The 60,948-nt window shown below is 48.1% G+C and overlaps 2 protein-coding genes and 1 long non-coding RNA gene across 4 annotated transcripts; 1 reads left to right on the top strand and 2 right to left on the bottom strand.

Annotated features, from left to right (window-relative positions):
* Positions 1–1,602: 1,602 nt before the first annotated feature.
* Positions 1,603–23,992, bottom strand: ACCS (1-aminocyclopropane-1-carboxylate synthase homolog (inactive)). Its single transcript, XM_055547823.1, has 15 exons — positions 23,772–23,992; positions 22,033–22,323; positions 15,220–15,279; positions 12,629–12,699; positions 11,390–11,459; positions 10,636–10,702; positions 8,554–8,651; positions 7,939–8,016; positions 7,095–7,195; positions 6,163–6,252; positions 4,423–4,468; positions 4,168–4,309; positions 2,281–2,423; positions 2,027–2,180; positions 1,603–1,884 (listed from the first exon to the last, which is right to left on the bottom strand). The coding sequence occupies exons 2-15, from the start codon at positions 22,321–22,323 to the stop codon at positions 1,787–1,789; spliced, it is 1,509 nt and encodes a 502-aa protein (XP_055403798.1). The 5' UTR covers positions 23,772–23,992; the 3' UTR covers positions 1,603–1,786.
* A 2,606-nt stretch (positions 23,993–26,598) lies between these two features.
* ACCSL (1-aminocyclopropane-1-carboxylate synthase homolog (inactive) like) lies at positions 26,599–47,492 on the bottom strand. Of its 2 annotated transcripts, none has more exons than XM_055546926.1 (15): positions 47,465–47,492; positions 38,129–38,685; positions 36,698–36,757; positions 36,169–36,239; positions 35,725–35,794; positions 35,450–35,516; positions 33,920–34,017; positions 33,590–33,667; positions 33,147–33,247; positions 31,875–31,964; positions 31,073–31,118; positions 30,836–30,977; positions 28,535–28,677; positions 28,295–28,448; positions 26,599–27,017 (listed from the first exon to the last, which is right to left on the bottom strand). In XM_055546926.1, the coding sequence occupies exons 1-15, from the start codon at positions 47,475–47,477 to the stop codon at positions 26,881–26,883; spliced, it is 1,827 nt and encodes a 608-aa protein (XP_055402901.1). In that variant the 5' UTR covers positions 47,478–47,492; the 3' UTR covers positions 26,599–26,880. The 2 variants fall into 2 exon arrangements, with proteins under 2 accessions (XP_055402901.1, XP_055402900.1); XM_055546925.1 differs by lacking the exon at positions 47,465–47,492 and adding an exon at positions 45,751–45,902.
* LOC129627602 (uncharacterized) lies at positions 46,044–49,083 on the top strand. Its single transcript, XR_008702638.1, has 3 exons — positions 46,044–47,262; positions 47,486–47,661; positions 48,300–49,083. It is a non-coding gene; the product is annotated as an uncharacterized LOC129627602 (long non-coding RNA).
* The last annotated feature ends 11,865 nt before the right edge of the window (positions 49,084–60,948 follow it).

Genomic DNA, 60,948 nt, shown 5'->3' with positions numbered 1-60,948 from the left:
CCCTACATTTTGACTTAGGGTGGTGGTGTCTGAGAAAACATGATGTCAAACCTTAAATATCCTGATGAGAGTCATGTAGGCTTAGAACTGTTGTTAGAAATGTTCACATCAGAACTGGAAATTCTGTTTGACCTGGCCTTCATCCAAACTGGGGTTGTCATGACTTTTCAAAACACAATTTCCAGGGGTAAAGAACCTGCCTGCCAATGCAGGAGATGTAAGAGACTCAAGTTCCATCCCTGGGTTGGGAAGATCCTCCTGGAGGATGAAATGGCAGCCCACTTCAGTATTCCTGCCTGGAGAATCCCATGGACAGAGGAGCCAGATGGGCTACAGTCTATAGGAAGGATCACAGAGTCAGACACAACTGAAGCAACTTAGCACACACACAACCTGACTTGGAATCCTGGTTCTGCTGTTTTTGTCCGTATGTGACTTTGGGAACATCATTTCATCTATTTAGGACTCGGTTTCCTCATCTCCAGCTTCCCTGGTGGCTCAGATGGTAAAGAGTCTGCCTGCAATGCAGGAGACCTGGGTTCGATCCCTGGGTCAGGAAGATCCCCTGGAGAAGGAAATGGCAACCCACTCCAGTGTTCTTGCCTGGGAAAATCCCATGGACAGAGGAGCCTTGCAGGCTACAGTCCATGGGATTGCAAAGAGTCGGACACAACTGAGCGACTTCACTTTCCTCATCTGTAAAATGGGGGGCGATAATGCCAGCTTCCCAGTGTGGTTGGAGTTAGGAATGCTGCCTGTAACTCACCCCACGTGGTATCCCAGGCATACAAGGCATTCACAAAAAGACAGGGCAGAGGAATCGATCAGAGAAAGGCAGAAAGAGGAAAAATCCTAACCCACAGAGCACGGTTTATAGAAAGTAAACGCTGATTTCACCAACATGCTCTTTACAGAGGAACAAGGAAAGAGACAGCTTTTCCAAACAGGAGCGCCAGCACCAGAGAAGGGGCTTGAAGCATACAGCTTTAAGGCCAGTTCAGAAAGCTCCTTTGGGCTCTGAATGAAAGCATCCCTGGGGATGGGGTGGGTGGCCCTTTCATGGTTAGAGGGGAAAGGCCAGCCTGGAACAGCTTGTCCCCTGAGCAGTTCAGGGCCCCTGATCTCCCTGCAGTCATGGCAAGGAGTAAAGGATCAAGAGTAAAGGGAGCTCCTTGCCAGGAAGACCCCACCCTGGAGACAGAGACGCCCCGCCCGGCTCCCACCAGGGGCGCGTTCACTTCATCCCACGAGGAGGCTGGTCCCACGCCCCGGGTCCCAGGTGTGCTCTGGCCGCCCACATCCTACGTGCAGGGAGGAGAACCTGAACATAACAATTTAATTCCTTTCTCCTTGTACTTTGGAAATTATCACTCTTTTCTCTCTTGGGGGGCGTGCTCTCCCTGACATGTGCTGTTCCTTTGATTTGTTTCCCTGGCAATAAAGACAGAAGACTGAAGGCGCCATCAGAAGGAGGTACAGTTTGTTTGTTTTCAGGTCCTGGGGGTGCCGAGGGCTGCGTGAGGAGCAGTCACGACTCCTCCGCCATTCAGTAAATGACTCACAGCAGAGGCTTCTAGTTTCTCACTGTTTTGTTTTAATAGCAGGAGAGAGGGGGTGGACCACAACTTTAAGGCGCATCTTGCTGTCCCCGGGAGAGCAAGGAGCAAAGAGCAAGGAATCTTCTTTGAGGGCAAGGCCGAGAAGGGTATCTGCCTGGCAAACAGCTTGTCCAGCATCAGTCTTCACAGTGGCTGCGGGGCCCTGTGGCCACGAGGAAGTGACCAGCTCACCTGTGGGGGCCTCGTGGCTCCTGGATCTGGCGGGGAGGGGCACCATCTGCCAGCTGGGGTTGGCCCTCAAGCACCTGTCGGACCCTCTGCATCCCTGGGAGGTGGGAAGGGGCAAGTGAGGGTCAGCACGGATGCTGGGTGGGTGCGGACCAACCAGCTCAGGCTGCTGGGGCCCTAGTGGGGCCAGAAGCAGGAGGGTGGGCTGAAGGGTGCGGTCAGGAGCCAAGACCACTCACCCAGGCGAAGCCGGTGGGTCTTGTCCGAGAAGACCAAGCGGAACCAGCCGGGCTCTTTGCACTCAAAGGCTTTGCCGAAGGACAGCAGCACCTTGTTCTCCAAAAATCGACGCCAGAGCAGCACTTCCTCCTCAAAGGTGGCCTCGGGCAGGTACTGGGAGGGGTGAGAGGAGCTCGGGATGCTCGCCTGCTGGAGGGAGCTTTCTCACCACCGCCCCCCCCAACCCCACCACCAGCATTTCCACCTGCATCACCTTCCTCAAGTCGACCCAGATGAAGAAGCCGGCCCCACGGCTCACGAAGGGGATACCCAGGGCCCGGAGGTCCTCAGAGACATAGGTGTGGGCAGCCTTGAGCCGGGCGTGGTTTTCCGGCAGATACACTTGGTTGATCCAGTCTGCGTGGGTGAAACAGAAGCCAGAAGATCAACCTCCCATCAACCCTCCTCTGTGTCCCGAGCGCCGGAGCACTGAAGGGAAAAAGGCCCTGAGCTGCCCAGACTGGGTGAGCCCCACTCCACTGGCTGATTGGGGGTGATAGGAACAGTCAGTGAAAAGCACCTTAAATCCAGGTACTCGGCCGTTCAGGAGCCCCCAGACATAAAGTCCCTCAGGACCCAGACCCTCACCAGAGGCGCGCCCATTACAGTGACGCTTCCGAGTCACCCAGGCCGAGGCCCAGATCTCAGTGTGGCCACTGACGAGGCACAGGGCCGTGGACAACTTCACCTCCCTGATCCTCCCCATTTTTTAACTGGCCTTTGTTTTCGGTGTCCAGTTCAATAAACTGTAATATATACGTATATTTGTGTAAACCAACCCCCCACCACACACACACACAGGCAGGCTACTGAACAGTTCCCTGACCCCAGAGAACACCCTCATGCTGTTTGAAGTCACATCACCGCCTTTCCTACAACTGCTGGTCTATTCTCCATCACTGTAGTTTTTGCCTTTTCCAGAACATTACGTAAGTGGAATCATACAGTAATATAATTTTTTGAGACCGGTTCCTTTCAGTCAGCACAATGCCCTTGTGCTGGGTCATCGTGGGCATTAGAGCAGCACAGTATCCCACAGTGTGGGTGAACCACAGTTTGCTTCTCCATTCATCTGCGGAAGGACGCTTGGGTTGTTTCCAGTTCAGGGTGATTATGAATAAAGCAGCTGTTCACATTCATGGAGAGGTTTTTGTGTGACCATGAGGGCAAAGATCTCCCTGGGCTGGGAAGATCCCCTGGAGAGGGCATGGCAACCCACTCCACTACTCTTGCCTGGAGAACCCCATGAACAGAGGAGCCTGGCAGGCTATAGTCCATGGGGTTACAAAGAGCTGGGCACGACCAAAGCAACTTAGCACACACGCAAGGGCAAATATCTCGGAGTGGGGTTGCTGGGCCATTTGGTAAGCGTGTGCGAGCTTTATAAAGAACTGCCCAGCTGTTTTCCAAGGTGACCGTTCCATTTTACATTCCTGCAGCAGCATGTGAGTTCCAGCTGCTCTGCGTCCTCACCAATACTTGATACTCTCACTATCTTTTTAAATTTAGCTACTACCGCAGGTGTGTAGTACCTGGTCCTCATTTTCCTCATCTATAAAACAATGGGGAAATTACACGTACACCTGCTTCTGAGGATTCTGGGGAGGGGTGAATGAGATGATGCATCGAGAGCATCTTGCAGGGCTCAGTGAGTGGTGGCGATTACAGGTAACCTTTCTATCTAAACTCACTCTCTGAACCCAGGAACAGAACCAATCTGCATAGAGAGAGATACTTCCATTATAACAATTTTCCCATCATAGTGTCTGCTCTTTTCCCAGGGCTCACAGCTAAGAATAATGAATCCACATTGATTAAGTGCCTGCTATATGCCAGGTGCCATTCTAATTGAATGACAAATTTCACCATCCCTACAAGGCAGAGTCCATGATGATCCCTGTTTTGCAGATAAGAAACTGAGGCTCTGGGAGGTGAAGGAATAGGTCACGTAGTCAGGAAGTGACAGAGTGGGGCATGAACCCAGTCTGGGCTCAGAGCCAGCACTCTCAAACACCACCCTAAATTCATCTCATGGGAGAAGTATCCACAACCCCTGGCCAGTCCCTCCCGCAACCTCAAGGGGCCAGGCCCAGGCAGTCACCACGGTCCCGGAGCAGCTGTGCCATCTGATACTGGACCAGGCCACTGAGGCCGTGATAGCGGCACAGGGAGGCCACCGCCGTGGCCACGGCCCGGTTTTCCGTGTACAGCGTGCCGAAGCGGAGCCCAGACATCCCGAAGTCCTGCAGGAGACAGGCACCGTGGGCAGTGGCCAGCCCTTCCGGAGAAAGCCAGCTACACCCACCTCTCTGCCCTCCCACCTCCCTGACACCCCCAAGACCAGCCAGGAACCCACCTTGCTGGTCGCCCACATCACGTGGGTCCTCTGGGGGTCAGGCAGCCTGCAGAGAGCACAGCGTGAGAACAGAGGCAACACAGACCTGCGGGCACTCACAGGATGGGTTGGTCAAATGACGAGATGGATGGACAAACCCGGTTTCATCTCCTGAATCACTAATTCCTCTACAGGCCTTACAGCAGGAGTCAGCCAACTGCAACCCACAGGCCAAATCCATCCTGCTGTCTGTTCTTGGAATTGAAGCTTTATGGGGGAACAGCCACACTCTTTCATGTACATACCATCCAGGGCTGTTTTTACGCTATAATGCCAGAGTTGAGTGAACAACCATATGACCTGTAAAGCTTAAAATATTTGCCATCTGATCCAAAAATATTGCCGACCTCTGATGCAGAGCATACTTCAAGCATCACTTCCTCAAACAGACCTCATCTGACCACCTCCCGGTAGACAAGGCCAACTGGGTACCCCAAGCCGATCCTCTGCTGTCTCTGCAGACACCTCCTTTTTAATCATCAAATGATTAGCTGTGTATCTAGTTGCTAAAGCTTGTAGAAATATAAGATCCACATAAGAAGGGCCTGTGTCTCTCTTGTTCACTGACATATCTCCAGCACAGCACAGTGTCTGGCCACAGTAGGTAGCAAGTCCCTGTCTCTCCGAGTCTCAGTCTCCTAACCACATGCCATCCGCTTGGCAGAGCCTTGTGAGGACTGGCTGAATAGAGCAAAGGAAAGTGTTAAAGAACCATTGACTGAAACCACCCTAGCCAGGCAGGATAATAGCCACTTGTGTGAGTTATCTCACAGCAAGAGAGAGGTCCTGATGAAGGACATGGAACTGACAAGCTACTGCCTGCCAGAAGAATCCAGGAGCAGCTGAAAGGAGGGAGGAAACACCAGCCCATAATATGTCCTTCCAGTCTCCCAGAAGCCCTCACGCTGGAGATCATCTTGATTGACAGATGCTCGTGCTGCCAGGGAGGACCTTGAATTGAACCAAAAATGGGCACAAGCAAGATGACTGGCCAGAGAGAACCCAGAAAGCTAACCCCATCACCATAAAACCCGAGATATCGAGCCACATGGCAAATCGGTTCTCCTGGGTCCCTATCCCTACTGTTCTCCCAGGTGCCCCTTCTCAATTAAGTTTCTTGCTTTGTCAGCGTGTGTGTCTCCTCGGACAATTCACTTCCAAGTGCGAGGCACGAGCCCACTCTCGGGCCCTGGAAGGGGTCCCTCTCCCAGACACAAAAGGACTCAGCAGGGCTGAAAGTCTAAACAAACATGGAGCCGTCAGAATCCCCAAATGCCAGATGTGCAGGCTTGACAGGTGATCTGCTCCAAGTGTTCCCACAGGTGCTCTGCCTACACATGCCTGACTCAAGAATAAATCTAACTTGACTCAAACTGCATCTAACAAAAAAAAGCTCAGATAGCTGGCAGGGCTTGGCACACACAGGGGGCCACAGGAGTATTTGCTGAAGGAATGAATGAAAATGGAGCGACTCTGGGGATGAAGGCAACAGCAGAGAGGCCCATTTCCCACCCTCCCAACCCTCCCTCAGGGAATCCTAAGACCCTTCCTTGGAGCTTTCAGAAACCCCACAGAACAGTTTAAAAACCAGCGACTGGCCCCACCTCCCTTCTCGCTGGGGGATCTGAGGACTGCAGGATTAGCGGGAAGGCAGAGGAATTGCCGTGCGGGGGTGGGGCCGGGCCGAGAGAGTCAGCTCACCTTTCCAGGCTCAGGACACTGCGGTACCCAGCGGACTCCTCAAACACGGACAGCATGTAGACCTCGTCCACCATCACGTGCAGCTCATGCCTGGAGGGCAGGTGCGGGCAGGGAGAGAGCTTGGTTTGCTAGTTAAATGCGCCCGCCCAGGGTGGGATGGCAGTGAGTCAGAAATCCAGAAGGACCACAGTCTAGCCCAGGGTTACCAAATTTGCTTTTTCCAAGAATATCCATCTTCTTCTTCTTTTTTTTTTTTCAAACAGAGATGACACTGGGGCTTTTGAAGCACTGTAGGGGAAGGCAGAGCCCTCAGGCACCTCTACAGAAGGGACACAGTTAGGTGTGAGACAGTTAAGTGTCTCAGACGGTAAAGAACCTGCCTGCAATGCAGGAGACCCAGGTTCGATCCCTGGGTTGGGAAGATCACCTGGAGAAGGAAATGGCAACCCAGTTCAGTATTCTTGCCTGGAGAATTCCATGGACAGAGGAGCCGGGGGTGCTATATTCTATGGGATCGCAAAGAGTCAGAAACAACTGAGTGACTAACACTCACACCTAGTTAAGTACAGACAGACCCAGATTCACAGCTGGCTCCGCCCCTCACTCTGAGGCTCAGTCAACTGGGATAAAGACAATATCTGCACCTCTTAGCACTGCTGCAAGGATTACACAAGCGAAAGTGTGAGGGGCTAGCAGGGGCCTGGCCCCTAGAACGGGCAACAAACGACCGTTGTTGTTTCAAAAAAGAAAGAGAGAGCTAGCATCCCACCAGAACACTACTCCCCGCCCCCACCCCCGACTCTCCTGCCAGGAAGGGTAGAAGCAGGTAGAAACTTACAGTGGGGCCTAGAGGGCAGCAGGCACCACACCAAAGCTCACATCAGAACCCTAACCTGTCACAGGCTTCATGGGGTGAGTGTGGGGCACCTCACCTCTTGGCAAACTCCAGGTACTCCTGCAGCTCCCCTGGGGAATAGACGTCACCCAGAGGATTCTGGGGGTTGATGAGGATGAGGCCTTTGACCTTCACACCCTGAAACATCAGTAGGGCAGGAGACCCTCAGCTCCTCCCCAAGGCCACAGAGTCCCACCGGACAGGCCGGGCACTGAGCAGGATCCTGGGGAAATCTGTTCACCACTCAACATGAAATGAAGAAGGGCAAAGAATCATATCTGCAGCATCGTATCAGATATAAAAGAAAACAAATGCAGAGACCAAAGCTCAGAGGGAAATATGTCCAAACACCAGTAGAAGTTGCCTTTGTTGGTAGAAATATGGGTGGGAGGTTGTGCTTTTAAAATTCCCACAGTGGTCATGTATGACTTCTATGACCAAGGTTAAAAAAAAAAGATAGATTGATAGATTTCTGAAAAGTGGACTGGACAGGAACCACTGGTCTCTGCCATTCTTCAGTATCCCCTCAGAGCGAGGGGACTACCTATTCAAATCACCAGAGAGATCGTTGAACTACAGACTTATAAGTTCCATGCTTGACCCACTGAATCGAAATCAGGCTGAGTAGGGGGTAGTGTTTTTAATCAAGCTCCCTGGTTGATTCTTTGTACACCGAGAGTCTCAGGGATTTTCTTTAGTGGGAAGACCTCTATGGGCAGGCTCCTTCTTGACCCTCAGAATGGTTCCATGCTACCACCCTATCCCCATCCCCAACATAGAGTTTCAATCCTTCTCCCTAGGAGATCGGTCCACAGGAAGGGGGTCCCCGCCCTGCTCAGACCCACCCACTTCCAGCCTTGGGTTTAATTTGATCCCCAGACCTCAGAATTAGCTCCTTGCAGGGCCATCTCCAGCTTCTCCACTGTGAGCTGGAAGGGGCGTGTTTCCAGCCCAGTGACCTGAAAAGGATCCAGAAAAGCCACCAGCCAGATTCAGTTACCTCGCTCCAGACCTGAAGGCTGGGGTCTCACCTCCCCACTGTCATCTTCAGCCTCCTCTTAGGACAATCTCAGAAAACACAGGATGTGAGGGGTCACTCCCTTCTCACTGCTACCCACACATCACATCAGGTCAGGGACAGCCTCACAGCTCTTAGGTTTCGAGAAAAGCCCCCTGAGGTCCTCTGACTAGGGTCTCTGAGCTTCCATGTGGAGGTCTGCTCTGCCCTGTTCTCACCCCACCATTTCTGTGTGGTCTCCCTGGGATGCCCTTGGCTTCTACATGGAGCCTAGGGATCTCAGAGCTGAAAGATCAGATGTCCCCAGGGCACCCAGGCAAGGGCAGCCATGGCCAATGGGAGACCCCATTCTCCTTCTGGCCATAACCCCAGCACCTGCAGCATGGACTTCCTCTCATGACCACTGTCAAATTCAGAAGCAGGAACATCCTGGCCTACAGGAAGGTCCAGGCCCACCGGGGGTCCCAGAAACTCTTACCTCACTGTCCAGATAGACACAGACCAGTCGGACGTTGCCATAGAGATACACGTGCTGTGTGATGGCTCCGTAGTAAGGGGCAGGGATCAGGAAAGCCTCTGGGGGCAGGAGTGAGCCAGGGCCTGTCACCCTCTGGCCAGGATGCCCAGAGCCCCCATCCACTGACCCCCCACGCCTCTCTAAGCCTTCAGTGTCCTTGGGGAGCATGCTTCCTCTCTTTCAGCTCCCAAAACTCTTTCTAAAGCTTGGATCCACTGAGATCAGTCCCTTTTCCAATAATTAGTAGCTAACATTTATTGAGCACTTACTATGTGCGGGGATCTGTGCTAAACAGTTTTTAATCTCGTTTGACCATCACAGCTACTCTGCTATTATCTTAACTTTACTGATGAGCAAACTGAAGCTTAGGTCCCTCAGAAGCACAGGACATGCTCGGTCACTCTGAGGACAGACTTGGAACCAGGAGTCGAAACTGCAGGGTGATGATCTGGGTTTGACAAATGGAAAAACTTGACAGTGGCTAGAATGGCCCAGAGACAGGACGTGCTGCTTCTGGAGGAGTGGGGGCACTGAACCAAAGGCTGAGACCGCTAGGGTGGGAGGGGTGTCACGCAGAAGACTCTCGCTGTGGACGGGGCTTGATGAGATGATGTCCAAGGTCTGCTCTAACGCAGAGGTGAAGGCACTGCCCCAGATCTGCAGTGGTCACATCAGTCAGGCTGAGCTCCCCAGCCTTCCCTTCAGCACAAACACCTCCCACAACTCCCAGGTCTGGAAGCAGTGGACTTTGTCCTACATGTCCCCTCTGCTGACCACAGGGATTGGACCAGAGGTAGACAAATGACCCCCGGAGCCAATGCACTGGCTGGCCAGACACCCATCACGTTCTCTGAATCTCAAGACTTTGCTCCAAAAAGCAAAGACCCTTGTGAGATGAGAATGTGAGATGAGACTTGAATGCAGAGGTCAAGCAGTCAGAGCTGGGTCAACAACCCGGGGCCCTACAGAGTTGAGGACAGTCCAGAGGAGGAGGAAGGGGGACCGCACACGTCAGGGACAGAGAGTGTGTGCTTCTCCCACTCTTGATTGTTCTCGGATGGGTAGGAAATTGCCTGTTACATCCTTGCGATGAATCTTCCTTTTAGGTTCAAAATATTACAGCTCTGTGTGTGATTCTGAGCAGTAACTCAATCCCTTGGGCCTTAATCTCCTCATCTGTTAAATGGGAATGAAAGCCCAGAACCTATATCCCCCCTGGGCCTTAATCTTTTCATCTGTTAAATGGGAATAAGCACAGAACCTATCTCACTGAAGTTATAGTGGGGATTAAATGACAGACTGTGCCTAGCCTTAGCCCAGTGCCTGACATAGTATGTGGTCAATAAAAGTTACTAATAGTAGTTCAGAAGTTAAGCTCGTGTGAGCGGGCCTCTGTTCCTGGCAGCCAACAACCCTGACCACGACTACGGACAACGTGTCCTTGAAATGACCGTGGCTCTTGCAGTAGGTGCTGCTGGCTGGCCAGTAGACATCCATTCCTAAGAGAGCACACAGATTTCTCAGCTATGACCAGCAAGAAATCCAAGGAAAGTGGACCTTCCCCCAGCCCCTGGGATGAAGCAAGTTTAGCTTAAACCAACCAGGGTTCTCCTACGCTTTGCCAGGGACTGCTTTGGGAATGGGTCTGTGAGTCCGTTCTGGCCAGAAAGATGAAAGGGACTCTCCTGGAAAAGAGCAGGCCCACTTCCTCCCTCCCCTCAAAAAAGAGACGGGCAAAGCCCAGCCTCCCTCTCTTCCTACTTCAGGACACGCTGTGACGTGAGGCTGTGGGTACCATCAGTGAGCACGAGCAAAAGCCAAGGTCGTCACAGAGGCAGAGCCCAGAAGCCTGGCATCACCTTGATTTCCCCTGGAACTGCCAACCCTTGCTGTCTTGTCAGGGCACTTAGCTCAGCCCCCCACAGTGGTCTAATGGTCTATTAGGGCAAAAGCATCTGATGCAGCCGTCCAGGCCCAGCAGCTGGGGTCGGGGGGCAGGGTCGGGGTGGGGGACCTGCAGGCCCAGGGCCAAGGTCTACTCACCCCCCGCCTCACACAGCACCGTGGCCAGAGCAGAGAAGAGAGAGGCACAGCCGTTCAGAACAACCACCTGAGGGCGACACGTCCATGGGACCAAGATGAATCTCTGCAGGAGGGAGCACGGGCCTGCAGCCTGGATCCCGGGGGGCGCAGAGGCAGGGCCAGGCCGCAACTCGGGGGGCCCACCTGGCACAAAGCCACGGGGGTCCCCACAGGCCCCTCCTGACTAACAGCCGAATCCATTTGTGTGGCTCACTCGTGGGGACCCTGTTCCAGATCCACTGAGCAAGCAAGAGGGAGCTGGTCACTCAGAGAGCCCGGCCCGAAGATGTGGAGGCAAAGAGGGGCCACAGAATAGAGCAGGGCACAAATTACGCTGTTGCCGCTGTTTAGTTGCTAAGTCACGTCTGACTTCTTTGTGACTCCATGGATTACAGCCCCCCAAGCTCCTCTGTCCATGGCGTTCTCCAGGTAAGAACACTGGAGTGGGTTGCCATGCCCTCCTCAGGGGATCCTCCTGACCCAGGGATCTGGAAGCATCTCCTGCCTGGCAGGCAGGTTCGTGACCACCGAGCCACCTGGGAAGTCCTGCAGAAATTATACCCAAACTCTAAATATCTAGGGTGAGGGGAAACAAAGGAGGGGCGTCTTCCTAATTTCCATATCAAAACTAAGTGACCCCACCGTACCCCTGGTCAGCCAGAAGTTGGGTAGGGAGCAGAAGAGGAGGAAAGAGCAGAGAAGGGGAGTAACTCACATTCTCCGGTTTAAGGGGTGTGGGGCTTCTGCAGTAGAAAGACAGGAACCTGGCCACTTCCTCCCGGAGGCTGGAAATCAGACAGACAGACAGCAGTGATTGTCAGTGGGGCTTGAACTCCTCCCCCACCCCTTCCATCCCATAGCTTGTCTGGTGCATCTTCAGGCAGCTGCCATCACCCTTCTCTGCTTCCCATGAGGGGAATACAATCAGTATTTGTCTCCACTCCTTGGCCCCAACACTATCCACACGCATGGAAACTTTCATTCCAGTAGTTGTAGGACACTCAACCTACCTAATCAGCAGACTGTAGGAATATCACAAGTAACACTCTCTATGTAGATCTAGCTAATAGTATAATAATAATAACACATTATCATAATAAAATATATAATGTATAACAACATAATTATTATAACAATAACTATTATCACAGTTATTGCTAACATTTACAAGCATTTACCTTATGCAGGTGTTAGAGAATTTTCCTTAATCTTCATAAAACTCCTATAACACAACTACTACCATTCCCATTTTACAGACAAAGAAACCGAGGCTTGAAGGAATTAGGTCATGGGCCAAATAGCGGCAGAGTCCACACTTAAGCCCAGTGGTCTAACTCTAGGGCCATCATCCTCATTATTACAAGAGCGGGCGCCTTGGAATTACCCTTGGAATCAAGTCCTGCTCCAGCACTAAACCCTTAGGACTGCATCTGGGCCCCAGTAAGTGCCCAACAAATATAAAGGCTTATTAGTTTCATTTATCATCTCCCATCTTACAGCAACAGGAGTCCCCAAGCTGATTCTGGCTCCTCTAAAGCTACTGAGAAACTGGGAACAAAGACCCCTGGCATGAAGGCCCTCCCCGTGCCTCAGACTCAGAGAGACCAAGTCTGGGGGCCTCTGAGTGGGGGCAGGACAGGCAGGGGGCACCAGTTCTCTGCAGATGCTCAACGAGACCCCGTGATCGCCAGCTCTCCAGGACCAGGCCTCAGCCCAGGGCAGGCTCTCTCAACCCAACACTGTTGATGTTTGAGGCCAGATCATTCTTTGCCGTGGGGGCCATCCCGGGCATTGTAGGAAGTCTAGCAGCATCTCTGACCTCTACCCAGTAAAAGCCAGCAGCACCCCCTCCCCCAAGTTACAAAAACCAAAAACTTCCAGGTGTTGCCACATGTCTCCTGGGAAGCAAAACCACCCTGGAGGTGAGAACCACTGGCCCACAGGTCCTACTTACAACAGATGTCCCCTCCAGTCAGGGTACTGCAACAGGGCCGGCTCCACCTGCAGCATGTCACTCTGACTCAGCTGGGGACAGAGAGGAGACAGCAGGGCTGAGGGCCATACACGCTCATGGGCACCCGTATCCACGCAGCACTGGGGTCTCTCAATCCAAGGGCTGCTCATCAGAAGAGCCGGGATGGGGGCAGCCCAGGGACAGCATTCTCATGCCCATTCTGCAGATGAGGAAACTGAGGCTTAAAAATGTCAGGTGTGGGAATTCCCTGGCAGTCCAGTGGGTAGGACTCCTGGCTTTCACTGCAGCAGGCACAAAATTCCATCCCTGATTCGGGAACTAAGATCCTACAAGCCATGCAGCATGGCCAAAAAAAGTCAGGTGGCTAGGCAATGGTACAGTACTAGCAAGTGGCAGAGCTGAGATGAAACAGAATTTCTGACCCCTAGTCCAGTGCTCTTTATACAATACGCCACCTACCAAAACCAGACGGTGGATTTGCGGAGGCGGTGGAGGAGACCTCAACCCTCAGCTCCTCTGTGGGGTGACAGAAGAGGCCCCAGAATTGGGTGCCCTATTTTGGTCTTGGTTCTGAGTCCTGGAGGGACTCAGGCCACTGTCCTCCTGCAGCCTCAGCTCAACCTCACACTTTGGAAAACGCGGCCATTTCCAGACCACCTCCACTGCCCCGGTGCTGGGTTAGGGACTCCCATGGCATCACACACACAAAGTTGAGGAAAGGCAGGAGCCGTGGACGGTGGAACAAAACGGAACAGAGGGAATCAGCCACGTGTCCATATCTCCACCCTCCTCCCTTTCTCCCTCTCTCCTGAGAGCCTCGCTGTCCAATACAGAGGCCGCTGGCCACTGTGGCTCCTGGCTCCTTATGTGCGACTCTCCTGAAGTGAGACACTGGATTCTGAAGACTTATATGAAATAAGTACGTAAAATATGGGGCTACCCAGGTGGCTCTGTGGTAAAGGACCCGCCTGCCAATTCTTGAGCTTGAATCCTGGATCGGGAAGATTCCCTGGAGAAGGAAATGGCAACCTGCTCCAGTATTCTTGCCTGGGAAATCCCATGGACAGAGGACCCTGGTGGGCTACAGTCCATGGGGTCGCAAAAGAGTCAGACACGACTTAGCAACTAAACAGCAACAACAGCAACATGTAAAATATCTCATTAATAATTTTTATATTGATTACATGTCGAAGTGGCCATATTTTAGATATATTGTACTGCATAAAATACATGATGAAAATGAATGTTACCAGTTTCTTTGTACTTGTTTAATAGAAAAATTTTAATTGTATATGTGGCTCACATTTTATTTCCACTGGATGGCGCTGAGCTGCCTTAGGGTGGGGAGATATCTTTGGGTAGAACAGGCTTTTCAAGTCCACTCCCTATACCCCTCTCCTATCATGGCTCAGATGTTCCCCTTTGGAAACATGCTCCTTTGGGTGAAGTATCACTCTCTCCACAGCCCCAGACTCTGACTCCTAGGCATTGAGAGACAGGTGGTTCCCGTGGTTTGCTAGAGATGGCTCTCACTAGTCAAGAAATCTGATTATTCTCTCTATACGTGGGCAGGGAGAGTGAAGGGGAAGGGGCAAAATAAGGGTAGGCGATTAAGAGGTCCAAACTATTAGGTATAAAATATGCTACAAGGATATACTGTACAATATGGGGAATATAGTCAATATTTTATAGTAGCTATAAATGGAACATAATCTTTAAAAATTTTCTTAAAATTAAAAAAAATTTTTTTAAATTTTTTTAATTAAAAAAATTTTTTTAAATTGTGCATCACTGTTATATACCTATAACTTAAATAATACTGTATAGCAATTACACTTCAACTTAAATAAAATAATCTGATTATTACATTTTCAGCAATTTTTCAACATGTGCTAAAAACCAGTCATTTTCAAAAATGAAATTATATAAACTATATAGAAATTATGTAAGTCAATCATAGTAAAAACAAAAGTGAAAACATAAGTAAAAATCATGGTAAATCAAATCATAGTAAAAAACAAAGGGAAAAGGTACTCAGACAATACTGCTTATGGTCGACATTATTCCACTTCGCTCCCATCTGTGCTCCGGGGGTTCCTCCCGTCCAGCTGTCCGCGTGGGGGGCCACCACGTGGTGGTGCCGTGCCCCTCTCTTCCCAGCTCTGCGTGCAGTGATAGCAGAGCACGACCCTGAATCAGCCACAGCGGGGGTATTACACTATGGGGGACTCCGCAAAAGCTACAGATCGGCCCTCTCCTGCCCCAGGGCCAGTCATTAAACACTGACCACACGTCGCTGAGTGTCTCCCCCTGAGAGCAGGGACCCAGCCAGCAGGACGGGCTGAGGAGGGAAAGAGCCAGAAGAGGAGAAGCAGCAGAATCAGAGTCAGGAAGTAACTCGCCCCAGATGGCAGAGAACATGGTCCCCAAGGCAGAGCTGGGTCTCCTGACTTCAAGGCTGGGGCAACTGAGGCAAGCAGCCAGCTCTCCGGGGGGAGCATTCCAGGGAATCCCAGAGAAGACAGCCCCTCGGAGCTGGGGATGCCGCTCAGAGGTGCAGTGGGGCTTACCCGTCTGGACAGCAGGTCAAAGCAGAGTTTGTTCTCACTGGTGCCCAAGTTAATGATGCCCTGGAGGTGAGAGGTACAGAGACACGTAAGCACAACAGAAGGTGCCAGCAGAAGGCTCCAGGAGCACACGAGGCAGCAAAGTGGAACTCTGCAATCTCAACCTTCCCACCACCCCACCTGGTCTTTCCTCAAGCGCTGCCCTCCACAGGGTTCCCTGATCGCATCTCCCCATTTCTAAAGCTCTGTGCAAATGCCTTCTCCTCCAGGAAGCCCTCCTTAAAATCCCACCTGCAGGGGATTTTTTCTTCTTTGGGACCCCAAAGCGCTTTAGCTGTCCCCCTTGAGAGCACTGGTCAGTTTCCATCCCAGGTCACAGACTGATGTACAGGCTTTCTCTCCCCTACAAGATGGGAAGGTCCCTGAAGACACCACATGCCCAACACACACACTGAATCTCTCAAGAGGCTCAGTTTACAGGCTGCCAGAATGTGTACGCAGTAAACTGGTGCTCTGGCAGGAACAGGAAGAAGGGTGACTATACAACAAGAAGAGGCCCTGGGCTGCTGGAAATTCTCCCTGGGGTGGGGACCCATGCCACATTACATAGCATCCAGATTCCAAACCCATAAGGCAAGGAGGAGGGCGGGCACAGCTCAAATAGCCCCTTATAGAGTCCCTGAAAAGACTCATGCACAGCTAATTCCTGACCCCTAAGGTACTCCAGCACTCTTGCCTGGAAAATCCCATGGACAGAGGAGCCTGGTAGGCTGCAGTCCATGAGGTCACTAAGAGTCAGACACGACTAAGCGACCTCACTTTCACTTTTCACTTTCATGCACTGGAGAAGGAAATGGCAACCCACTCCAGTGTTCTTGCCTGGAGAATCCCAGGGATGGGGGAGCCTGGTGGGCTGCCGTCTATGGGGTTGAACAGAGTCGGACACAACTGAAGCGACTTAGCAGCAGCAGCAAGGTATTAGAGGGGATGGGGAAGGAGGGAGGATGAAAAAGTAGAGTTTCACTGGGCTCAGCTTATGACAAATAAAAGGCAGTGCTTCTTCACGCCCCGGAGAGAAAACCTATAGGATCTTCCCTACCACCAATCTATCGCCGAATCCTGACACTTTTACCTGCAGATACAGGCACAGTCCAAGCAGTTCTCCTCCACTGCTAAGCCACCAGTCTCTCTTGTCTACATTATTGCAATAGCTTCCCTCCTTCCTTTCCTGATCATTCCCTCATCCCCATTCTCCCTGAGTTGAATCTCCATCCAGCAGTCCGAGTCATCTTTTTAAAAGAAAAATCAGATCCCATTGCTCCCTTTCCATCCCATTTAGTCTAAAATCAGAAGCCTCACCATGTCCCATGAGACCCTACAGATTTAGTACCACCCCTGCCCCCATTTCCTTTGTGACCTCATGCCAGCCTCCAGCCAGTAAGTCCCTCTGCTGTCCCTTGAACTGCTCTGGGGACTTTGTACTGGCTGTGTCTTCGGCCTGGAATGCTTTTCCCCTGGATACCTACAAAGCTCACTCCCTGTGACAGGCAGCCTCCAAGATGGCCCTCAGTGACCCCCTACCTCCTGGTGTGCAGGGCCTTGCATAATCCCTTCTCCTTGAGTGTGAATAGACCTAGTGACCTGCTTCTAATGAACAGAACATGCAGGAGTGATGGGATGTCACTTCCAAGACTAGGTTACAGTCTGTGGCTCCCATCTTGGGCACTCCTGATCTCTCATTCTCTCTTCCTCTCTTGGATCGCTTGCCCCAGGGAAAGCCAGCTGGTGTGTCATGAAGCAGCCCCATGGAGAAGACCACGTGGGAAGGAACCAAGGGCAGCCAATAACCATGTGAGTGAACTTGGAAAGGGATCATCCTCCTGCCCACTCTGTAACCATGTGAGTGAGCCTGGAAATGGATGATTTCCCTGCCCCACCGAGTCTACAGATGAGACCACAGCCCCAGCTTCATCGTAACTTCCCAGAATATCTTCAGCCTGAAGCACCGCCCTGAATCCTGAATTCCAGGAACAGTGAACTGTTTCTTTTAAACTGCTAAGATCTGAAACACTTTGTTACACAGCAAGAGATAACCAATACAATCTCACTTTTTCCAGGTCTCTGCCACAATGTCACCATATTAAAGTGGCCTTCTGTGACCACATCACCTAAATAACAACATCCCCAGCCCACCCCACCAGTCTCTATCTAATTACCCTGCTTTACTTTTCTCTACAACTCTAACCACAACATATTTTATATATTTATGTCTGTTCACTGCCCGTCTCCCATATTAGACTTATAGACTACATGAGGGCAAACTTTATTTCTGTTCATGGCTGTAATTCTGGCATATAGAACAGTGCCAGCACCTGGCACATGCTCAATAAATAAAGATTATTAAAGGGTTATTTGTGCCAGCTCTCTGCCCTCCGAAGGTGTCACTAGTAATAATTTATAATAATTCATAATAACTAGTAAAAATTAGCATAATTATATTATAAAACATATTATATAATATGTATATTATATATTAATACTAATTATATTAATATATTAAATATATAATATCTATATTATATGTAAATATAATATATATTATATATAATATATTAAATATACAATATAATGTATATTATTATTTATAATTATATATAATATATTATTATTTATAATTATATATTACACATAATGTATTGTTATTTATAATTATTATATATTATATATTACATATATATTACATACATATATACATATACATGCATATATACATATACATATTATATGTAATATATATTACATATTATAAGATATTATATTATTATATAAATATATTATATATATTATGTTATTATAATATATTAATATATTGTATTATTTTATATACTATATTATATATAATATAATCCAAATGATGTAATATATGCTGCTAAGTCACTTCAGTCGTGTCCGACTCTGTGTGACCCCATAGAGGGCAGCCCACCAGGGTCCCCAGTCCCTGGGATTCTCCAGGCAAGAACACTGGAGTGGGTTGCCATTTCCTTCTCCAATGCATGAAAGTGAAAAATGAAAGTGAAGTCGCTCAGTCGTATCCGACTCTTAGCAACCCCATGGACTGCAGCCTACCAGGCTCCTCCATCCATGGGGTTTTCCAGGCAAGAATACTGGAGTGGGGTACCATTGCCTTCTCTGATGATGTAATATATATAATTATATAATAAATATAATAATTATAAATTATAATTATCAGATCAGATCAGTCACTCAGTCATATCCAACTCTTTGTGACCCCATGAATCGCAGCACACCTGGCCTCCCTGTGCGTCACCAACTCCCAGAGTTCACTGAGACTCACGTCCATCGAGTCAGTGATGCCATCCAGCCATCTCATCCTCTGGCGTCCCCTTCTCCTCCTGCCCCCAATCCCTCCCAGCATCAGTCTTTTCCAATGAGTCAACTCTTTGCATGAGGTGGCCAAAGTACTGGAGTTCCAGCTTTAGCATCATTCCTTCCAAAGAAATCCCAGGGCTGATCTCCTTCAGAATGGACTGGTTGGATCTCCTTGCAGTCCAAGGGACTCTCAAGAGTCTTCTCCAACACCACACTTCAAAAGCATCAATTCTTCGGCGCTCAGCCTTCTTCACAGTCCAACTCTCACATCCATACATGACCACAGGAAAAACCATAGCCTTGACTAGACGACCTTTGTTGACAAAGTAATGTCTCTGCTTTTGAATATGCTATCTAGGTTGGTCATAACTTTCCTTCCAAGGAGTAAGCATCTTTTAATTTCATGGCTGCAGTCACCATCTGCAGTGATTTTAGATCCCAGAAAAATAAAGTCTGACACTGTTTCCACTGTTTCCCCATCTATTTCCCATGAAGTGGTGGGACCGGATGCCATGATCTTCGTTTTCTGAATGTTGAGCTCTAAGCCAACTTTTTCACTCTCCTCTTTCACTTTCATCAAGAGGCTTTTGAGTTCCTCTTCACTTTCTGCCATAAGGGTGGTGTCATCTGCATATCTGAGGTTATTGATATTTCTCCCGGCAATCTTGATTCCAGCTTGTGTTTCTTCCACTCCAGCGTTTCTCATGATGTACTCTGCATATAAGTTAAATAAACAGGGTGACAATATACAGCCTTGATGTACTCCTTTTCCTATTTGGAACCAGTCTGTTGTTCCATGTCCAACTCTAACTGTTGCTTCCTGACCTGCATACAAATTTCTCAAGAGGCAGATCAGGTGGTCTGGTATTCCCATCTCTTGAAGAATTTTCCACAGTTTATTGTGATCCACACAGTCAAAGGCTTTGGCATAGTCAATAAAGCAGAAACAGATGTTTTTCTGGAGCTCTCTTGCTTTTTCCATGATCCAGCGGATGTTGACAATTTGATCTCTGGTTCCTCTGCCTTTTCTAAAACCAGCTTGAACATCAGGAAGTTCACGGTTCACGTATTGCTGAAGCCTGGCTTGGAGAATTTTGAGCATTACTTTACTAGCGTGTGAGATGAGTGCAATTGTGCGGTAGTTTGAGCATTCTTTGGCATTGCCTTTCTTTGGGATTGGAATGAAAACTGCCCTTTTCCAGTCCTGTGGCCACTGCTGAGTCTTCCAAATTTGCTGGCATATTGAGTGCAGCACTTTCACAGCATCTTCTTTCAGGATTTGGAATAGCTCAACTGGAATTCCATCACCTCCACTAGCTTTGTTCATAGTGGTGCTTTCTAAGGCCCACTTGACTTCACATTCCAGGATGTCTGGCTCTAGGTCAGTGATCACACCATCGTGATTATCTGGGTCGTATAATTATAATTTTGATTTATAACTATAAATTATAAATATAATTTATTATAATTATTATATTATATTATATACTATGATATATAATATATAATAATATATTATATGTTAATATATTATAATTATTTAAAATTATATTATATAATATATAATGCATTAATATTATTTATATAATGTATAAATTATAATTATAATAAATAATAAACAAAGTATAATTATATAATTATACAATAAATGATAAACATTACATAAAATATAATTATATAATTATACATTATTAAATAATATTAATGTATAATATATATTAATAACATATATTATATAATATAATTATTATAAAATTATAATATATATTAACATATAATATATGTATTATATATTATATATCATAATAGATAATATAATAATTATAATATATTATAATATTTATAATTTATAGTTATAAATCAAAATTATAATTATAAATTATATAAATATAATTATATTATATCATATCACATCACATATATTATATATTATATTAATATATAATATATGTATTATATTATACTATATTTTATATATTTTTATATTTTATATTTTATATTATATTTATATTATATTTTATATATTACTTTGTATTTATATTATAATATTTATTATATGCATTATACCATATTATATATATTATATAATGACATAGTATTATTATATGTATGATATATTATATATTATAATATAATAATATAGTAATTATATAATATTTAATTAAATGTAATCATACATTAAATATATCTTTATCTTTATATAATATATAAATTATATAACATATATATTATATATTAATATATTATATAGTTATATATAATATATTGATTATTATAGTTATTATAACTTATACAATATATAATATATATTATCATTTGTATATTATATAAGATAAATATTATATATTTAATCTGTGACTACATTTAATTATATATAATTGTATATATAATTAATATACAGTATAATATATATTTTTATATATAATGTTATATACATTATAGAATTAAATTATATAATATAAATATAATATAATTATATATAATGTATATAATTATATATATATTATTATAATTATATATTATAATTATATTATATATTATTAAATATATTTATTATATATAATATACACTATACATAATAGTATATAATATATAATATTATACTATTAGTATAATAACCAATAATTGCTAGTAAATATTTATAATAATAAAATCATAATAGCTTAATATAATTATAAGTTATAATAAATTATGATTATAATAAATTATATATTATATTATTATATGTTATATTATAACATAATTATTACATATTATGATACATTTATTATAAATCATAACAGTTAATTATTATAAATAATATTTTAATAGTAATAATTTTATTAATAATTTAATGATTAAATTATAATTTATAATTATTATAATTTATAATAATTGCACTATTATAATATATAATAATTATGTTATTATAATAATACATTAATATAATAGCAAGTACCACTTATCAAATGCTCTATGTGAAGCGCTGTGTTAATAATTTATATACCTGATAACATTTAGTTGTGACAGTACAGAGTATAGCAGGTATTATTACCCCAATATAGAGATGAACTGAGGTTCAAAGACTTTAAGTAGTTAGCTCAAGAATATACAACTTGAAAGTGAAACACTTTCAGCCTGACCACTAGTTCTGCCCAGCTCTAAAGGTGAATAGCTGGGCTGTGGATCAGAAGCCATATAAGAGCACTCCCTGGTTACTGAATTCCTCCCCCACAAATCAAGTTTCCCTTAATTATAAGTGGGCCATTTTCTGATTCAGGTAATATATTGGGACCTCTCTAAGCAACTCTGGAAATCCTGTTGGAAGTCAGAAGTCCATAACTCTTAAGGTGACAAGAGCAAGCTGGGTGCTGCCTTATCGTTCAAGGTGGGGTACCCTCTCCCAGTTCTCTCTTGGGTCCCAGTGGGGAGGGGGATGTCACTCACACTGGGGTTCTTGTCCTCATCATATTCATCCATGTGGTAGGTCCTGTAGCCCTCCTCCGCTGAATCCCAGAACCATTTAATGATGCTTCCTCTAGAGGACAGGTAGGGGCTGCTGCAGGAGAGCACGGCAGCGGGGTCACCCACTCCATAGAACTTCAGTGGCTTCTGGTTGGGTTTTCTGGAGCATTCTCTTTCCAGACCATCTCCCTTGTTACCGGGCAGGCCCTGTATGGAGTCTGAACCTGGACAGGTGGTAGTCATCCTGGATTCCTTCTGAGGGAGGGTGAACATCTGCAGAAAAACAAAAGCATTCAATCTCTGATCTGATCAAGGACCTTCCATAGCACCAAGCATCAAAAATGAACTGGGGGGGCTTCCCTGGAGGTCCAGCAGTGAAGACTTCACTTTACAAAGCAGGGAGGTGAGGGTTCAATCTCTGGTGGGGGTGCTAAGATTCCACATGCCGTGTGGTTTAAGAAACCAAAACTTAAAAATAATAATAATAATATAACAAGTTCAATAAAAGCTTAAAAAGTGGTCCACATCAAATACAAAAAATCTTTAAAAAAATGAACTGGGAGGCATGGGGCCCTCCCCCCTCTCTATCTCCCCTTCCTTTAAGTTTATATAGTTAGCACTTCCTGTGCCCGGTACTAGTTGTAACCATGTGTGCAATCGCTTCAAGGCATCAACCCTACTAAAGGATTTACAGGCAGAGGGTTTATTTGCTACTAATGGCCGCTTCTGCTTGCTTTATTTTTGGAGAAGTCTTTGATTCTGCAGGCTAACGTGTCACCAGCTTCTTTTTTCCCTCCTTGCTGATCTCAATTAAAAGAAAAAAAAAAGTAAAAATTTTCTGACTTCAGGCAGAAAGGGCCTGGAGTCCACGGGTCTTGCGGTGACTGATGTGAACAGGAGTAAAGGATAGAATGAGATTACTTGGTGACTTGGAGCAGACAATGGATGAGGCCTGAGAGGAGGGAAATGGGGGTCTCTGCAAGTGCAGGGACCCGGGGCAGCGCCTAGAATTCCATCTTTAATCCCAAACTGGGGCAGTTCTGGCCTCAGGGAGAGGCTGGTCTGATCCTGTGCTCTGATGTGAACTCCACTTTCTAAGCCAGTGTCCTCTTGGGCAAAGTGGGTGTAACGGTAACTATCTCATAGGGTAGCCCTGGTGAGGACAGAAACATATGAGTTAGTGTAAATGGCTTAGGATAAATCCTGACTCATGGCCGAAGTGCAGTAAATTATATTTATATTAACTGTTATTATAAAACTCCCTGCCAATTTCCCTAGTCCTGATGCCCAAGCCTCACAACACCTGATGATGGGGACCAACCAGCGGCTCAGAAACACGGGGGGACTGCCCGGGTTAAATTTTGCTCCATGTAGTCATTTCTAGGTCCTCCCCCAACTGAGTGGGCCTCCTGAGCCTTAACTCGGTTCACCACCCCCCACTCCCCCTTAATACCCCTCCCCGCAGCCTTGGATGGCGGAGAGTTCAGAGCCGGACAACCACGTGGCCGGCCTCGGAGATCCGCGAAAGGACGGCCAGGGCGGGTGGCAGAGAGCAAGGCCCCTGCAGGACGGCGAGCGAGCGCGGGAGCCGGCTTCCGCTCTCCGGGAGGAAGTGAGAGTTGGGGCCGAGGGCTTCCAGACGGAAGGGCCGGGACTTGGGCAGAGAGACCTAGAGCCCGAGCCCCCGCGGGCCCCCCTGCTCTGCAAAGCGGGTATCACACCTCCTCGGCGGAGCTGGAGGCGCCGGCACCCGAGGCTCCGGGGACGCGCGGTCTGTGTCCTCGCCCGGACGCGTCCACCGCCGCTGAGCCGGGCGCACCCGGGCCCAGGCACCCGCAGTCGGGCCCGTCCGCGCAGGGGGCGCACGAGGGGCCGCACCGCGGGGCTGGGGCCCACCAGGGCCTCTCTCCCCGAGACCGGCTCCCGCCTTTGGCCGCCCAAGCCGGAGGGGAAGCCGGGGAAGGGGAGGCGGCCTGCGGCCTGAGCCGGTCCAGGAAGAGGCGGGCCGCCCGCTGCCACCGCGGCGCTCTACGGCCTCGGCGCGCTGACCGCCTTCCAGACCGGGTCTCCCCGCCCCGACACACGCGGGCGCCTCCCTCTGCCTCCAGGCCTTAGCTTACTCAGTTTAAGGCAGTTACCAGGGTTACTGGGCAAATATATGCCTGGTTGGGGCCTATGGAAAAGCCTTTTCGAATTAAGGCCTGTGCATCCTTAAAACATCCTTCTACTGAGAGAGCTTTTGACCTGAGTTTGTCATTTCTCCTCCTCCTTTCGTACTACAGAACACTTGTTGAACTCTACCTTAGACCTATACATTCTGAGACTTTGGAAAAGAACTAGACCACCCAGGACCCGGGCCCACTCGGAGCCTTGAGTAGTAAAAGTCTCCTTTTCCCATGGGAAAAAAAAAAAACCTAACAGGATCCGTCACACACAGTATATGTGTGTGTGTGTGTATACATATATTTACATACATATACACATATATACATACATATATATGTATACATACACACATATATACATATATACATGTGTATATATATATATATTAATATCTAGAGCAGTTTTTTAAAAGTCAAAAGTTATTAACTAAGAATGGAAGTGTTAGTGGCTCAATCGTGTCCAACTCTTTGTGACCCCATAGACTGTAGCCAGCCAGGCTCCTCTGTCCGTGGGATTCTCCAGGCAAGAATACTGGAGTGGGTTGCTGTTCCCTTCTCCTGGGGACCTTCCCGACCCAGGGATCAAGCCCGAGTCTCCTGCATTGGAGGCGGACTCTTTACCTTTGAGCCACCATGGGTGGAAGCCCCCATATACTTGGCCCTAAAATGTCTCAATTTCAAAGGATTGAAATTGGTGGTTTCTGTTCTCTAATCACAAAGGAATTAAACTAGAAATCATTAACAAAGATAGCTGAAGGACCCCAGATATTTGGAAACTAAATATTTGCTAAATAAATTATAGAGTTGGATACAACTGAGCGACAGAACTGAAGAAATCACAAGGAAAAGTAGAAAACTGAATGATCATAAAAACCCAACTTATCAAAATTTATGCGATGTTGCTAAAGCAATGCTTGGAGAGAAATCAATAACTTTAAATGTTTATATTTAGAAAAAACAGCTTAGAACTTTTGATCTAATCTTCCCTACTAAAAAGTTAGAAAAATAACAAATTGAACCCAAAGTTTAAAAAAGGAAATAAAAAGTAGAAATGAAACAGAAGAGAAACACATAGGGGGAAAAAAAAAAATCAATGAAATAAAAAGTTGGGTCTTTGGAAAATATTAATACAATTGATAAACATTTAAATTAACTGATCAAAAAATTCATTTCAATACCAGGAAAGAAAATTATAATACAATATCCTTCATGAAAATAGATGTAAAAATTTTAACATCAAAGCCAAATCCAACGATGTATAAAAAGGTGATGTATCATGACTCTATGGGGCTATTGCAGGGCTATGATGTTGCTGTAACATTTTTTAATGAATATAATTTCATCACATTAATAACTAAAAGAATTATGTTATCTCTAAAGGTACAGGCAAAAACATCTGGTAAAAACTGAACACACATTTATGGTAAAACTTTCAGCAAACTAGGAATTGAAGGAAATTCTTCTATCTGGTAAAGGCAGTATGAAAAATATTTCCAGTAACATTATACTTATGAATGAGAGACTGAACTTAATCCTGTTAAGATTGAGAACAAGGCAAGAATGTTTTTACTTTTTTATTCAACTCTGTACTTGAGGGTCTAGGCCATGAAATTAGAACAGAAAAATAAGAGACATAAATATTAAAGAGAAGGAAAGTCATCTCTTCTAGTTGCATGAACTCTTTCTGTGTCTACTAATCAAGTTTATTTCTAAAGAAACTTGCCTGGTGTCAAAAAGTCTTGAAGAATCAGGATTTGTTGGTGGGCCACAAAGCTGCCCAAGAGAGTGAGGATGATCCCAAACCCAAGTGACTGATCAAAGCCATCAGTGGCTGCTAATAGTTCTTCCAACATCTATAAAATCGTGGTAGTCCCCACTCTGCCCATTTCACTGCTTCGATGCTCAGACCAAAGCTCAGATGTGCAAAGGTTTTGCAGAGAAATGCTCAGGAGGTATGATTTGAACAGTTGAAAACCCTAGAGATGAAAATGGAAGACTTCATTCAGGCTTATCACCAGAGATTCATTTTAAAAGCCTTTAAAAAAGGCAAAAATGGAGAGAACTCATATTTGGAAGCAGAAACATTTTAAACTATACTCTCACTCTACCACGTAGCCACACATGTGTAAGGTGAGTGTGATCGTGTAAGGATCCTATGGGACACTGCATCCAATACCTAGAAAATGCTCTGCCAATTGGGGATCATGATTTCCCTTCCTTTCTGGCCTGCCCTAGAAAGTATTCTTCACATATAACCTGCTTTACCTGCTTTAGAATTTCAAAACTAAATTTAATATTTAATTTAAATTTAATTAAAAATTAAGTTTAAAAATCTAGCTCCCAAAAGGTCATATGAAGAATGTGAAATAAAACAGGCCTGCAATTTAAAGAATATGGAATTTATTAGATACAGAATATAAAAGTTAACCCACCTAAACAGGGACCCAGAGAGCTCCCTTTATTCCTCCTCTAGGCTTTCCCACCAGAATTCCCATAAAAACATTTTGCACACACGCAATGGCTCGTAGAGACTAAGAAGATGTAAAGCTTCCAAAATGACAGATGCTTAAGGGGGCTGATGGTGGGGTCAAACGCACTCATGCCTGGAGGAGCCACTGGTCACAGCTCCAGGTGAGCGCCCAGCCTTCCAGATCCAAGACTGACATCAGGACTTCCTGAGAGCGGGCCTGGCTGGAGCCTCTGGCTGGGAGGTAGGCACTTCCTCCTTCATTGCCTCCTCCAGTTGCTTCACTGTACGCTCCTGCACCTGCTCCACTAGCACCTGCTGGAACCGACGCATGGCTAGAGGGTCCAAATGAAGACAGGAAAGCTTAGCGGGAGTGCACATGCGCCCCAGATACATGCAGGTCCCAGTAGACCACCACAGAACCTCTGGTTCAGGGATGCTGAACTTGAGCCTTCCCTTTTGGGGGATAGATTTCCAAGTCTTCCTGCCACATCCCCCATGGCTCTTTTGGCTTCACTGTCCCAGCCCCTGCCTGCTAGATTACCTTCGTGACTCAAAATCAAATCCTGTCACCTAGCTTATAGCCTGGAGAAGGCAATGGCACCCCACTCCAGTACTCTCGCCTGGAAAATCCCACGGACGGAGGAGCCTGGTGGGCTGCAGTCCATGGGGTCGCTGAGAGTGGGACACGACTGAGCGACTTCCCTTTCACTTTTCACTTTCATGCATTGGAGAAGAAAATGGCAACCCACTCCAGTGTTCTTGCCTGGAGAATCCCAGGGACGGGGGAGCCTGGTGGGCTGCCGTCTATGGGGTCGCACAGAGTCGGACGCGACTGAAGCAACTCAGCAGCAGCAGCAGCTTATAGCCTTGGCCTCATTATTTTCTGCCTGCCTCTAGTGGCCCTTCCCTCGGTCTATTTTCCACATTAGCCCAAAAGATATGTAACATAAATATTCATTGCTATGTGCCCAGCGGGTAGAACAGTGACCTGCATGTGTTGAGATGCAGTAGATAAAATGATTGTCATGTTTCTGTAGCCTTCAGAGGAGAATCACAGCTCCACAGTATAGCATACAGGGACTTCTAGATCACACGCTATCTATCTCACCTAGTAGCTGGCAAGTTCTGTGTGGGCAGAGCTCCATTTCTGGATAGCTTACAGTCCCAGTGCCTCGTCAATGACAGACACAGACCTGACATACCAAAAGTATAATATGCTTCAAGTGCCTAACATTTTCTCGTTTGCAAAAGAGCTTAAAGGTATGGGCTTTCCTTGTGGCTTAGCTGGTAAATAATCTGCTTGCAATGTGGGAGACCTGGCTTCAGTCCCTGGGTTGGGAAGATCCCCTGGAGAAGGGAAAGGCTACCCACTCCAGTATTCTGGCCTGGAGAATTCCATGGGTTACAGTGCACGGGGTCACAGAGTCGGACATGACTGAGCGACTTTCACTTTGACTTAAAGGTATGAAAGTGGTAACAGAGGGCCTAGAAGGACTGGAGCTATGTAGGCTGCAAAAGGTGAATAAGGGGCGACTCCACTCCTGGGTTACAGAGGAGTGGCGGGGGCATCTGTGAAGGATGCCAGGACCGGCAGGTCAGCTCCACTCACCGTTTCTTAGCAGGTGGGGCCTGGCTGCAAAGACGAGACGGAACCAGCCAGGCTCCTTACACATGAAGGTCTTGCCTGGGGATAAGATCAGCTTGTGGTCCAGGAAGCGGCGATGGAGGAGCAGCTCTTCCTCAAATGTGCATGGGTCCAGGTACTGGGGAGGAGAGACGGACAGAGCTGAGCTCAAGACCCAGCCGGCAGATCTGCCCTTCAACACCTGTCTTCACTCCCAGAGCTCACCTGTTTCAAGTTGATCCAGACATAGAGGCCGGAGCCACGATTGAGAAAAGGGACCTTCGATGCCTTTAGCTTGCGAGTGACATACCTGTGAGCCTCCTGCAGCCGGAAGTGATAACTGGGCAGGTATATATTGTCAATCCATTCTGAGTGGATGGAGGAAGAGAGCTGTTACATACTTCAGGGCTGAGATCTGCCAGAGGGCTCCTGACCAAATGCTTCCTCCCTGGGCTTCATGCCTGCTGATTCTACCCAACTGACTGCATCGTATTTGAACTGATCATACCTAACACGTGGTCTTTCCTGGTGGCTCAGTGGTAAAGAACCCACCTGCCAATGCAGGAGGCGCGGGTTTGTTTCCTGGGTAGAGAAGATGCCCTGGAGAAGGGAATGACTACCCACTCCAGTATTCTTGCCTGGAGAATCCTATGGGCAGAGGATCCCAGGGCTACAGTCCATGGGGTCACAAAGAGTCAGACACGATTAGCAACTAAACACCACCACCCACGACACCACTTCCATTGTGCGAGGTGGGGATGCTGGGCTTCTCAATAGTTGTGTAATAAGGTTATGTTTGAATTTACACCCTTGAAGCAAGAAGTTGAGGTGTCCCCTAAATGGGGTTGATACCGCTGTTATCAACCGGGCAAGTAGCTGCTACTCATAGTTCCCTCACCTTCTGCTTTAGACCCTAACAAATGGGCTGTGAAGAACCTCGTTATGCTTGGGGATGACCCTAGCACAACCATTCTCAGCATTGGTAGCACTTTAGAACCACCTGGGGAGCTTTTAAAAGGCCTAATGGGCCAGATTATATCCCCAGACATCTAACTCAAAATCTTTGTGGATTCAGCCTACACATTGGGCTTCCCTAATAGCTCAGATGGTAAAGCATCCGCCTGCAATGTGGGACACCCGGGTTCGATCCCTGGATTGGGAAGATCCCCTGGAGAAGGAAAGGGCAACCCACTCCAGTATCCTTGCCTGAAAAATTCCATGGACAGAGGAGCCTAGCAGGCTACAATCCATGGGGTTGCAAAAAGTCAGACACAACTGAATGACTAAATTCCCTAATTCCCTACAAATCGGTATTTAAACTCTCCAGGAGAGATTCCCTGGTGGCTCAGACGGTAAAGCGTCTGCCCGCAATGCGGGAGACCCGGGTTCGATCCCCAGGTCGGGAAGATCCCATGGAGAAGGAAATGGCAACCCACTCCAGTATTCTTGCCTAGAAAATCCCATGGATAGAGGAGCCTGGTGGGCTACAGTCCATGGAGTGGCAAAGAGTCGGACACGACTGAGCAACTTCATGAGGTAATTCCCACGTGCATCCAAGATTGAGAACCAGTGTTCAAGAAGCTGGGAATCTGGTTTCCACCAAATATCAGAAGGCCTGACACCTTGCACGGAGGCATCCAGTTGGATTTCTCCTGTCTACCAGTTTCTCCACCCAAAGCTGAAAGCAGATTGTTTTCTAAATCAGATTATCTGATAACTTTGTTTCATGTATCCCTGCTCTCAGTTTAAATCCTTGGGCCTGGCATCTGCTCAATGACAGGGAATTTTTTAAAAGGAGCTCTTATCTAAGTTTGAACCATGGCATTAAAGGTGGGAAATTCTCTTTGAAGCCAGCATTCACTTAAGATCTAAGAGGGAAGGTAAATTCAGGTGCCATAGATATAGCAGCACCAGCCTGCCCAAACAGCCTCTCCTTTGGCCACCCTGGAAGATGAAGTTAAATCACATTTGAAGAGTCAGGCTGTTCTTTGGTAATCTTTGCCTGAAATAGGCCAGGTTTGTGCTCAGTGCTCAGTCTTATCCAACTCTTTGCGACCCCATGGACTGTAGCCCGCCATGCTCCTCTGTCCACGGAATTTTCCAGGCAAGAATACAGGAGTGGGTTGCTATTTCTTCCTCCAGGGGACCTTCCTAACACAGAATCCAACCTGCATCTCCTTCATTGGCAGGCGAATTCTTCACCAACTGCGCCACCTGAACGGGAGGAAAAATTGACCTTCATGTAAAGACCAATCTCTGAAGTTCCCACCTTCAAGTCCTAGAGTACAATTGACTATCCCTTTTGCAGGCAGAGCACAAGCTTTCAGATGGTCAGTGTTTTAGACCAGCACCTCTGTCTTCTTTCTATACCCGGCTGCATCTGCCCTCCTATAAACATCCCATCCTGCCACTGTTAAACCCAAGACAGTGAACAGGGTCTCAGTGTACTGAAGGCATGTCAGAGGCCCATGCAGACCCAGAAATTCCCGGTGGCCATGAGGTCCAGCCTGGGACAGGGCTCAGTACCTCTGTCCTGAAGCAGCTGATGCAGCTTGTACTGGGCGATGCCAGAGATGCTGTGGAGGTAGCCAAAGCAGCTCATGGCAGAGGCCACCTCCCTGTTGTGGGTATACAGAGCGCCAAAGCGGAAGCCAGAGATGCAGAAATCCTAGAGAAGAGAAGAAGGGAAGGGAATGCCCGGTTGGTCTGCCTTCTTCTGGCTCCACTTCCTTCCCTACCCAAGGACAGGCGGCTGGGGCTCACCTTACTGGCGCCCCAGATCACGTGGGTCTTGTTGGGATCAGGCAAACTAGAAAGGAAAGAGTCAAGATGATGGAGAAATACTTGAAGGATGATGGCATGCAGTCTATGAAGGGAAGATGAAAGTGGCCTTGAGGGCCTTCCTAGACAGAAGGGCCTGGGGACCCAAAGTTCAAGACACAGTTACCCCAGTTAAGCCAGGAAGTCAACAAAAGGTATCCTTGTGGAACCAGATGGGAGACCTCTCAAGTGCCCATTGAAGGTACTCAAGGACTCTCAGCCTGGCTCGGGGTCTTCCTACAGCAAGTCCAAAGCCACCTTCTTGGCAGTTGGCTCCTCATACAAGTGGGCCACCATTTCTAGACTTTCCAAACATTTCTAAAATGTGTTCACCTATTTCTTTCTGCCCCACCTTTGGTGAAACTGTTCTGTCTACCAGGCATGTTCTTCTCTTGCTTTGCCTGCTGGATCCTGTCCTAGGGCCAAATACCAACCCTTAAGAAAGTTCTCCTCTATTTCTCTTCTTTCCCTGTGCACTACTTATCAAGAAGCCCTGACCTTCTGTAGGGCTTCATCTTGACTTGACCATGCTCCTTCTACCCTCTTCTTAAACTATCTCATGTACAAAGTGGCATTTAGAGAAGACATTTGGAGGACAGATGATGCTTTGCTCACTTTCACACTCTTGGAGGTTCTAAGCTCAGTTCTTCGCTCATAGCCAAAGGAGTGCACTGCCCATGGACTCACCCTGCAAAAGCAGGAGCTTCATGGTTCTCGTTCCCAAGTCCCGCTGAGACCAACTCACCTCTTCATGCTCAGAACACTGTGGAATGTGATGGCTTCATCAAACACAGACAGCATGTACATCTCATCTACAATCACGTGGAGGTTGTACCTGCAGGTTGGGTGAAAGAGAACGATTATCTAGGTTCTCTCTAATTGTAACTCACACTTTATTTGTTAGGTTTTTCTGAACACAGACCAGACATTCCTAAGGCCCCAGAAGCCCATCCAAACTTTCCAAGAGGTGTGGTAAGGTAGAAGGGGGTCTCTCCTTCACCAGAGGGGACCTTCTGTCCTGACTTTGGGGTGCTAGAAAGGAACAGGATCTGAGAGACATGCATGAGAATATCTGGCCCCACGCTTCAACTGTCAAGTAGAGACTAGTGGTAGCGGCTGGGCGTCCCAGAGACATCTCCTCTGGTATAGTCAGGCGCTCCCAGGACTTCCCAGTAGTTCAGTGGCTAAGACTCCCTGTTCCCAAAGCAAGGGGCTCAGATTCAATCCCTGGTCAGAAAACTAGATCCTGTGTGCTACAACTAAGACCCAGTGCAATTAATAAACAATCAAAAAAATTTTTTTAAAAAGAGCTCCCACCTAGGGTCTGGTTCAAACAGGGATATGAAGTGGGCTAAGTGCACACCTGCCTCGTCTCCTTTATTCTCCCAGCAGTGCTCTGAAGCTGTACTGTTACCTCTATTTCATAGGAAGAAACTGATTTCTGAGCTAGAAAGCTAATCCCTCCCTAGTCCATACTAGAGCCGGCATGGAGAGCACCCCCAGCACTCTTTCTCTTGTCCCCATGTGCCGCCGTTAATTGGTCTGGATTCGTTATGAAGTTCAAATACACATTTCTTCTAGACCATGGAAGATCATCTACCCTAAGAAGGCTATTTCCAGACTTCAGAGATATTAATAACTGATGTTAACATGTTCTTAGAAACAGGGACAGGAAAATTCTAGAGGGACTCACCTTCCTTGGCACCTCAAGCCAAGGAGTTTGGGAAATGGATGCAGGAAGAGCTTATGCTATGGGGGGTGGGAAGTAACAGGGTGCATGACTATTACATGGGTATGTGCACACAGGCAAAGGCGAGAAGGGAAGTGGCAAAGTCTGAAGCAGTGAGCACGTGGGTGCCTTTTACTTCACGTCCATTTCAGTTAGTTGTCCATGACTGCACAAAGTATACTACACAGTGAGAACACTTAGGGTATATTATTTCCAGTTCTGACTCCTTGACTGTGAGTGATGGGAACCCTTCTTACGGACTTCATCTCAAGGGGGTGGGAGTCATACTTCTTGGCAAATTCCAGATATTCCATCATGGAGTCTTGGGAATAGACATCTCCCAGAGGATTCTGAGGGTTGATTAGCACAAGACCTCTGACCTTTTTCCCCTGAAAAGAACCAAGCATAACCAAGTGAACACAAATCCTTCACCTCCACATCAAGTTCTGCTGAAGGTCAAGGCCAGGGCACCGAGTAGGATCGGACCCCTCATCAAGGCCTCAGTGGGCAATTGGAGGAGCAAGTATCATGGAGCCTGCAGAGGGGAACAGGAGGAAGCTCTGGGGGCCCACAGCCAGGCTCAGGGCTCCTTGGGGGATGTGCCCTGGGACACTGCCTCTTTTGAAGAAGGCACCCACACTGTCTTGGTGAACAAGTTATCCCACTGTCTCCATATTCAGCCCCTTTCCGGAGCAGCAGTGCCCACTCTGAAGACCCGGTTCCCACCTCACCTCAATCTTAGCCCTGAGCAGGGCGTGCTCCAGCTTATCCACAGTGAGCTGGAAGGGGTAGCCGTTTGCCTCAGTGACCTGGAAGACAGATTCAGCCTGAGAACCACATATCTGGAAGCTTCCAGGCCTGGATTCCTCATTCCTAGAAACCCTGAACAATCCTTTCCCTTCATACCTGGGGACTAGTCCCACATGCCCTTTTGGCCCAATTTCTCCATCCTTCTCCCATAACTTATACAGGAGAAAAGCAAGACCAACCTCCACCTTGGCAATGCCTAGACCATTCCCTTGCCTGGGTCAGTTGAACAGGGGAAGGAGGCCCACACTGACCTGACTCTCCAGGTGGACAGGAACCAGCTTGACTTTCGCATACAGGTGGGTACTAAAGGCGAAGCCCCCATAGGAGGGGGTGGGGACTAGAAAGGCCTCTGGAAGCAGAGAGACAGTGCTGTTAGTTCAGGGTCTCCCAGTGAAGTCCCCTAGATCAGCAGCAACACACCCCTCAGAGAAGGTTCCTGTGTAATCCCTCCTACGTGGGGGTGAGTGCTTTGCAGCGCAGGCTCTGTATATATAAGTGTGAGTGTTAGTCGATCAGTCGTGTCCAACTCTGCAACCCCATGGACTGTAGCCAGCCAGGCTCCTCTGTCCATGGAATTCTCCATACAAGAAGACTGGGTGGGTTTCCATTTCCTTCTCCAGGGAATCTTCCTGACCCAGGGATTGAACCCAGATCTCTTGCATTGCAGCCAGATTTCTTACCATCTGAGCTATGATAAGCCAGTGCTCTATATACAATCCACTCTTAAAAATGTTATTTAGGAAAACAAAACCCTTAAGTTTCTTCTTTGTGGGTACACTAGAAGAGAAAAGGGGAGAATACTGCTGCAGGTTACTTGGAATCCAGGGACTCAAGCTAGGCTTGCAGCAGGTAGAGCATGAATCATCAGCAAGTCTTGTCAGCTCCAGGCCGACACTGGAGGCAGAGAGGGTTCACACAGAGAGGGCTCTCATCTCTCTACGTGGCTCAGGTCTCCTGGGCTTGGTGACTTAATGTGTTATTTTCTTTCCATCTATTTGGCCTCCTTGATGAGCTAATCAAGGACCCACTCCTTCCAGTGAAACTGGCCATCTTGGGAGCACCATGCAGTAGGCTCATCAAGAAATCTGAGATTCTTATTTCAAATTGTTCCAAGGCATTGTTAAGGAAACCAAGAACAGATCTCTCAAGCTTTACTTGATCTAGAACCTAGTTTTTTTATTTCAGTGTTTTTGTTTGTTTGTTGAAGTTGCTTCAGTCATGTCCAACTCTTTGTGACCCTATGGACTATAGCCCACCAGCCTCCTCTGTCCGTGGGGCCCTCCAGGAAGAATACTGGAGTGGGTTACCATGCCCTCCTCCAGGGGATCTTCCCAACCCAGGGATTGAACCCAAGTCTCTGAAGCCTCCTGCAATGGCAGGCGGGTTCTTTACCACTAGCACCACCTGGGAATCCCCAGAGACACACAACTTGCTGTGTGTCGAAGAGATAGAACATCTGTATTGCCTAAGCCAGTTGACTAGGGCTCTTTGTATTGGGGTTGAGACCAAAAGTCCGACTAATACTAGACAGAGTTGGCTCCAGATGTCACCATTCCTGGGGCAGACTGGAGGCCTGTAACATGCCCATATTAAATGGGAATTCAAATCCCTCACTCCTGCAGAAAACGTAGGAAGATGCTCTAATCGGTGCAGGAGGCACCCCAGCGCTTCAGGGGAAAGGTCTTCAGTCAAGACCCTCTTCTCCCTCAGGGCCCAGGGCCCATGCGCGCCTGCCCACGTGGGGCTGTGTCCCTGAGGGAGCGCAGAGCCCACTGACTTACCCCCTGGATCACACAGAACCATGGCCAGAGCAGAGAAGACAGCGGAGCAGCCATTTAGAATGACCACCTGGAGAAGATACACAGAAGGCAGAAGTTGAAAACCAATCCTCGTAAGAGAGATCGGTTCCCCGTCTCCCTCCCCGTGGGGAGTCTCCTCAGCGAGGACCCACTGGCCTCCACCCTGCCCCGACTCTGAGAGGCTCTTCTGGAAATGCAGAGGTACCCAAGAATATGGTCCTCCACCAGGGTGTCAGGAAGGCTGGGAAGAGACTCACATTTTCTGGGTCAAGGGGCTCAGGTGTCTTACAGTAGAAGGTCAGGAACCGGGCCACTTCTTTTCGCAGGCTGTGAACAGACCCAGACAGACCGGTCGTTCCAGGATCGGCCCTGGGCTTTCCCCACAGCCTAGACTTCAGTCTTTTCACGAGAGCAGAGCGTGCAACCTCAAGGTCCTTACAGGGTGAACAGGGGACTGAGGCTGTCAACCCCCTAGGAGACACAGACGTGAAGAGTACGGACAAAAACTCGGGTCTCCTGAATGACAGAGCGGTGCTGTTTCTACTACACCAGCTTGCCTGCTCTGATAGTCTACACTAGGCATTTTCTAGAAGTCATTACCCCCACAATAGGGAGGCACCCAGCAGAGAACGTGGAAGTCTTTCCCTGGATGCAGACGGGTGCCTGTAGACCAGAAGACCCCAGGTCCAGGGGCTACTTACAATGGTTGCCCTCTCCAATCAGCGTACTGCAGTAGATCTTCATCAACGTAGGTCATGTCACTCTGACTCAACTGTGGACAAATAGAGTGTGAGCACGGCCAGACCAGGGATGCCCAAGAGGCTTCATCCTACTCCTAGGATGCCCATGGGCGTTTCCCCTACAACACAGGGCCTCCCAGAGGGAAATGGGCATATATGCTACATGCTCCCTGATGAACGGAGGCTTCAGTCTTCGTGTCAAAGATTATACAACTAGATCTCCCCCGGGAAGTGTCTGACAACCTCCCCAACCCTACATTTGATCTAGACTCTCCCTTGGCAGCTTACCCACCACACACCCGTCCAGAGAAAACTTCCCAACACAGCAAGGCCAGTCAGCAGGTTAGACGTGCTATTCTAGAAGCTATTTCCCCACTCCCTTCCTCAAACTTCTAAGTCTTATTCCTGTGTCTACCACGTGCTAAAAGACCCATTCTTGGGGGACCTGGGCCTGAAGGTGGGTCACAGCACAGGCTGGAACGTGGCTTACCCTCTCAGCCAGAAGATCAGTACAGAGCTTGTTCTCACTGGTACCAAGGTTGATGTAGCCCTGGAGATAGATGGAATCAAAGGTCAGTCCTCTTGCCCTGCCCACCATGGACCCCTTTAAACAGGTCATAATTATTCATCTGGATGAGCCCAAATGGAGGTCTCCCTGCTCCATGAGGCAATAAAATCTGTGTTTGACAACCTTAATATCAGAAAAAATTCCACAAATTCTCCCAAATCTTAACAGCTTGCAAATTTCCCTCTTTAGAGCCATATATTGGGTTGGCCAGAAAATCCATTCAGTTAGTGAGTACCTTGCTCCAAAAAAGTTCTCGGTGAAAATGAAAAGTGTCTTATTTTTATTCAAAACTGAATGAATTTTTTGGCCAACCCACAACATAAGTAGTAATCATTATATTATGTACCAGCCATAATTCACTGAGCTCCTATATTCTAGACATTAGACTAAGTGGTTCATGTCAATTGCCTTAATTCTCACAACTCCTGAGAAAATGCTCTGCTCTCCCGCTGAAAGAGAGTAAATCTCAGAAAGGTTGAATAAACTACACTAGCCACATGACCTTGGTGATGAGCAGCATCTGGCCCCAGAGCCTGGCTCCTTAACCAGTCCCTGCCAGTATCACCTCTGCCATCTCCACATCCATGGAAGGGCCCCTTCAAGTTCCTGGAAGGGGCATGGCCCCTCAGAGGCCGATCAGGATACCCGACTCATTTGGGCCCCAGAAAAGCAGATGGCCATTGGCCACACATCCCTTGGGTGGGAACAGAAGGAAAGGGGAGGCTACTGTGGCCCCCTGCCCTCTGGCTGGAAAACTGTTGGGACCCTCCCTTGCTGGAAGCCTTTTCTTGATCCCATCACCATTGGGATAACATCCCAACATCTTACAATGGCCTGATCCCATCCATACCTCTGTTAGAGTGCTCACCATCTCTACTCAAGTCGCACAGGCCTCCTTTCCCAATCACTCCAAGCTCTACTCACCTTGAGGCTTCCACCCATGCTGTTCCTCCTTCCTGGAGGACCCTTCCCTTACCCCCATCACCTGACTGATGGACTCATCCTTTAAACGATCTTCCCTGATGGTTTCCAAAGCAGGCAGCCCCTTGGTGCTCTTGGGAACGTTATTCACATCTGTTTCCCCAATGGCTGAGATCTGTTACTAGACTTGAGTTCCACAAGGGTAGGTTCACTTACCACAGTGACCACAGTGATTCCCAGTAGATAAGAGCTAGGACAGGAGGGGAAACCAGACCCAGCTTGTCAACTTTCCTGTGCCCACCCCCTCACCTACAGGGGACAATAGCACCTACTCCATGGGGCTGGGAAGAATCAATGAGGACGCACAGTTCTTGGCACAGGACTCAGTAAATCCCTGTGATGGGGGCCCTCGAGCCTGTCCCCCATCCTCACCAAGGTGTTCTTGTCCTTGTGATATTTGTTTCCTTGGTAGGTGTCGTAGTCCCGGAAGCTCAAGTGGTATAAGGCCGAGATGTCAATCCCACGGTTGGACAGGTCATAGCTGATAACTGTATTTTCAAAATCACTCTCTTGGTAGAACATCTGGCCAGTCTGCCTGTTTGCTTGGACCGGCTGCCCACCTCCGACATCACCCCTGGAGTCCATGGACGTGCAAGGCGGTTGGGCACTCTGGTTGCCTGGGGCCCCAGCCGGCAGGAAGCTGACGATCTGGAACAATAAGCGACCCAGGAGCGCCTCCTGCTCCCTGATGGCCTGACCGTGCCACTGCTCCTCCAGCGCCAGGTCCTGCTGCTGAGGTCTGGTCGTCAGCCGCACGATGTGATCCTCCACAGTCTGCTGCAAGGTCAGCACCATCTCCATCAGCTGGGTGTGGATGCTGCGGTATCTGAGGGCCTGGTCCCTCATCTGGACACAGGGCGTGTGGGGGGTGTCTGATGGGCCACTCGTACTCTGGGTGTTCCCACTGGCCTCAGCTGGCTGCCTGGAACCTGCAGAGAGAAACCACGCACTGCAGCAAAGGAGACTTCCTGAACCTCAGGCCCAGGCATGATCTCAGGCTGGCCCCCAGTTCCTTTTACCGCCACACCTCTTACAGGCCCAAATTGGCTGAGGAAGGGCTACCTGCTCACTCGAGGGCAATGCCGAAGTGGCCCAAGCTCAGACGTGGGAGCACTGGACTTAAGTGTCACTCATATGTGTTCTTAGGAAGAACCTTAGGGTCCACTTAAAGAAAAAGGAGAAATTGAAGAGGTAGGCTTTGGATTCTTCAGAGTGACTCCTGCTTTATACAGTTCTAAGGAAGAAAAGGGATTCTGCTGCTAAAAACAAAAACCAAAAATAAAAACAACAAACCAAAACCTTAAGTCATTCTGCTAGACTAGGGGAAAGTAAACTACTGCCCAGGGAGCAAACCAGCCTTCCATTTGTCTTTGTAAATAAAGTTTTATTGGAGCATAGTCATGGTCACTTGTTTATATGTTATCTATATCTGCCTTTGCACTTCAACAGCAGATTTGAATAGTTGTAACACAGACCGTATGGCTCATAAGGCCTAATATAGCTACTATCTGGCCTGTTACAGAAAAAGTTTGCCAAGGCTTGTTCTAGAACATCATTCCTTTTATTTTTCCATTTCCCCCCCCACGTTGGTCATGCCAGATGCTCAGAACTCAGTTCTTTCATCCTCCTACTCTGTATCCCTCTTGTAAACACCTTCGACCTGCTCACAGTGACAGCTGCCTTGGATATCCATCACCAGAAACCATGGGCAAGATACGTGGTTCTCGAGTTTTAAAGTCCACCAGAATCACTTAGAGGGTTTGTAAGGATGCGATGCTGGTCCTCATCACTGGACTTTCTTTCAGGGGTTTGGGGGTGGAGCCTGAGTAATTGCAGTTCTAACAAAGTTCCTCGGACTATACGTTCTGAACCTTTAACTATTCAGCCCAACCTTCTGTCTGAAAAGAAGTCCAAATGCTGGATAAGACTTTGCACACCTTTGTAAAGTGTCAAAGAATAAAAAAAAATCAGATATTAAGAAGCCAGGAGGTATGAAAATGTGAGGCTGACCACTGCCTCTCATTCATTGTTAAATAATCCTCATATCCTCAGTCACTGAGATCCCTTTTTCTAAGAATCTAGACTTACACACCTTCCACCAAATGCCATCTTCTAAGTTTTTCTACATTACATCCCCCCACATATGCAAAACCTTGTTACTTCTTTTACAATTTGTGGGACCAGCACTTCAAAATACTGGACACTCTGCCAACCTCTCTAAACCGTCTTTAGTCTGCCTGTGATATTCCCATGACAACCTATACTTCTCTGTGATGGCACTTAGTTTTGTTACTTGTTCAGTGTCCGCCCCGGTCAGCCTTCATCATCATGTCCTTAGCACACCATCTGGGCATACAGGTACCTAGCAGGAGAGGCACAACCCCAGGGATGCGGCTGACTCAGTGAAGAGATCAGCCATGACCGGAGACTGTAAGCTATGGAAGATGGAGCAACAGTTGGATGAAGCCATGGGACAAACAGATACCGAGTCTTGACTTAGGAAGCCAACCTTTCATCAGTAATACAGAGAACTTCTCTCACCGCTATTAGAAACATAATGTTTAGATAGAAATTGAACACATTTTTCTTATTCTTAGACTAACACTTGTTTCACAAGCAAAAGCTTTGCTCTGGCCCAAGCTCCATCCCCTAGAAGTAACAGGGCCATTGCAATGGGGCTCTCAACTCAGGGTGAGAAGGTCACGCTGTCCTCCAGGAACGTGGGTGGCCCTCAGCGTCCTTCCAGTCCTCAGTCGGGGACCTCAGGCTCACGGGAAACAGGGATCAGGCTGGGGCAGAAACCGGAGGTCAGTGTGGCCAACAGGCACTAGGGGAGTGAGACTGGCTGGAATTAGAGCTCTCAGGCAGGGGCCAAGGCAAGTTACTGCAAAAAGTATATTTTCCTGGCAAATGTATTTTCTGATAAGGTAGTGAGTACGCAGCAAGGCTGAGGGAAAACCAAGAAGTCAGACCTCCACCAAGACTGGTCTTTTCTATAAGAAAAGTCTATTGTGACTGACATTGTTCCACAAAGGCCACAATGTCCCTAAATCTCAGCCCTAAGTTGTCTGGTGTCGGGATACACACACTCTCATGTCTTGGCTATACCCGTAGTTTCAGTATTTCTCACCTCTAAACCATTTTCCTCCCAAAGCATACACAGGGGACCTCTATAAAAGCAGAATCTCAGAACCAGCCCAGCTGGCGCCCTCTGATAACAGCCGAAAGACAGATCTTAAACAGTAAAAATCGAGAATGGGGAATGAATATGGGGAATGAACTAGGAAGCTAGTCTCCTGTTCATTTGGGATGCCAGTACATGGGTATACCATTTATATGAGGATACTTCTGCCTCTTTCTCTAGTACCCTACAAGCCCTTCTAGTTCGATCTGCCATCTGGCCTTCCTTCCCCTCGCCATGCACCAGCTTTCCCTGGTCTCAGTACCCTAACCTAATTGAGATTCTTCCTTCTCAATGTACTAATTAAGATTACTACATAATAACTAGTACATAATGATAAAGATTGTCAAGTCTTCCTTATGTGCATGGGAAGCAAGGTGTATGGGGGGTATAGATCCCTAAATACAAGTGGAAAAACTGAAAACTCAAGTAAAAACAGCCTTGAGAAGTCTAGATTCTGTTGCCACTCACCAACTGTAGGATGTTGGAAGAATTCTCTCTGTCTGGGCACCAGTTACTCATACCAGGTGAGAAAGTCACTCGTTGTGTCCGACTCTGCAACCCCATGGTCTATGCAGTCCATGGAACTCTCCAGGCCAGAATACTGGAGTGGGTAGCCGGTCCCTTCTCCAGAGGCTTTTCCCAACCCAGGGATCGAACCCAGGTCTCCCACATTGCAGGCAGATTCTTTACCAGCTGAGCTACCAGGGAATCCTAACACTTACCTCAAATGGAAGTAAAATTGAAACTCCATGAAAGCAAGGAACTTCTAGTGTCCCATAGTAAAACCAAGATTTAAACTTGAGCCCTCTGACAATAGCCCAGAACTCCTGGGAAGAGAGTGAACTGGCAGAAAACCAGCGCTAGCAGACTCCAGGCTGGTCTGTGCACATTCACGTCACATAATGTGCCCTAGAAGTCTCAAATTCTGAAGCTGGATTAACTTCATCCAACAGCACTGTCATTCTCTTCTATTGGTGACTCAAAGTCCCTGGACAGAAGAAAACAAACGCTCTGGGAGCAGTATACCTGAGGTTTTAGGTTTCTCAAGAGGATGACTTTTCAAATACAGCATCCAGCACACAGAAAATCTAGATACATGAATCAGCAGCATGAGCTAAAACCAGCAGAGACAGCGAAGACCAACTCGACTTGAGGTGCTAGGAGTCAGCTGTAAAAACATTGCTTTTCTGTTCAAGGAGATAAAAGCCAAGCCTGAAACTTGACAAAAATTAGAAGTTAAAATGATAGATCTAAAGGAAACAGGAGAGTCTAGATCGCCTGTTGTTAAAATACAATTATTGAAAATTTAAAGCCTCATTGAATAAGATGTTTCATCAGTGCCAAATAACCAGGCACCAAAGCATGGCATCAAGAAGGTTAAAAAATGCAAATTAGGATAAATTATATAATTATATATATATGTAGCTTCTTTGTGAAGCAACAAAAAAATACAAGACAAAGAAACATTTCAAAAGCAGCCAAGAAAAAAGTTATCTTAAAAGGAACCATAGATCAAAAGCTGGTATTAGCCACAGCGGAAACCTGAAGTTAGTGATATGCTATTGTCAATATACTGAAAGGAAATAACTCCCAGTCTGGAATCTTGTAGCCATCACACATCTCCACTTCAACAGGCAGTACCAATTTCTCCCGCTAGAGGGGCTGGATTTACTGCAGAGGACCTGCTAATCAGAGCAAGTAGTGACAGGTGGAAGAGGACAGACACCACTAATCAGAGGAAGTAGGTTCACCTTTAAAAGCTAAAGCCAACTGAGTGAAAGAAACCAGACAAGGTCCATACCGTACAGTTCTACTTATAGGGCAACTAAAAGTAACTGGTAATGACAGAAGTCAGAACAGTAGCTCCCTGGAGAGGTGGTTGGGAAATTGACTGTAATGGGATGCAGGAAACTTTCTGGGGAGATGATATTAACATATCTTAATAGGGTGATGGTTACATGGCTGTAACCACATGTCAAAGCTCAAGCTGTACGCTTATGAATTTTTCTATATTTAAGTAGGTTTTTAAAATGCAGGTATAGCTAATTTAAGGCTTTATTGTTGCAGTTTAGTTACTAAGCTGTGTCTGACTTCAGCAACTCCATGGACTATAGTCCATCAGATTCCTCTGTCCACGGGATTGCCCAGGCAAGAATACTGGAGTGGGTGACCATTTCCTTCTCCAGGGGATCTTCCCAACTCAGGGATCAAATCCAAGTCTCCTGCATTACAGGCAGTTTCTTTACCACTGAGCCATCTGGGAAGCCCAATTTAAGGCTCTATTAGATTATAAATAGCTAAATAAGTTTATCTCCAATGTGAGCCCTTCCAGTGTAAAGACCACTATGGGAACAGGCCCCAACTATGCAGAGGGATATTTGCATGATTAATTTATAGTAGAAAAAAACAAAGTGACAGTTCTTGAGACACAAGCATAGCTAAATTAGTCAAGAAAAATAAGAGAAAGCACATGCACTGAAATAAGATGAACTAGAGACTATTTTGCACTATTCTAATGGGTATGATTAAGTCTGGAAAAAATGGATAATCTAGTTTAAAAATGTAGTTAATTATTCATAGTCCCAGATAAGAAATAAAATCTTAAGCAAATCAGTTTCCATAGACATTATGAAAGAGTTAGGTCTCTTGAAGAATATCTGGTCCAGTGGGTGTCATAAGGAAATTTCATCATATATATAAAGGAGTATATTATTCCAGTGCTATTAAACTAGAGAAAAGGAAAATCCGCATTTCATAATCAAATAAACAATGATATTTAGACTTGATGAATTTTATATGAAGAACTATGGACAAATCTATGGACAAATGATTAGATTATCAATACTTAAAACTGAATAGCACCTAGCAAGCAGAATCCAGCAGCATAATAAAATAACCTTTCGACCATGTGGGGTCATATTGAGAAAGGAAATTCAATTCTATGACTTCTATTAACTTTTCATTAGTAGATCCTAAGGGAATAAAAGTCACTTGATCTATAGATGTTATAAAGACATCTGACAAAATTAGACACCCATTCTTGATTTAAACAACTTAATACAATGAATAGCCACCTCTTTAACATAAGACATCTCTCAGGCAAAAAGCCAGCCTCCAACTTAGCTGAGAAACCAAAGGGTTTGAAATCCTGAACAAGAGATAAGGTTGCCCATGGTCACTGTAAAATACCCAACATTTCACCAGAGGTCTCAGCCAAAAATATCAGGCAAGGAAAGAAATTAGAGTTAAAAATAGGAAATTTGAGTTAACACTATCTACAGATTACTAACGTCTACTTGGAAGACATAAACGAATTAACAGATGCTTTACAAGAGAATTTAGTAGAGTTATAGACTAGGACCCCACTTCATTTTTTTTTTTCCCCTTTGGCTGTTTAGCATGCAGGAATCTTAATTCCCCAACCAGGGATCGAACCCATGACCCCTGCAGTGGAAGAGTGGTGTCTTAACCATTGAACCAGGGAAGTACCCTCAGTTCATCTTTCTGTAAATAAAGTTTTATTGGAACACAGCTACACCCATGTGGTACACACACACACTGGCTAGACTTTGGTAGACTACACTAGAAGAAAATGAAGAGATAGTTCTTGAGAGATGCAAGCATAGCTAACTTAATCAAGGAAAAAAAGAGAAAGCGCATGCACCAAAATAAGATGAACTTAGACCAGCATTTTCAACCCAGGCCACATACCTAATGAGAGTGCTCAGTGACTGCCCAGAAGCCCCAGCCACATGCAGCTTTATTTTCACTTAATCCTGGCTGCTAGGAGGTGAGAGTTATCCACAATTTACAGATTGGGTGAATGAGGACATAATTTATCATAGCCTGTTGAATTTAACACAGTCCCCTAATATACCCAGCCTGAGTATGAATGGTGTAAGCTTTTGGGGGTCACAGGCCCTTCGAAACCACAACATTTTCAACCACAGTTTACACTGGGTACTGCCTTGAGCCAGGCTATTGTCTGGGTTCTTTGTATACACCGCCCGATTTAATCCTCAAAGTGGCTCTATTAGGAGGGTAAGGAATCTACCTACAATGCAGGAGACGTGGGTTCAATCCCTGGATCTGGAAGATCCTCTGGAGAAGAGAATGGCAATCCACTCCAGTATTCCTGCCTGGAGAATTCCATGGACAGAGAAGCCTGGTGTGCTACAATCCATGGGGTCACAAAGACTTGGACACAACTGAGTAACTAACAAAAATAACAAATGAGGAGGGTACCACCATTAGGCTCACTCTACAGGTAAGGCTTAAAGGAGGAAGCTTAAAAACAGGAGACTCAAAGGCAGGAGGTTAATTCAAACAAGTAGGATGGGAAAGTACTTGTCTGGAAAATCCCATGGATGGAGGAGCCTGGTAGGCTGCAGTCCATGGGGTCACTAAGAGCTGGACACAACTGAGCGTCTTCACTTTCATGCATTGGAGAAGGAAATGGCAACCCACTCCAGTGTTCTTGCCTGGAGAATCCCAGAGACGGGGGAGCCTGGTGGGCTGCTGTCTATAGGGTCGCACAGAGTCGGACATGACTGAAGCGACTTAGCAGCAGCAGGATGGTAAAGGGGGGCTTGAAATTCAAGTCTGCAAACCCCAGGCTCCACTGCCCTCTTAACCATCCCTTCCTGAGGCTGCTTGCTGGAAGGGTACACACACCCTCAAAGCCTGGCACTCACTATCAGGAATCCATAAGCCCCAAAGTCCATCATTGGCCACACCCCACTGGGGGGTCCAGGTAAAGCCCCGTCTCAGTCCACATCCATAGCTCCCAACCCAACCACCATGCTCTTACCGCTCTCCTTGTTTCCACTCATTTCTGCTCTGGTCAAAGTTGTTTAATCGTTGGGGGCCTCAGAGACCTCTCCACCGCGTGCTCCTCTCAGTAAGCCTGCTTACTGCTTTGGGCCTGCGCGCTCTGCTTTTAAGCATGCAGATGGTTTCAAGGGCAACAACCTCCACCTTGTCCTTTCCAAGGGGATCTCCCTCAGGTGCTCTTAATTACCTAAATGGCCTTTCTTTTTACAAAATTTTTAAAATTATTTATTTACTTTAAATTGAGGTTACATTGGTTTATAACATTATATGTTTCACATGTAAAACATTATATTTCAACTTCTGTATACACTTACTGTGTACTCTCCACCAAAAATTTAGTTTCCATCCATCCCCACACACTTGATACCCTTAACTCACACCCCATTCCCATCCTTCCCCTCTAATAATCTTTACTCTGATCTCTGTATCTACATGTTTGTTTCATTTGGTTTGGTCTTGTCCATCTCTTTTGTTTTTTGTTTCTTATATTCCACCTATGAGTGAAATCATATAGTGTTTGTCTTTTTCCATCTAGTTCACTTCACATGATCCCCTCAAGGTCCATCCAAGTGCATGCCTGCTCTGCTGCTAAGTCGGGTCTGACTGGTTTGTGACCCCCTTGGACTGCAGACAGCCAGGCTCCTCTGTCCATGGGATTTTCCAGGCAAGAATACTGGAGTGGGTTGCCATTTCCTCCTCCAGGGGACATTCCTGACCCAGGGATCGAATGCACACGTCTTGTGTTTTCTGCATTAGCAGGCAGATTCTTCACCACTGCGGCACATAGGAAGCCCCTAAGGTCCATCCATGTTGTCAAAAATGGACAGATTTCATCTTTTTTTATGGCTGAGTAGTATTCCGTGTTGTGTGTGTGTGTATGTGTGTGTGTATACCACATTTTATTTACCTATTCATCCACTGATGGAACTTGGGTTGCTTCCATATCTTGCCTATTATATGTAATCCTGCAATGAACATTCGTGTATCTTTACAAATTAGTGTTTTCATTTTCTTTGAATAAACCCAGAGGTGGAGTGTAAATTGGCATAGCCACAATGAAAAACAGCATGCAGATTCCTCCAAAAATTGAGAATAACATGGCCTTTCTTTGAACTATTATGGAGTGGGGCTCAGCAGCCCCCACGCCTACGAGAACCACACTTTGGAGCTGTGGCTCTCAGTCTCTGGAGGCATCGGCGTCACCTGGAGAACTCGCAAGGAGGAGGGGGCTCTGGGAAGTGGGCGAGGGTCTGAGCCTGGGTAGACCCTCAGGACTGTCAGGTGATTTGAATACTTGGCAACATCAGCAAGCAAATCTCAATTAAAGCACAAGTGAGCTACTAACCTCTGAGGCCACAATTGCGAGCAGGCTGCAGTGGGTTAACCGAGGGCAGGACAGGCAGTTTGACGAGGAAGCACTGGAGTGATGACTGGGGGTGGGGGGTTGCTGGTTCCAGTCTTCTCAGCCCTACCTGCCTGTGTGTCCTTGGTAAACCCACTCAAGCCTTTCTGGTCTTTGCTTTCTCTTTGATGAAGGGAGAGGAAACCGACCTCATGAAGGGTGCTGGATGGCAATGGTGTGCTTGAATGAGCGCCACACATTTGGAGCTCCTGGTCTGCCTTCCCTGAGGGTTGACAAACAGAAGCCAAGCTAAAAGCTGAGCCTCCTGTAACTCTCCCAGCCCACTCACCACCGTCTCTCATTCCTCTAGGCCCTCGCACATGCTGTTCCCTCCACTCAGAAGGCGTTTCACAGACCCGCCCACTTGGCAGGCTTTTGCTTCTCCTTCAAGTCTGTGCCTGTGTTACAGTGGAAATGAAAAAGGAGGAATGAGTTTTTCTCTTTCCCTTTCCAGAGAACAAAGAAAATAGATAGAACAGTGAGCAGGTTTGAACATTCCTAGTTTTTTTACTTTAATTGCTCCTAACTCTGCATGTCTGGAACGAAGCTTGCTTTTCTGCTCCGTAACTCTGCAAGAGCTACAATTCACATTTTTTCTCTTGAGTCTATGCTAAATATATCCTGTATCTGGTGCTTACCTTTTCAACATCCTTCCCCTTGTAGTTATGTATCAGAAAGAAGGCCATAGAGCCACCAAAATGCCAGACTCAATTATTGGGTTACTGACACCAGGCTACGACTGTCTTTGAAACAATGCAAGAGGAAGAAATCAAGATCCTATCACCTCTGTTCCTCATCACCGACTCCTGACTGCGAGCCCTTGCCTTATATAAGCCCCTAGACTCCTCATGGCTTGGCGGGGCGGGGGTGGGGGGGGGCGGTGGGCACAGTTCTTGAGGCATGAGCCTACTGGGTTCTCCTTTCCACCGGCTGAGAATTAAAGCCACCTTTCAGTTTCCTCCAAACTCTCTCCATTTTTTTAATTCAGCTTTGATGGGCAGAGAAAGCCAAGATTTTGGCCAGCAACACCTGCGTGTCACCTCCTCTAAGGACACTTCCTCCCTGACTTAGGCAGGTTTAGGGGTCCCAGCCTGCATCCTCATCCTCTCTGCTTATGCCTACAGCACAAAACACAGAGGATGAGATGGCTGGATGGCACCACCGACACGATGGACGTGGGTTTGGGTAAACTCCGGGAGTTGGTGATGGACGGGGAGGCCTGGCGTGCTGCAGACCATGGGGTTGCAAAGAGTCGGACACGACTGAGCGACTGAACTGAACTGAACTGAACAGAACACAGCAGTGCCTCCTAGCCTTTGCTCTAGCTGGTTTCCAATACCTGGACCTCTGTTCCCCGGAGATGCCTGCCCTGCTCCTCACCTCCTACGCATCTTTGCTCAAATATCACCTTCTCTTGGAGGCCAACTGTGATCACCTACCTCATTCTGCCACCTGTTCCCACCACACTGCAGCGACTCCCCCCCATTCTATCTTTCACGTTTTATAGTACTTTTCTCCTTCAAATGTGCTATATACTTATTTGTTAGGGGCACTATTTTCAGTACCCGCCTTCTAAAACATGAACTTCACGAGAGCAAGTGTCTTTGATTGTTTTTGGTTTTGTTTTTTAACTGTTTCTCAAATGTAAAGAACAGGTACTTGACCCATAAGGGAGCTCCACAATATTTACGAATGAATGGGAGAGTGGATGAATGAATGAGTGGATGAATGGACAAAGGAACAAATGAACAAATACCATAATATTAATACAAGTATCTAAAGTCTGGGTCCCTTCTGGACAGTTAGGCTTCTTAGTTTTGAAGGCACAGAGGGGGTTCTCTAGTTAGTGTTTGTTGACTATTATTGGTAACTATCTGATGAGGGACCGAGGACAGCAATGAAGGAACCAGTCAAGCAATTGTAGTCACCGGGTGACTGCTGACGGTAGAACGAAGACGTGCCCAGAGGAAAACCCTCCTTCCCCGCCCCAACCTGCTCGGTTTCCCACCATCTGCCCCTGGGACCCCTTGGAAAACACAGCTGTAACATGGATTCGCCAAGAGGGGTCGCTAAACTCTTATTTTCCCTCCAGGCGCAGAGAACTCAGGGTGGCGGCCTGTGCAGACGCCGAGAAAGCGCGGATGGGAGGATGAGAGGAAAGATGGGCGAAGGCCCCACCCTCTCCGGCCAGCCGCAGGGCGCGCGCCCCTAGGTAGACCCAGACGAGCCAAGCACTGCGCTAGGGGCGGGCAGTATGATCTCCGCCTAAGCCTATGACCCCTGGACTCAGGGTCCTCTAGGATCGGTTTTTCAGATAGGACCCCAGGCTCAAAAAGGCTGGGCGCCTTGCCAGCGTAGCACCACTAGAAGACCTCCTGGTAGGATCAGAGATTCAGATCTGCTGAACCCTGTCGTTCCCACCCTCTACCCCCTCCCCGACCCTCCCCCCGCCTTTCGCCCAGCTCTTTTGGGCGTCTCCCTTGCAAAGGCAGAGCAAGATTGCAAGCCCAGTGTCTGGGCCTCATGTAGAAAGAAAGCCCTTGGGTCTTCTTTCTGGTGGGGCTTAAAGCAAGGGGGTGGGCAGCGGGAGGTGGGGCAGAGGCTGAGTTCCTCCCCCGAGGACACAGAACCAGCTGCCCTCAGCTCCCACCCTCCCCCAGCCCCACCTCCTTTGTATCGCCCTTGCTCCCTTGATTTCAGTTCCCTGGGCATTTAAGTAGCCACTTGGCCACATGCGAATTCACTTGGGAGAGAGGAGCCTGGCAAGCACAGAGTAAAGGCAGGATAGGAGGACACTGCAAAGGGTCCCCGACCTTTCTCTGAGACACACAGTAGTGAAATGGAAGCCCGCAGACAGGGCGACCTGAGAAAACCCCGACCCAAGCACCCTGGTGGTCAGAGCCTGGGAGTCTATAATGATGGGCTCTCTTGGTGGACACGAATCCAGAGTTCCACATCCTGGGCCTCCCAGCAATTCAGTGAGGAGAGTATCCTTGGCCCTATTTTACAGATGGGTAAACCGAGGGCTCATTCTGCCCTGGTGGCTCCGCGGTAAAGAATCCACCTGCCAATGCAGGAGATGCAGTTTCGATCCCAGGATTGCAAAGATCTCCTGGAAAAGGAAATGGCAACCCATTCCAATATTCTTGCCTGGGGAAATCCGCTGAACAGAGGTGCCTGGCAGGCTACAGTCCATGGGGTCGCAAAAGAGTCGGACACGACTTAGTGACTGAACAACAACAAACTGGGCCCAGCAAAGTTTCCTAAGGCTTGTCCACGTTCATGCTGTTTGCATTTACCCGATTCCTAGTGTGCGCTCTCTTCCAGGATTCCTGAGACACAGCGGCAGTACCCTAGCGATCCCATTAGGTCTGGCCTGGTCTCCAGGTTGTATGGGGTGCTCTGGACTGGGAGCCTGAGGAGGAAGAATGCCAAGGTGCTGAGGTCTGCTGGCTCTGGCCCACTCAACCCATCCTACTGACTACAAGCAGGGCCAGCTACGCCACTGGTTGCCACTTGGTTGCCCTCTGGGGAACATTCTTCTTCCAGCCAGTTACCCAGCAGAAGCTGTTCTTCAAAGGGCACTGCAGGTGCTCCCTTCTGCAGAAAGCCTGACTACTCCAGCCCTTCCAAGCTCCAACGATGTCCTTCGAGGTTCTGAGCAGCTGTCCACCCAGGGGAGGCATTCTCTGACCTGGGCACTCACCCCCAGCTGGATTGTAAAGACCTTGAAGGAAGACAGACCAGCTCTCTGCTCGTACCTCCCTTTAGTCTATGGGGGCTGAGTATACAGTAGGTGTCCAGGAGCTGCTTCTCGGTTTACTTGTTGACTGTTTACATGGGAAAACAGATCTAAAAAGCAGCTCTCTGTGTCCAGGGAGTTCTTAAGCAAAATTTGTAAATGACCTCTGTGTCCTTTGGGACAACCAGGAGGAATGAATTATCACTATTTATTCATTCAACAAATATTTAACGAGCCACTGACATGTGCTAGGCTCTGGTGACACGGAAGGCAACAAAACAGGGGCGACCCTCTTGTAATTTACCTCCTAAAGCAGGTGACAGAAGATGAACAACATATGTAAACCAGTAGAGCTGGATGAGAAGATTTTCTGTGAAGAAAACCCAAGTTGGGCAGGGGATAAGAGCAAGAGGGAGGGCTGTTTAGACAGGGAAGTTAGGGGAAGACCCACAGGAAGGGAAGAAATCGCTCCAGGCAGAGGGAAGCAAGTGCAGAGGTCCTGAGGTGACAACACGTATTTGCTGTATCTGAGGAAAAGAAAGTGAAAGTCACGCAGTCGTGTCCAACTCTTTGAGACCCCATGGACTATACAGTCGGAGAAGGCAATGGCACCCCACTCCAGTGTTCTTGCCTGGAGAATCCCAGGGACGGGGGAGCCTGGTGGGCTGCCGTCTATGGGGTCGCACAGAGTCGGACACGACTGAAGTGACTTAGCAGGACTATACAGTCCATGGAATTCTCTAGGCCAGAATACTGGAGTGGGTGGCCTTCCCCTTCTCCAGGGGATCTTCCCATCCCAGGGACTGAACCGGGGTCTCCTGCATTGCAGGCAGATTCTTTGCCAACTGAGCTATCATGGAAGCATCTGAGGAAAGACTTTCACAGGTTTTGTGAACCTTGATGAGGACTTAAACTTTTATTCTGAGCATAATGGGAAGACAGTACAGATCTTCTAGAGCTGCTGCTGCTGCTACTGCTAAGTCGCTTCAGTCGTGTCTGACTCTGTGCAACCCCACGGACGGCAGCCCACCAGGCTCCCCCGTCCCTGGGATTCTCCAGGCAAGAACACTGGAGTGGGTTGCCATTTCCTTCTCCAATGCATGAAAGTGAAAAGGGAAAGTAAAGTCTTCTAGAGTAGGGGTCCCCAAACCCCAGGCCTCGGTACGGGTCCACACGGCAGGAGGTGAGCAGCCGGGGGTGAGTGAAGCTTCATCTGTATTTACAGCTGCTCCCCATTGCTCATGTTACAGTCTGAGCTCCACCTCCTGTCAGACCAGCAGCAGCGTCAGATTCTCATAAGCGCGTGAACCCTACTGTGAACTGCGAGGGATCCAGGCTGCACACTCCTTATGAGAACCTTAATGCCTGATGATCTGATTCTGCAGAAGGTGAGTTGTGTAACTATTTCATTATATATCACAGTGTAATAATAAGAGAAATAAAGTGCACCATATATGTCACGTGCTTGAATTATCCCCAAACCACCCCCCCCCCACCCCAGGTCTGTGGGAAAATCGTCTTCCACAAAACTGGTCCCTGGTGCTAAAAAGGGCTGGGGACTGCTGCCTAGAGCTCATATCTGAGTGAGTAACTGCCCTGTGAAGCTGGCAGGGGGATTCCCAAACCAGTTGGGACCCCTGGGGCCGTGTGAGGTACATGTCCGGCTTGGATTCCCTTGTTCTCAGTGCTCGAGTAGAACACCTTTGCTCCTTGAAAGTCCAAGGTCTTCTGGGGTTTCTGGAGCCATTCTCAACCCTGGGCCACGTTGGAATCCCCTGGGAAGCGTTGCCCCAAACCAATGCCAAGTTCCACCTCTGCCTCATTGACCCAGAGACTCTGGGATGGACCCTGGGGATGAAGACCACTCATTACGAACCTTAATGAGTGGGACTGTGGGTGGGCCTCAGGGAACCGCGCATCCCACCCCAAATTTTATCTGCAGGCACGTTTGGAGTTAAAGGAATGGTCAGGACCAGGCTTTCATCAGAGTCCCCCAAAGATGAAGAATCAGATTCCAAGGCAAACAAAGTAGGCCTGTCAGAGAAAGCACAGTGGCAGCCCACCGCCGGTGTCTTCACCGCCCCTCAGCCTCCTGCTCATTCCCTCCCAGCCTCCCGCCCCCACCCCTCCTGCCAATGCCGTTCCTGCGGCTTCTCCATCGCATCACTTTGCCTCAATCTATTTTGATGGCAGCGTCTCCCTTCCTTCCAGTACTCAGTATGCTGCCAGCATTCAATACCTCTTCAAATATGAATAAGCTGTTATCCTCGTCAGAGCTGTGGCTCAGTTAAGTCAGTCTTTTCTGGGCTCGTTCTGTTCGCTTTTCCTCCAAGGTCTTCCTGCTTCAGCCATCAAAGAGAAGTTTGTTCCAGCCGCCCTTCTCTGCCCCCCGCTGCCCAGGTCCCAGAACACTGGCCCCGGACACAAAGAAAAGGGTTTTGTTTCATTATCCGTGGACATTATCTACTCTTGTCACCCAAACTTCAAAGCCAAGGGGCCCCCTCTAGGAGCGCTGGTTCTGGGACAGGGCCTGAGTGACCTCGGCCCTGGGGGAGCTGGGGGAGAGCAGGCGGGAGAAGGCAGCCGTGGGGTGACTGGGTGGCCTGTCTCCCTAGGGAGGCAGTGTTGTCTGGCTTTGGCAGGTGCTGAGCTCATCGGCTTGTTGTCTGGACCTTGTGGTTTGCTGTGACCCCCTGAAACCTCCCTTTCTCTGAATGGCGTATGGTGCACTGTGGTGTCATCTATCCGCAGTTGTCGTGAATGGTCTGGGTGTCAAGTCACAAGTTCAAATCCCAGCTCAGCCACTTGGAAACTGTGTGACCGTAAGTAAATTATTAAGCATCTCAGGGCAGCAGTTTCTCATCTGTAGGAAATAGCTGAGGGAAGAGGGGTTGAGAGAATTATGTGAAATAACGATGCTAAATTTGAGCCTCCCAGCCATCCACCATACCGTTCCTCCACCCGACCATCTCAACTTTCATTCTTTCAATTCATGTTTATTGAGGCCTACTGTGCCCTTGCCAGTCTCCCAAGACTCAAGTCGTTACACAGAATGTTCTGGAAGGAGCTCACTCCCCTCGGTCTCACTCAGGAGACCCAGATGACAGCGGGTTGAGTTTCCACAGGACATTTTCTTCCAGTCACACCACATTTGTGAGTTCCTTCCTACTGGCGATCTTCTTGGCAGGATGTCCTCCTCATCCCCTGGGAGGCCTGCTCTGATTTATTGGGCTTCTATTGACCCGGGTCTCACCCCAAACCCAGAATCTGCAAAGCTGGACTCCACTGCTTTCCCTTCTTCCTAGAAATTCTTGAGCAGGGACAAGGTCCAAGGGTCCCCTCCACCATCAGCCCACTCTGATGTTCTTCTCAGAGTCCGAGCTGACTCCTTCACCCCAGAGCCTTTCAGAGGGCGGTTTCATCATGCCAGTCCCTGTGTCCTGGGCACACACCTAGGCAGGCCAGACACTGTGCTGAGCTCTCAGCAACACTTCCCTTGCACCGACACACAGCCCTGGGGCAGCCTGTCAGGCTGGTGACCACAATGAATGCCCCTATGCAGTGCCCTCCTGTGCCAACTCTGGGCTTGGCGATGTGTCGTGGGTCAGCCAGTGGGACGTTAGCCAGCATGATGCAAGCAGGGCCTTGACAAGTGCTTGCGCCCTGGGGCTTGTCCTGTGCTGCACAGAAGCTCAGGCCAGGCTATGCAGTGGTGAGGAGCCTCGTGGGGAGACAGCCTGTTGGACGAGGGGCCACCTTGCACATTTCCATCTCCCTGACCGAGCCCCACTGACCCACAGAATAGAGAGACAACAAATCATTGCTGTTCTGAGTCCCTAAGTTCAGGAGATGGTGTGTCACGTGGCAAGAGAAAATGGACACAAACGCCGAGGTCCAGACACAGATTATCATCCTCCTTTCACAGATGCTGACCCTGAGCTTCAGAGACCTGGAATACGGCTGCCAAGGTTGTCTGCTGCGTAATCAAATGTGGTCAAGGTGAACCACTCTCTGGCTTTCCTGCTGGGGGAGCTGAGTGGACGACAGCCCAGCTCGAACCCAGGGCTCACCATCGAGCCCTCATTGAGGCGGGCTTCCTGCTGCCCCCAGGCTACGCCCAGCCCGTGATGGGCTGTGATGGGGGGGCTCACACAGGCCGGGTCCTTGGAGATATGGAAATCCCCCCTCAGCCTGCTTTGACTCCAGGACTCCCCATGCTGGGGGCGGTGGGGGCGCTGAGCTTTTTCTGGAATCCTGTTGCAGTCTGAGCCGTTTCCTGCCCCGCCCCCTCCTTCTCGCTCCTCCACCAGGGCTCCTCCACCAGGACCAGAGTCACAGGGCTCTCGGCCTCCTCCCACTCCCTCCCCTTTATCCTTCACAGGTGTTTCCTCCAATTAATATGTTGTGTTTTGAATCCCATTTTGGTGTCTGCTTCTCAGAGGACATGAACTTACATGCTGGAAAGCTTGTTAGATTTGAACCCACCGAACCTCGGCCTGATGCTTCCTTTTGTTTCTTTCCAGACACTTTTCCTCTTAGAAAAGGCATCTTCAAAGGGGCAGACAGCCCACAGAAGCTCTAAGGCCACAGGAGAGGGAAACTCCAAGGACAAGGAGAACGAGGTGCAGGAGCCTCCACAGACACGCCTGGGGGGCCAGACAGACCCCGGGCTCTGCAGGAACTGACACGGACCAGGAGCCTCCACGGAAGGAATGGTGGCAGCCGGGGGTGGAGGTGGGGTGATGAGCTAGGGTTTATGCTCTTCTCTGCCCCAAGCCCTTTACTCGCAGTATCTCACTGCATTCTCCCCAATGCCTGTAGAGCCAGAATTACAACTCCTTCTGAAGAATTGATGCCTCAAACTGTGGTGTTGGAGAAGACTCTTGAGAGTCCCTTGGACTGCAAGGAGATCCAACCAGTCCATTCTAAAGGAGATCAGTCCTGAATATCCATTGGAAGGACTGATGCTAAAGCTGAAGCTCCAATACTTTGGCCACCTGATGCGAAGAGCCAACTCATTGGAAAAGACCCTGATGCTGGGAAAGATTGAGGGTGAGAGGAGGAGGGGGCGACAGGATGAGACAGTTGGATGGCATCAATGGACATGAGTTTGAGCAAACTCCGGGAGTTGGTGATGGACAAGGAAGCCAGGCGTGCTGCATGCTGAAGTCCATGGGGTTGCAAAGAGTTGGATACAAGTGAGCGACTGAACAACAACAACTTTACAAGTGAAGACACAGGTTCAGAGAGGTGAAGCCACTCGCCTCAAGTCACACAGCTACCATGTGGCACAGCTGAGACTTATACGCAGGTAGAAGGAAGTTGAGTGGTCAGGAGCTTCCCATATCCTGGGTGTGATTCCCTGCTCCTTTATGTGTCCCAGAAAGACCTTGAGCAAGTTACCTAACCTCTCTGAGTTGCAGTTTCCCATGTATAAAACTTGGACACTTGTTGTTCAGCTGTTCAGTTGTGTCCGACTCTTTGTGACCCCAGGGACTGCAGCACGCCAGGCCTCTCTGTCCCTCACCATCTCCCAAACTTTGTCCAAGTTCATGTCCATTGCTTCGGTGATGATATCCAACCATCTCACCCTCTGATGCCCTCTTCTCCTTCCGCCCTCAATCTTTCCCAGCATCAGCGACTTTTCCAATGAGTCGGCTGTTTGCATCAGATGACCAAAATACTGGAGTTTCAACTTCAGCATCAGTCCTTCGAACGAGTATTCAGGGTTGGTTTCCCTTAAGATTGACTGCTTTGATCTCCTTGGTATGCAGGGGACTCTCAGGAGTCTTCTCCAGCACCACAGTTTGAAAGCATCAATTCTTTGGCCCTCTGTCTTCTTTACGGTCCAGCTCTCATAACCATATGTGACCACTGGGAAGACCACAGCCTTGACTATATGGACCTTGTCGGCAGAGTAACGTCTCTGGTTTTCAACACACTGCCTGTGTTTGTCATACCTTTCCTGCCAAGAAGCAAGAAGTAGGCAAGAAGCAAGCAAGAAGCCCAAGAGGAGGAAATCTGTCACTACTCCCATCTTGTCCCCTCTACTTGCCATGAAGTAATGGAGCCGGATGCCATGATCTTAGTTTTTTTAATATTTAGTTTTAAGCCAGTTCTTTCACTCTCCTCCTTCACCCTCATCAAGAGGCTCTTTAGTTCCTCTTCGCTTTCTGCCAGTGGAGTGGTTATCATCCACATATCTGAGGTTGTTGATGTTTCTCTCACTTTGCTTAGTTCCAGCTTGTAACTCATCCAGCCCGGCATTTCTCATGATGTGCTCAGTGTACAGACCAAACAAACAGGGTGACAGCAGACAGCCCGGTCATACGCCTTTCTCAGTCTTGAACCAATTGGTTGTTTCATATAAAACTTGGACACCAACTGCCCCTTTTTCCTAGAGACCTTGGAAGCACAGCAGATGGAGTCTGGAACTAGTGGGTGTTCAACACACGTGAGCTCTGCCCCCATGCCCGCGCCCCTGCCTCTAGGCCGGCCAGTTTTCCATTTCAGCACAGCGTTTCCCTTCTGCTATCGACACCAATGAGATAAGCACTTTTTTGAAAAACCCAAGCCCCAGAATGATCACAGTTGCGCAAGAGTCGATATCCAGACCTGATTCATAATATGGTGTTGCCTTCATTTCTATAATAAAAACAACACATCAACAAACTGAAACCTTGACAAATGAGCGCGCGACTCACAAAAATCAAAGGCTCACAGCCAGGACCCAAAAAAAAAATCCCCTGGATTCTTTCCCCATGAAGGGAGGTTTTCCACAGGGACACAGCCCCGTGCTTTGGCTCAGGGACCACGCTGCTTTCTCCTTGAGAAAGCTCCTGGGATAAAAATAGCCAAGCAGCAGGCGGCCCCTTCTGGGGCTTGGAGAAGAGGAAGGGAGGAATGGAAGGAGGGGGGCTTGCCTCCCTGTTGCCTGTATCCTAGAGAAACAGGAGGAGGAGGGGGGGCTGTGCGATTTGGGGCCGGAGGGGGAGGTGGGGAGAAGAAGCTTCCTGGAGAAGGGAAGGAAGAAATGGTCAGGTCAGGGCTCCCCGGATCCATGGAGCCAGAGAATCTTGAGGAATGACTGCTCTGGGGAGCAGGGAAACCAAGGATGCAGGGCTAGACTTTGCTAGACCAAGGGGAGAGAAGTCACCGCACCACCAAGCCAGAAAGACCAGGAGGAGCCCCTTTGTGTACATAAAAAAGAACAAAAAAGGAAACACAGAGGCCCAGGGGACCCTGGCTTGAGTGTCTGAAATGAATCCAGGCCAACCAAAGCACTTCCAAGAGGTCCGTGTTCTGCAAAAGTCATCCCCTTGCCCTTTCTGGCCCTGCCCCAGCGGCCCCAGCTTAGACCTCATCCTTCTCCTTCCTAAGTGGTCCCTCAGTGAGCCTAAGTCTAATGCTCCTCTGGAGGGCCAGCTCACCAAGCCATGGGGCAAGTGCGCAGCTAGAATTTCAGGGACCCTTAGGAGCTCAGGATCATGGACTGTTCGAAAGGAAGAGGAATCTTCTGCATTGTTGAGTCCCTTATTTAGGGCTCATTGTGCAGATTTCCTTGTGTCTGAAATCCAAGAGGATGAGCAGCTTGTCGGTATCTTCTGACACTGTTGCCTTGCACATCTGCCTGTGACCCCTTCTGCCCCGAAGGTCATTTGTCCAAGAGTGACTGAGCAACAATTATATACCACACACTGTCACAGGTGGGTGGTTACGCAAGGTGGGAGAAGATAGCTTTATGTGCTATGCACAGTGATGGGCTCTCTGATGTGACATTTGTGCAGAGTCCTAGAATCAGTGAAGGGTGAGCTGTGAGGGTATCTGCTAGACAAGCATTCCAGACTGAGGGAACAGTGAGTGCAAAGGCCCTGAGGCTTAGTGTGTTCAAGGGCCCTCGAGAGGCTGGATGGCTGGAGTGGAGTATTTGGGGATGAGGTCAGAGATGGAACAGGTAGGCTTTGTAGGCCAATGGAAGAAGCTTGACTCCCCCCACCAACTCCCCCGTCCCCCGACCCGTCCCCCACCTTGCCCTGCTTCCATCCTCCCAGCCACGCACTCCCCTCCCCCCCCCCCCCCCCCACCCAACGGCCTCCGCCCCCACCGCTAGGTGTGGCAGGAAGTCTTTGTAGCTCTTTGAGCAAGATCTGATCTGACTTAGCATTTAAAAGGATCCCTCTAAGCTCCAATACTTTGGCTACCTCATGCTGGGAAAGATTGAAGGCAAAAGGAGAAGGGGGCAACAGAGGATGAGATGGTTTGGTAGCATCACCAACTCAATGGACATGAATCTGAGCAAACTCCAGGAAATAGTGGGGGACAGAGGAGCCTGACATGCTGCAGTCCCTGGGGTTGCAAAGAGACTGACACAACGTAGTGACTGAACAACAGCAACAGCAATATCCTTGTCATGTGGGAAGGATGCTGTTGAAGCAGGTCAAGGATGGGACCAGACAGAGGAGCCCAGGGCGAGATGGTGAGAATAACACGGCTAAGCGGGTGAGGAGGGGGAGAGGTGGCTGCATGCTGGGGAGGAGTCAAGGCCACAGGATTTGCTGCTTGATCAGATAGGAGGCCTGGGGGTGGGGGAAATACATCAAGGATGAGGCGGGGCCTCGGCCTGAGCAAGTGGGAAGCTCGAGTTGCCATTTGAAGTCAGGAAACCGCAGGAGGGGTAAATCTGAGGGGAAGATCGGGACTGTGTGCATGGATCCAGCCTTGGATCAGAATCAGTTCCCTGAAGCTTTCACTGATCACTTGGTGCCTTCAGTCTGGAGCAACCCACAATCCAAGTTCAGCCCCAGGCTAGGTAGCGGACAGGAACAGTCAAGGCTCTGTTACATTCCATTACCCCCAGTTCACTCACACCACATCTCCACACCCTGGCCCAGCCTGAACCCATCTTCCCAAGGGACTCATCTATGCTGAAAATACTTTTTAAACAAATTCTTTCATTTCTCTACTACTTTGCAGTGTACGAAACCTTCTTTCCTGTATTATTCCACATGACCCTCATCACAAGCCTGTGAGATATGTGGGGCAGGCATTAGCATTCCTAGTTCACAGATGAGGAGACTGAGGCACGGAACGGCTAAGTGCCGCAGGCTAAGGGGCACAGCCGCACAGTCCAAGGGCTCAGTAGAGGCTGGGTCTGCGGCCTCCTGGGTAAGGGCCCTGACAGCCACACTCTCCATTCAATGGATGACTTTTGGAGCAGTTGTGATGAGGTTGGTCTATGGCTGAACTAGCTGGTACAGTAGCAACTAATTGCATAAGGCTGTTTAAACTTTACCAGCTGAGCCACCAGGGAAGCCCAAGAATACTGGAGTGGGTAGCCTATCCCTTCTCCAGCGATCTCCCTGACCAAGGAATCAAATCGGGGTCTCTGGCATTGCAGGTGAATTCTTTACCAGCTGAGCTACCGGGAAGCCCTAAATTCAAAGTATATTCATTCAAATTGAATACAATTAAAAATTTAATTTTTCCGTCTTGCCACATTTCAAGGGCTCGATGTGGTTGATGGCTGCTGTGTTGGACAGTGCAGATAGTAGAGCGCTCCTATTATCACTGAAGATTCTACCAGACAGCGCTATACCGACAACCAACCCTTCTCGTCCTGCCCAGCCCAGCTCCCAGTGTCAGAGAGGAGGGCTTACGGGCGGGATATGGTATCATGCCAACTTCCATCATTCTCAACTTTTGCCCTGACAACACACCACGTGACTCACATCCTACTTAATAATTGTATTTAGACTAACTTTTAAAAGTTAAATGCTGAATATGCCTTGTCCTAAGCACAAAGTCATGGGTTGGGTGTACAAACTAGACATATGCACAAACATGCGATTAAAGTTGTTGAATGGCTGTCTATTTACCTCAAATCATCTCACGACTGAGAAACACTGGTAGAGAGGCGTGGGCCGTGGAGACAGAAAAGGAGGTCACCACTTAAACAGCTCTGTGCCCCAGAGCACATTTCTTCACCTTTCTGGATCCTTGTTTGTTTGTTTGTTTGCTTAATCTGTAAAGTA

Source organism: Bubalus kerabau, chromosome 15 (assembly GCF_029407905.1).
Source record: "Bubalus kerabau isolate K-KA32 ecotype Philippines breed swamp buffalo chromosome 15, PCC_UOA_SB_1v2, whole genome shotgun sequence".
NCBI classification, from domain to species: Eukaryota; Metazoa; Chordata; class Mammalia; order Artiodactyla; family Bovidae; genus Bubalus; species Bubalus kerabau.
This window is presented reverse-complemented; position numbering and strand designations above follow the sequence as displayed.

Excerpts from the sequence above, each read along its gene's own strand:
- ACCS (XM_055547823.1), bottom strand. The coding sequence starts at position 22,323 with ATGTTCACCCTCCCTCAGAAGGAATCCAGGATGACTACCACCTGTCCA. Across the intron at positions 15,280-22,032 it reads ATGAGGACAAGAACCCCAGT|GGCATCATTAACTTGGGCAC; the intron begins GTGAGTGACATC and ends TCTCACCTCCAG. Across the intron at positions 6,253-7,094 it reads TACCTGGAGTTTGCCAAGAG|GCATGAGCTGCACGTGATGG; the intron begins GTGAGGTGCCCC and ends CCTGCCCTCCAG.
- ACCSL (XM_055546925.1), bottom strand. The coding sequence starts at position 45,772 with ATGAGTGGAAACAAGGAGAGCG. Across the intron at positions 36,240-36,697 it reads CTGATCTTCTGGCTGAGAGG|TTGAGTCAGAGTGACATGAC; the intron begins GTAAGCCACGTT and ends ATTTGTCCACAG. Across the intron at positions 31,119-31,874 it reads AGTGTTCTGAGCATGAAGAG|TTTGCCTGATCCCAACAAGA; the intron begins GTGAGTTGGTCT and ends TTTCCTTTCTAG.